This window comes from Quercus suber, unplaced genomic scaffold (genome assembly GCF_002906115.3).
Source record: "Quercus suber isolate HL8 unplaced genomic scaffold, Cork oak 2.0 scaffold_22, whole genome shotgun sequence".
In the NCBI taxonomy this organism is placed as follows: domain Eukaryota; kingdom Viridiplantae; phylum Streptophyta; class Magnoliopsida; order Fagales; family Fagaceae; genus Quercus; species Quercus suber.
Window position 1 is genome coordinate 1,805,047 of NW_027069487.1, and position 72,089 is coordinate 1,877,135.

General features: G+C 34.9%; 3 protein-coding genes across 4 annotated transcripts in view; all 3 read left to right on the forward strand.

The window, feature by feature from the left end:
• The first annotated feature begins 15,636 nt into the window (after positions 1–15,636).
• LOC111985118 (multiple RNA-binding domain-containing protein 1) lies at positions 15,637–38,130 on the forward strand. Of its 2 annotated transcripts, XM_065764757.1 has the most exons (17): positions 15,637–15,659; positions 16,778–16,894; positions 17,773–17,880; positions 18,144–18,258; positions 25,266–25,542; positions 25,696–26,053; positions 26,302–26,433; positions 28,414–28,503; positions 28,613–28,736; positions 29,038–29,361; positions 30,117–30,181; positions 34,403–34,571; positions 36,050–36,154; positions 36,238–36,339; positions 36,423–36,596; positions 37,620–37,751; positions 37,828–38,130. In XM_065764757.1, exons 2-17 carry the CDS (start codon positions 16,851–16,853, stop codon positions 37,999–38,001), a joined length of 2,493 nt encoding a protein of 830 aa, XP_065620829.1. In that variant the 5' UTR covers positions 15,637–15,659; positions 16,778–16,850; the 3' UTR covers positions 38,002–38,130. The 2 variants fall into 2 exon arrangements, with proteins under 2 accessions (XP_065620829.1, XP_065620826.1); XM_065764754.1 differs by having other exon boundaries at positions 25,266–26,053.
• A 7,834-nt stretch (positions 38,131–45,964) lies between these two features.
• Positions 45,965–50,606, forward strand: LOC136063828 (probable CoA ligase CCL7). Its single transcript, XM_065764764.1, has 5 exons — positions 45,965–46,152; positions 47,987–48,132; positions 49,288–49,355; positions 49,465–49,567; positions 50,294–50,606. The coding sequence occupies exons 1-5, from the start codon at positions 45,972–45,974 to the stop codon at positions 50,405–50,407; spliced, it is 612 nt and encodes a 203-aa protein (XP_065620836.1). The 5' UTR covers positions 45,965–45,971; the 3' UTR covers positions 50,408–50,606.
• A 14,499-nt stretch (positions 50,607–65,105) lies between these two features.
• Positions 65,106–72,089, forward strand: part of LOC111985078 (callose synthase 5) — a 19,273-nt gene continuing 12,289 nt past the window's right edge. Inside the window, 16 exon segments of the mRNA XM_065764768.1 lie at positions 65,106–65,233; positions 65,673–65,906; positions 66,065–66,165; positions 66,901–67,022; positions 67,175–67,271; positions 67,422–67,532; positions 67,640–67,768; positions 67,871–67,963; positions 68,335–68,426; positions 68,519–68,645; positions 68,771–68,908; positions 68,993–69,069; positions 69,176–69,254; positions 69,339–69,464; positions 69,571–69,685; positions 71,784–72,089. The exon segment at positions 71,784–72,089 is cut by the window's right edge and continues 29 nt beyond it. Coding sequence (XP_065620840.1) covers positions 65,726–65,906; positions 66,065–66,165; positions 66,901–67,022; positions 67,175–67,271; positions 67,422–67,532; positions 67,640–67,768; positions 67,871–67,963; positions 68,335–68,426; positions 68,519–68,645; positions 68,771–68,908; positions 68,993–69,069; positions 69,176–69,254; positions 69,339–69,464; positions 69,571–69,685; positions 71,784–72,089 — 1,894 coding nt within the window. The 5' untranslated portion in view covers positions 65,106–65,233; positions 65,673–65,725.

Consider the following 72,089-nt stretch of genomic DNA (forward strand, 5'->3'; position numbering starts at 1 on the left):
CATCTCCAATTTCCCTACCCTACCTCGTTTTTTCAGTAATCAAACAAATACAAAATATGAGTTTTAAAACATTAAAAAAAAAAATTGGGAGCTTGTTCGATGAAGTGGTGGACAAGGTTGGAATTGGAGGTGAGATTGAAGTTGTCTTTGCACATGTTACAATACAACCAAAGTAAACTGTAGCCTACTCATCATCTCGTACACGTAAATCCTAATCAACCTGGTAAAAAAAAAGGAAAAAAAAGAAAGAAAGAGGTTTGTACAATCTAAATAAAAAATGACTTCTCATGATCCAACAATTCAATCAAGAAAATTAAATCAATAGATAGTATCTTCCAAGGTTGCTTCTGGGTGAGAGAGAGGACTTTTGATGTACGGGTTGAATATCATTTCCTTGAATTTGTAGGGGCACTGTCACAGTTATGAAGAATAAGAGAAAGGAAGAGTCATTCAATTAGAAGAGAGAGAGAGAGAGAGAGAGAGAGAGAGAGAGAGGTTGAATATCCTTTCCTTGAATTTTTAGGGCACTGACACGGTTATGAAGAATAGGGGAAAGGAAGGGTCATTCTGTTAGAAGAGAGAGAGAGAGAGAGTGTGTGTGTGTGTGTGCGTGCGTGTGTGTGTGTGATCTACAAAAACAATTTTTGATTTGGGGAAGTGAATACAGATCTAGGTGGTCTCTTATCTGATAGAAGTGATTTAATGAGAATGGACACTTAAAGAAAGGATAATTATAATTTGGTCTCCACGTAAATTTAGACACTTAGCATAAAATTGGACTCTAATTACAAATTTTAATTAGAATGAGAATGGACACTTGGAAGGATAATTATGGTGTGATCCCCATATAAATTTAGATACATAGCACAAAATTGGACTCCATTTAGGGATTCTAATTAGATTTTCACTGAGTTTTGGTTTTTAATATAGGGTTGGGTTCAAGTTACACCTAATATAATTCTAAGTAATATTTCATCACTCAATAACTTGTTATAGATTTTATGTTTTGAAAATCCCACTGTTGAATTACATATTCTATATGTTCTTAACATTCATGCCGATTTTTATGTCAATTGGATGTTAGTTACCATTTAATCCATAAACTCATCTTTTATGTATTATTTTAAATTACAAAAATTTGAATTTAAACAATTGATTGATAACATGACTATGAATTTTTGATCACTTTGAAATTTTGCAAGCATAGAGAATATATAAAGATAATGTAATCTAACGGTGAATTTGTCAAAATTAGCATCCAATTAAAAAATATTGAGTGATGTAACAATCCTTAAAGTTACACCAGATGTAACTTGAACTCATCCCATATATATATATATATATATATATATATATATTTGAAATCTAATTGGATTTTCTTTTAGCTTTAAATTTAAATATATACTAGCATGTAACCCACACTATGTGTCCATTTGGCACGATTAATTTTGCCAACTTATTTTATTATTCAGCTTATTTTTGCTACTATTCATAGGTCCTATTGCACTTTTTGGTACTATTCATGGGTCTCATTGTATTATTTCAGCTAACTTTTACTTTTATCTATAGTACTTTCATAAAAAAGTTTTCAATTTCAACAAAATAAGCGGATCCTAAACAGACGCTATGTGTGGCTACAATTCTACATACAATGAAATTTCTAGATCATATGTTTAGCTATAGTATTTTAATACTTTTAGGTTGTATTTTTATTTTTTAAGTCTCTTTTAAAATTTTTTTGAGAAACAAACGTGCGCGCGCGTGCACACACACACAAGAGAGAGGAAGTCTCTTTTAATTGTAGCCTATATTTAACTTAATCCATGATAATTCCAAGTAATTTTTTGTTAGAACTTATTTTAAACATTCTATCATAAAGTTCAAGGAGGAGTTTTGATCTAAGTAATCTAAACAATTTGGTCAATAACAAATATTTATCACTTTTTTGGATACTAAAAGGAAACTTATCAATTGCTCACATAGTGCTTCTAACATGTTACGATGTCCATAAAATGCAACATATTATCATAGGATCAACCTTAAGGTGGTTTTGATCATATTTATACGAAAAAAAGGGATTAGATTAGGTTTATGATTGTTTATATATATATATATATATATATATGGTTCATTTAATATTATACTCTTTTCAATAAATATTTAGGGGAAATTACACTTTTCCAACTTAAACTATACACCAGATTATACTTTGCAACCTAAACTATTCAAATGCACACTTTGCACCATAAACTATCACACTTTGCACCCTAGTATTACTTTTGCTGTTATGTTAGACAGAATTTTACTACACGTGACAAGCACATGTATCTTGCTTAAGTGGAACAAGCTTAAAAGACTAAAATGCCCATCTTTAAAATCAATTAAAACAAAAGCCAATTTTCTCCACATCTCTCTCTGTCTCATGTGCGTTTAATCAAAATACTTACGAATTAAAAGCAATTTAATTAGGTAATTAGGGTTTGTACGATTTAATGAAATTGGGATTTGGATTGTTGCTTTAGGGTTTCGAAGATTGAATGATGGCAGATGTGAAGGAGTATGGGGGCTATGAGGTAGTATTCTTTAGGTTCAAAAAAGAAGAAGAAAAAAAAATCCTAGAGAATTTCAAATACCACCTCCAAAAAATATACTACAAGAACAATAAGGAATCAATTTCTTCTTCCTCCTTTAAAAACCTTTCTAGGGAATGAGAAGAAGAAACATGCCCAAGCGCAAGCGCAAGCCCAAGCGAAAGGGCCAAGATTGATGGCAACAATGAACCACCTTTGGCAACCTCCCATACTTAAAAAACCAAAAGGCTTACCAGTGGGCATATTTTTTTATCATAGACTTGAATTCACCATGTAAGCTGATTTTCTTCCCTTTCTTCCATTGTGGAAGAAAATTGGCATGAACACAAGACAGAGAGAGACAGGTGTGGAAAAAATTGGCTTTTGTTTTTTTAATTTATTTTGAAGAATGGTGTTTCGGTCTTTTAAGTTTGTTTCATCTAAGCAAGATACATGTGCTTGTCACGTGCAGTAAGATTCTGTCTAACATAACAACCAAAGTAACACTAGGGTGTAAAGTGTGATAAGTGTAATAGTTTAGAGTGTAAAGTGTGCATTTGAATAGTTTAGGGAGCAAAGTATATTCTAGTGTATAGTTTAGGGTGGTAAAGTATAATTTCCCTAACTTAGCTTAAAAATAAAAAACCTTATATGGTTCAGTTTTGTGCAAACCTTGATATGGTATCGGAGCTCGACCCTCCTCTTACGGTGTTGAATGCATTAAACACCAAAACAAACGCAGTTTCTTCTAATTCTTCTCCTTTGAAAGACCTTTCTAGTTTTACCCAATGGTGAGAATCCTAGAGCCATTCTTATTTCCCAACTTTTGATGAATAAAACTACCCTACTTGGGCTAGAGCAATGCAAATGTCATTGCTTACCAAAAATAAGCTAGGCTTTGTTGATTGAAACATTACAATTTTAATGGCAAATACACTTATTCTAAAACAAGCATGGTTAAGATGCAACAACATTATTTCCTCTTTGATCTTGAACTCAGGCTGTGTTCGGTTCGATGAAAAATATTTTTGAAAAAAAGAAAATATTTTCAAGTGCTTGGTTGCATTATTGATAATGCTATGGAAGACCAATGATGACAGAGACCAACAGCTACATATAATCATTGGTGTTGGAGGGTTGCAGTTGATGGTGGTAGAGATCAATGGTTGTTGATTGAAGACTGGAAACGTTAGGAGGGGTGGTGGTTGGGTGGCTAATCGTGGGGGATGGAGGTACGTTTGATGGGTTTTGGGTGTGACAAAAAATAGTTTACGAAAAGTGAAAGCATAAACTAGGGTCTGTTTGGTAAGTGATTCCAAACAACAGTTTTCAGTATTTAAACATTTAAAACAGTGGGTTCCAAAAAAGTGTGTTTGATAAGGTTATTTAACTAAGAGTGTTTAAGCCACAATTTTCAATTTAAGGTGTTTAAACATTGTATTTTGAGAACACATTTAGTTTTTAAGTAACATTTCTCAATGACATTGTTGTAGACATTTTGAAACTTATGGGACCCACTGACAAGACAACATACATTATTTTCTTCTCTCCTTCATGGCTTCTTTACTTTTCTTTTACTTTTTTTTTTTTTTTTTCGTTGGGGTAATTACACTTAACCCACCTGTGGTTTGGTCGAAAATCACTTTGCTTACCTGTGGTTTGAAAAGTATCGCTTAACTCACTTGAGATATGTTTCCGTCAATCTCCGTAACCCACGTCAATCCGAGCCATTACAAAAACACCTCTTAACCCCAAAACACAATATAACGTGAATCAAAACACCCAAAACTCAGAAACTTTTCAAGAGAGAGACTAAAACATGAATCAACATGTTCATCATGGTTTGGAGTGTCTGGAGGGGGATCAAACACAAGTTTCACAACATCGAAGCTAGGGGAGGTAGTTTCGGTAAAGAAAATCAAGGTAATTATGTCTGTTCTCGATTTAGGGTTTCAGATTTTGTTCAAGTGTGAACTTAATGTGTGAAACTCTAAATTTGGGCTTCCCAGGAATTGTGTTTTGTTGATATGTCTTCATCAAGTGGTAATTTCTCGGGTTCATGTGGGCATATGTGCAATGAGCAGACTTGTGTTTTGAGAACAAGTTTGAGTTTGTACAATTTCGGGAGGAGGTTCTTGAGTTGTAGCCATTATAAGGTTGGTCATAAGTGTCCTTTCTTTGTTTGGCTTGATAACCCAACCTGTCCTTGTGGGAATGAAACTGCACCTTTGGCTCTAGAGAGGATGTCTAGGCTTTAAAGTGCTCTCCAACTTGCCAATGAGAGGGAAATGATAACTCTGGAAACGGCAGAAGAAGCTAGGCAAATGGTAGAAAAGGCTTTTGAAGAGGAAGCCAAAGCCAAGGAGAGGGAGAGAAAGGGTCGAGCTGTCTGTGCAAAAGCTAAGGAAAATGCCATGTTTGCTGAAGAGAAGCAGAGAATGTGGAAGTTTGTATGCATTTTGTCATGAATCTTTTTTGTTATTGTTATATTGTTGTTGTTGTGTTTTGGCTCAGTTGAGTTCTCTGGAGTGAAAAGACCTAGGTTGTTGCCTTGAAGTAGTTAATTGGTTAATGGAGATAGTTATGGCAATGGTGTTAATGAATTTGCATTGTAATAGCATTAGCCTACTGATGTAATGTTTTGATGTGTTAATGAACAAAGAATTGGTCAATTATTAAGTATTGTTTTGTGCATACCATAACAACCATTCAATGAAAGAAGTATTGGTCATGCCACTAGTCTTTGGGCATATAATGAAAGAAGTATTGGTTAATTAGCAATGATCATACCATAACAACCATTCCACAATAACAACTTCCATACACTTTGTACTGAAAAAATTTACTTGGACAAAATTTATAGTAGCAATAAATAAACTTCCATATAATCCGGTTTGGACATATAATGTTCCATATAGCTACCTGCACATACCATAACAACCATTTCACAATAACAACTTCTATACACTCTGTATTGGAAAAATCTACTTGGACACAATCTTTAGCAGCAATAATAAAACTTTCATATAATTTGGTTTGGACAAATTATGTTCCATGCAAACTGTTTTGGACAAATAATGTTCCATATAAACTGAATTAAATAAATACTACAACTTCCATACCATAATGCCACAACTTTCATCTAATACCACAAAATTTCATACTATAATAACAACTTGGAGTGTATTGTACCTTAACTTAACTTCTAGTAAATTACAAAAAGGCACATTCCAAGGTCAGCTACATACACACACACACACACATATATATATATATATATGATAATTACAAAAAAGTGATTGTTTTTTACACTAATTGATAATTAGAAAAAGCCAATAGAGGTCTTCACAAAAACACTATCTGCAGGCCCACATGTTCCCACTAGCTTTACTCCCAATGCTGGCATGCGTACCCACTAGTTTCATTTCTTACCTTTACTCTTTCCACCCACTGAATTCATTTTTGGTGGCCTTTGTGCAGCAAGCTGTCCTCTAGTCCTCACACCACTGGTGCTCATATTTGTAGGTGAACGCTACAAAATAAAAAATAGATCCACTTGTTAAAAAATATCCCAGTCTACATAACCATCTAGGAAAGAGGTAACTCAACTAAGTTACTTGTAAAGAACTTGGTAGGGTATCCTAAGTCTCCCTAGGTGTGTGAAACTCGAGAGAACCATCCTGCCCTCATGTGAGATGGCCTAGCTTGATTTCCTTACTATGAAGCTTGATTTCCTTGCTGTGAAGATGAAGGCTGAGTGGCAGACCTCATGTTGTAAGTCTGAGTATGTTGGGATGGTGGCTGGGGTGTAAATCCAGATCTGGTACTAAATGCAGGCACCCCTCCCCTTGCCTGTAACAAAACCCAGTTTCAGTGCATTAATATCTGTGTAAGTTTAAAAACAACTTTTTTTGCCATTTAAATCTTAATTACTTACAACTTTTTTCTCTTTTAGCCTCTATCTCCTCTGCCATGGTGTCTCCCTAGTGATGCTAGCCTTGCACCCTTTTGAGTTATGCCATTCCTGTTTGCATTTCCCACACTTTACAGGTCTGTTCAGCTCACTTGCTTTGTAAAGGTTCCTAGGCTCATTAGGAGCCCTCTTTCTTTACTTGGGTGGCCTGCCTAGTGGTTTGTACATGTGAGGTGCTAGGGGGGCAGGCTGTCCAGTCTCAGCCCATTCTAACTAGCCAGACATAGGAGGAAGTATCTCCTTGTATATCTCCAAGTAAGTTTATTTGTGGTAGCATGGGTGGGTGTAGGTTTCTGGTGTCTCAATGTTTGTATAAATGACTGTTATGGTATGTTTGCATGGAATGCCATTTAAATCTCAATACCTACAACTGCATATCTTCCTGACAAGATCAACAACATGCCTCTCATATTGACTAGCTACCTCATATAGGAAACTGCCAGCTGTGATAACACTAAATGGCTTGCTTTCAACCTTCAATTTCTCCAACTTATCTTGTATACCTGGACACAACTTTCCAACATACTTTTGTATCCCTTTCCTTTCTGTGTAAAGCCTAGTCATAAGTTTAACTCTAATCCACTCCAACATTGCCAAGATTGGCTTGTCCCTAGACTTCAATATCATTGAGTTATAAGACTTAGTCAAGTTATTTACCAAACAATCTATTAAGACCCTAGGAGTGAAGTGTGACCTTGTCCACTGTACAGGTGCAATGTTTGCAAGATACTCATATGCCTTTTCATCCAAATTCTTTATGTACTGCATGCATCTCTCAAACTCCCTTATTGTTGTGGCAGCAGCACACCTCTACAATGCATCCTTCAACTCCAATCCCTTGTAATATACTTTGAAATTGTTGTAGATGTGTTTCACACAGTATTTATGCCCCACAATAGTGAATATTGTCTCTATTGCAGGTATAAGCCCCTGCAAATAACCAAACAAAACATGTTAGTTCAGCAAACAAACAAAACATGTTAGTTCAAGTGTAATTGAACAAAACTTGCATACCTTTTGCCTATCAGAAATGAAGACCAACTGAAGCTCCTCTGGCTTCTCTATATCATCAGCAAAAATTTCCAAAAGCCATATCCAAGATTCCTTGTTTTCTTGTTCCACAACAGCCATGGCTATTGGAAAAATGTTGTGATTTGCATCCTTGGTAGTGGCAGATAAAATTTGCACTCCAAATCTATGTTTTATGTGACAACCATCTAAACTTACAAATGGCCTACATCCACCTAAAAATCCTACCTTCTGAGTATTGAACCTAACATACATTCTGTTAAATTTTGGTTGGGAAGTCTCATTAGCCATTTCTGTCTGTAGCATAACCCTACTCTCCCTGTCTACAATGTTTATCATTTGTGCATAGTCTCTAAGGACACCATACTGCAATTGCTCATCTCCATTGATCAAATCCTTTACCTTTCTCTTTGACCTATACACTTGGTTTAAACTTACGTCAACAGATAAATTTTACATCACATGGCTGTGTACACCACTCACTTCCCAATTTGAATTTTTGCTAAAATCCTCAACGAAACTTTTAGCAACATAAACTGATGTTGCTTAGCTATTTTTAAAAGACTTGGGTCAAGTACAGTCATCAGTCAAGGTCTTAATTTGAAATGTTAGCTCTCCACTTATTTGAGATGCATAACATCTCCAGCCACATTCATTCTTACAGTGAACTGATATCTTGGTCCTCTCATTAAGCTTGAATTTGATATCAATAGGTTTTTTTGATTGCATACTCCCTCAAAGCAGTTCTGAATACCTTTGCATTAGGAAACTTCATCTCCTTCTTCAGTACAACATTTCTCATGTCACTCTTAGCATTAAACTCTGGCTGCTCAGTTACCTGCTTATCATCAGACCCATCCATGCTTACTAGGTCATCTTCAAGAGCTGGATCAGCCCACTCAAGGTCTGCATGGGGTGCATTATTTGATTTTGGGGCTACATGGGGTGCATTGCTTGATTCTAGGGTTGTATTGAGAGCATCACTTGATTTTGGAGCAAGACCTTGTGGAGCTGAGTTTGGAGTAACAAATATGTCATCACCAAAGTCATCCCCCTCTAGGCCTTCATATAGCCAATCATCATCATCATCATCTCCTTCAACATTCTGTTCTTCAACATCAGCATCCTGTTTTTCAACTCTATCACCAAACTCAATATCCTCAACATTCTCATCATCATCTTCTTTTTCGTCATAATCACTCTCCACATCTATTTCATCCCTTCCTCTATCACCACCTACACCACCTACATCACCACCTACGCCATCATCTGCTACTCCCCCTCTATCAGGATATTCAACTGCCAGTGACTCCACATTTATGTAAGTATAGATTATGATTTTGTTAGCTAGCCATGCCCTATGAAGGGTGGTGAACACCTATGAAAGGTAGTCATGTTCACCACATCTGCATTTGTTTCTATGTCCCTTATATCATCCTCTACATTACCTTCAGGAAGTAAATACCTATATCTACTATGTTCTTTAGGAGCACCCACTAGATGGCATAAATCTCGAATTTCAAAGAAACTTAACTTATTAGGGTCAATCTCTGTCAATGTATGTACAGATCCACCATGAATTTCAATGTTAAATGTGAAGTCAACCATCTGCAATTAAAATAAGTAGTTTGTTTAAAATAAGTAGTTTGTTTAAATTTAGTAGTTTGTTTAAAATAAGTAGTTTGTTTAAAATAAGTAGTTTGTTTACATACTGACATGTTGAAAATGACAACAAGCCAAAAGAGACAACACACAGCCAAAGGATCACATATGGTACATACAAAACCAGATTCCCAACAAATTCATAAGGACCACACTACCCACAGTTCACAAACAAGTGTAATCATTAACAAATAAACTTTGATTATTTCAGGTATACGTATTATATAAACAACCATAGCAGTACATTAGCTACATCCTAAGTGATTCTACACATAAATAGCAAAACGCACGTTTAACATACACCAATTTTGAGAAAATTTTACAAACCCTAACTACGTGGGTGGGTTGCGGTAAAAAATGTCATCAAGAACCCAAATGCAAATCAACAGCAATCACACATACCTTCCCCTAGCTTTGATGTTGCGAAATTTGTGTTTGATCCCCTTCCAGACACTCCAAACCACGAAGAACATGTTGATTCGCGTTTTGGTCTCTCTCTCGAAAATTTTATGAGTTTTGGGTGTTTTGATTTGCGTTATGTTGTGTTTTGCTATTAAGAGGTGTTTTTGTAACGGTTGGGACTGGGGTGAGTTACAGAGATTGACGGAAAGATACCTCAGGTGGGTTAAGTGATACTTTTCAAACCACGGGTAGGAAAAATGATTTTCGCCCAAACCACAGGTGGGTTAAGTGTAATTACCCATTTTTCTTTTCTCTCTTGCACGAACCCCGTTACTGGCTAGTCATCTTCTTCCTCTCCTTTTTCTTTTATTCTACTATTTTCTGTTTTGGTGTTTGCTATGGTGCTGTCGTGCTGGCGTTCTTCTTCCAAATCAAACACATCTCATTTGAATTTAATCACTACGAATAAAACAAAACTCATAGAAACAAAATGCCAAACCCAAAAAAGAAAAGCCATTTGAGTTTAATCCCCACCCACATAACACAAACCAAATCAAACATTTAGAGCAAACAAGAGAAATAAACAACAAAAGAGAAGCAGAGTTGCTGGGACCTGGGGCTGAGAGGGATGAAGAGCACGAAGAGAAAGAGAATTGGGCTTTTTATAAAAAGAAAAGAAAGAGATAGTGAAACAGTAATAAGGGAAATTTCTCTCTCATCAATTAAAATACTACTAAATGTAGTGTTCATGTCATATAATTACCCACTTTAAAAAAAAAAGTTTGACTTGCCTCCATTACTTTTTTTTAACTGGACATCTCTTATTGTTTTAAATATACATTGGTCAGTGGTTGTCGGTTTTAATCTCCACATTTTATTTAGTTAATAGATGATGTGATAATTTCTCATTAAAATAAAAGGAGATTCCAGTTAAAAAAACATTGGAGGTAAGATAAACCTAAAAAAAAAAAAAACACATTTATGTTTTTTCACATTTTAAAATATGTTGTTTGAGAACCGTTACCAGACACATTTTTTGCATTATAAATATTTTCAACACATGTTTTTACAATACTTTTTAAACTACAGTTTTCACATCATTTTGAACAACAAATTTTTTGCATTATGAATACTTTAAACACATGTTTTTACAATACTTTTTAAATCATAGTTTTCATATCATTTTAAACAACAATACTTGAAACTGCTATCAAACAAGCCCTAGTTAATAAAAAATTAGCTTCTAATTGACAATAAAATAAAAACACCTGTGACAGAAACTTTAGGAATCGATTGCTCAACTTCAAAGCTATGCCAAGTTGTTTAAAAGAAACAACAACAAACAGCTCCATTTCTTATTTGTTTTTTATTTTATATATTGATTTTTTTAGTAATCTATATTACATAAAAAAATCATTTAAAAATGATTACGTTAAGCATTATCTCTTAAAAAAATATGACAAAATTATTTGTATACAATTTGTAAAATATGTTTTTAATTATTATTTTTATGAGATATTATTGTGTTTTTTTAAATAAAAAAAAAAAACCTTTTTAAACTTCTTTATATTACATGGACAAAACAAAAATTGTCCTACATAATCCATTCATAATTCTACTATAATTTTTTTCTTTTTGGGTATAGTTTGAATTGAAATCTTAAGAATTATGTATTATTTAAATTTTATATTTAAGTTTTTTTTTTCTTATTTTGTATTGGAAGGAAGATAAAAAGAATATAATTTAATTTTTTTTTTACTTATAAATATTTTGAATTTAAAAAGTATACCTTAAAAAAACCAATTTTTTTTTTTTTTTAAGAAACAAACACACATACAAGAGAGATGAAAAGATGTTCTAACACAAAAGTACACCATAACTCCATTCAAAAGTTATGGTAATTTTTAAGAGAGGGTGGAGCAAGTTATACTACACACAACACACTCTCTTAAGCAATATCAGACAATTACTCATTCTTTTTTTTTAGAAACAAACACACACACAAGGGAAAGGGAAAATGGTTATAACACAAAGACATACTACAACTTCACTCAAAAGTTATGGTAACTTTTAAGAATGATAGATTCATAGATTATAATTTTACAAGCTGGTTTAATTAATGTGAAAAACCTTTAACCTTAATTTTTTTTTTTGTTAATCCCTTTTAACCTAAACTTGGTGTGCGTTTGTAACAAGCTAAAAATTTCAACTTATTTGTAATTTTAGCCTATTCTTGCTACTATTTATGGGTCTCACTACACTTTTTGGTATTATTTATGAGTCCCACTGCATTATTCAGCTAACTTTTACAAGCCGGTTTAATTAATGTGAAAAACCTTTAATCTAAACTTCTTTTTTTTTTTTTGCTAATCCCCTTTAACCTAAACTTGGTGCGCATTTGTAACAAGCTGAAAATTTCAGCTTATTTGCAATTTTAACTTACTTCTGCTAATATTTATGGGTCCCATTGCACTTTTTGGTACTATTCATGAGTCTCACTGCACTATTCAGCTAACTTTTACCTTTATCTACCGTACTTTCAACAAAAAGTTTTCAATTTCAACTAAATAAGCTGTTTCTAAACGGACACTTGGTTTGACTTGTGGTTTATTTATTTATTTATTTTTCCTCTCTTGAGAAACCAGTTTGATTTGTACTCTTAAGAGGCTAAGAGCACTAGCAATACTAGTGCTAAATAGTTATATAGCTATTTTTAGCGCCACCAATTTTAAAAAGTGAGCTACAATAGTGGAGCTACATCCAAAAGTTTTACCTTCTTCGCTACAGTCCACAGCTAAAAATTGGCTGTGCACCGTAGCTCATAGGAAAAAGAAAAAAAGAAAAAAAGTAGGGTTTGTCTCTCTTCTTTTATTAAATTAATCTTCTTTCTCTCTTTCTTTCTTTTCTCTTTCTTTTCCACATTCATTCTTCACCGAACCCAGCCTAGCACTTCACCCTTTCAAATTTTTTTTTTTTGTTCCTTCCTCCAGCCATTTTTTTCATTCTACTTCACCTTTCTTCTTCACTGAACCCAGCCCTTCTCTTCTCCACCTTCATTCTTTTATTTCTTTCTTCCTCCAACTCCTCACCACTCCTTAGCCCTTGCCCGCCAAGTCGCCAGCGACCTAAGTCCTAAGCTGTTGCTGACACAAGTCCCAAGCCGCCGGCGACCCAAGCTTGGTGGTGTGTGTTTTTTTTTTTTTTAATTTTTAAATCATAATTGTAGGTGGTGGTTGTTGAGGTGGGTGGTGGTGGTGGTGGTGGTTGTTGATTGGGTTGTGTTTGTGGTCTGTGTTCATAGTGGTGGTGGGTTGTCCCAAGCCATTACTGTGGGCGGTTGTTTTTAGCTGTGGCGGTGATGTGGGTTTTTTTTTGACCAAATCACCATTTTGGTCCTCATATTTTGTGGTCACAGTCAATTTGGTCTCTACATTTTAATAGCAGTCAATTTGGTCCAAATTATTTTCAATTTGTAGTCAATTTGGTTCTTACCGTTAACTCACTAACAAAAAATACTTAAATGACAAACAGTTTTCATTGTTGGCGTATCTAATATTAAAATATTAGATAAAATACAGACTTGACTGAATTTTAATGGCCACATCAACGCTTAAAAAAAAAAAAAAAAAGCGCCATATCAACATTCAAAAAATAACTTTCTTTTCTTTTCTATACAAATTATTTTCCTTTATTTGTTTTTCTTTAATTTTCTTAAAATTTCTTTAACCAAACACCTATTCACATTTAAATTTAAGTTATTTAACACCACCAATCCTTTATAAAAAAAGACACACACACCACCAATCTTTGACAACCAAGCCTACCGCAACACCCAAAAATCTCCTCCATTACAGATCTAGGAAACTCATGTGAGAGACAAAGAGCAAAAGCTTTAGGTTTGGAAAAAATCGGATTGAGTGAGAAAAGGTTTAGATTTTAGTTCGATTGTGAGCATTGAGGGTTTATTTGAGGAGAGGGGAAGAGATAGAAGCCACTAGCATAGTGCAGATCCAGCCATGTGGTTGTGAGAGTCAAAGAGGGTTGAGAGAAAGAGAGAGAGAGAGAGAGATGGAAAAGGAGCATCAATGACAGCGGAGATCCATGGAGATTACAGGACAGAGAAAGGTAGATGCTTTTGTTGCTCATGCGGCAATATCGTTGGGAGGCCAATGCTTCTCTCTCTCGTATTCTTTGAGATGCCTTCATCATGTGACTTACAAAATGGGTTTAGATCTGCAAAATGGGTACAGGGATGGTGGATTTGCTTGAAATGGGTTTTAATGTTGTTTATTCCTTTGTAGACGTAGTGATCTGCAAAACGGGTATATGGATGATGGATTCGCTTGTAATGTTCTTTTATAATTCGTTTCTAAAAGAAAAGGATTTTACCAAATGTTTGCTGTTGGACGTGGCTTCTCTTTGTGATCCTTTCTAATCCTAATTTAACTTACCAAGAACAATGATGAATGAATCTTTTTTGAATAGCGAATGATTGAAGAAATGGTAAAGAAAATTAAAAGAAAAAAAAATAGAGAAAGGAAAAAATTCGGTAAATAAAATGAAATTATTTTCTAAAAGTTAATATGGCTTCACCTAAGCACTAATGTGATGTGGCTACTAAAATTAAGCTATGTAAGCATTTTATTTAATATTTTAATATTAGGTAGGTTAACAATATAAACGGTTTGTTGCTTATGTATTTTTTGATAGAGAGTTAATGACAGAATTAAATTAACTGCAAATTGAAAATAAACTAAAATAGTATTTTCCTTTTTTTTTTTTTTTTTTTTTTTTGTTGGTGGATTTATGGGCTTTTCTCAAAAAAAAAAAAAAAAAAAAAATTTGCTTAACCTAAATACCCCGACCCACAGCCACTTGCCAAGCATAAAATAAAAAAAAAACACAGATCGAGGGACGAAGAAAAATAAAAAGAAAATCGAGAGAAAACCTTGAGACGGTGCCGCAAGCTGCTCTGCAAATCGCCAGGACTCCGCTATCCCCACGGTAAAATTTTTTTGCCATATCCCTTGCCACTCTCATTTTTGCTTCACTTTGCAAAACTTGCTTATCATATCATATCATATTTATATATATTTTAGTTAAGTATTGTTAACTCCCTATTTGGCTTTACATATTTAGACTAGTGAATGAGAGAGATAGAAAGTTGTTAATTAACTCTTTGATATATAATAGTCCAGTTCCAATAATTGTGAACTAGGAAGCACGGATATGGATACGGTATGACAAGAGTGAGAGTAATTTCTTAAAAATTATAACCCGACACGACACTGTTAACATCTGCAGGACATGGGTTTGACACCCCAAATGAAGTGTCTATGCTTCCTACGTTGTGATTGAATGGCATTGGCCTGATCACATGTGCATAATGGATACACCCTCGTCAACAAGGCAGGGCTGTTTTGTCTTTTGCTGTTTTCACTTTATAGGATAACTTTGTCAGATGAGATGGGAGATGGATTTTGATGGTAATACCTGGAATTTCAGTGTACAATTACAATAACAACCCCGATTATGAAACTCAGTTGAAGTGGTTGGGGTTTTTTTTTTTTTTTGGGGGGGGGGGGTTTCTTTGTGATTTTTTGGGTTGTCAACGTCTAGTTTTAAGCTTGTGTTCCTGGTCTTGATATAAAATTCATTAGTTTAGTTTGTCCAAGTTGATAATAAAAAGCTACACGTTTGTGTGCTTTCTGTCATGTTGCCTTGGATTTCTGTAATGGTGAAGATAAATTTAATGATATTCTTGTTGCTTGATGGTTAGGTTCAATATTTTTGCTAATTGGGTTGTTGCTGCTGGGTTCAGTTTACTACACATGTTGCTTTCATTTATTTTACTATTGTTTCTGTATTTTACACAATTAATTATGTATTAGTTCATGTAAAGATTATGGTTTTTGTATGCTTTGTGGGGATTAAAGAGGACAGCTTTACAATTGGAACAACTGTCTTGTCCAAGTTATGTTGGCTATGAATGCGTTGATCTGGTGATGAGATTTGGGAGAAAGGTATGACTATATGAGTGACTAATTTGCCTAAAGTGGTGGCGGATGGTTTTCTATGAGAATACATGGGCATTTAGGTTGTTGTGGGGAGAAGGTTGAATGTAACTTGCTAAACATAAACATAATAGTACGACATATAATTTTTGTACCTCAAAAAACTTCCTAATTATAAACAAAAGACGGTTTACAACAAGGTCTTAGGTATGTGGGGATCCTCATTGCTTGAATCAGAATAGTTAGATAGCTCCTAATCAGATGCCAAATTAGAATCTTCAATAATGGCACTTATGGCATTGCATGGGTCCTTTTGTTTCTTCTTAGCTAGTTGGATTGCATGATAGTGGTCCAATTGCAGCTTGTTTTCCCTTTCAAGTTGATTATCTTGTCAATGCTATGCTTAATGTAGACCTCCAGCTCTCATCATTTTCACTGTCAAAATTCCTTAGGCACCCCTGTAGTCATGCTTAATGTAGTATAATGACTAGGTTCACCAAGCATAATTTGCCCAGCACACCCAAGTAGAATATGTGAATTAGTCTATTAGCAAATTCTCGCTTCTTTTCTTGCCAAATCACCCCATAATGGTCTATGTGCGTTTGTAGTTGCGACTTAGTTGGAGTTGCACACGATGCTAGATTTGATGTCATCTTGCACACTTCTCATTGATATTGATCTTGGAACTGATTCCTCATTGATAAAAATCAACAAGAGCAAGAGAAACCTACACAAGAGAGTATATATGTACTTGTGAAGTTTAATTGGTCAGAAATTCATATATAACGTCACCTTATGTTGCTAACTGCTAACCATTTAATAAGACTTTTCATTTTAATTGCAACCTTTCACATGATGCATGCTACATACGAATGTCACACTTATATGACCTGTCATTTCAATTGTAGTTTCTCATATGATGCATGCTGCATTAAATGTCACGTTTGATATGACTTGTCACTTCAAATACAGCTTCTCGCATGATTTACACTTCATATCAATTTTGACATTTACTATGCCTTGTCATTTCATTGTAGCTTGTTCTTTTCATTTTTACTTTGAACTGTCCTTTCTAGCTCACTCGGTGGGTGCATGTGATTAACAAGTCATTACATGTTTCTTTGCAGTGATTGATTTAGTTTGAGTAGAGTGGTGTAAAGAGAGAACAAAAAAGAAGAAGACTAAAGAGGAGGTAGAGGAATGGAGGATCACTTCAAGACCCAGACTGTACCTCACCCACTTGGGTTAGTTTTGCTCTCTATCTCTCTCTCTCTCTCTCTCTCTCAATGGGATGGAAGATCATATGTTTGAAACCATTTAGATGATTTCGTGTGGTTACAGAGAAAATCCTTATTCATCTCCAAGCAAAGAGAGGAAACAACCAGAGATAGATATATGGAGTCACCCTAAGAATCCTATCCATTCATTTTGGAATGAGTGGCTAGGAGGCAACATTTAAACAAATGTTGACTATCATTATTTTGGTATCTATATAAATTATTGATGACATGCAAAAGTCTACTGTTTTTTTATTTTTTATTTTTATAAGTAATGAAGTTTTATTAGCAAAAACAGAATACATCTGGTATACAGGAAGTAGACTTGATGAACATCTCAGCTAAGCTCTAAAATTCCAATGCTCCATAAATTCTAAAAAGTTTGAGAAAAAGAAACTTCATGAAGCAGCCACGCATTCGAACAAAGTTCTTAGGAAGTACAATTTTTGATATAATTGTCCTCTCATTTTAAATGGATGGATTGTATGTTTTTTGATAGGGATGGATTGTATGTTAGGAACCCAATGGTTGAGTTACCCTAAAAACTCTAAAGGAACCTATTTGATTTAAGTTCAGAGTGTTCACCATACCTATCAAAAAAAAGTTTCAGAGTGTTCACCATCGTGAACATGACATCCTTTTTATGAAATAAATCTTGATTACCTATCTCAAAAAAAAAAAAAAAAAAAAAAATTTTTTTTTTTTAATAATTTGATACGGAAGAAAGCAATTTTCTATTTCTTTTCTTCTTAATGCTTTAAAAAAAATCAGTGATGAATTTAAATTGTGTTAAAAAATTAATATTATATTGGCATAATTATTTCTTTTTATATTGTCGTGAGCAGGACTAGGATATGTGTGAAGAATTTACCAAAATATGTGGCAGAGGATCGCCTTCGAGAGTTATTTTCTCAAAAAGGAGAAATAACAGATGCGAAGCTAATGCGAACCAAGTATAACTCCATTTATTTATATATATTTCCTTTTTATTTATTTTTATGTTGGATTCATTGTTTGTCAATTTTTCAAGTTATGGTTTAGTTCTAAAAATTTTGCTTGTTTTTGCTTCATTTGTGGGTTTCTTTAGGAATGGAAAGAGCAGCTCTTTTTTATTTTTTGGTGTTTATGTTCAATTCGTTGTTTGTCATTTTTTTAAGTTATGGTTTAGTCCTTAAAGTTTGTGTGTGTGTTTTTCTTCATTTGTGGGTTTCTTTAGGAATGGTAAGAGCAGGCAGTTTGCTTTTATTGGGTTCCGCACAGAGCCTGAAGCTGGAGAAGCAATCAAATACTTCAACAAATCTTACATTGATACTTTTAGGATTACTTGTGAGGTGCGCATTGCTGTATCTTGTACTGTTTATTATTATTATTGTTATTATTATTATTTTAAAATAAATGTTTGGTAGTTTTTTTTTTTGTAAAACATCAGTTGTATCTTGATTAATTAGGAAGTTCCGTCTGTAGCTGAATTTACACTAATTGCAATTTTCTGCCTAATTTGGACAAGGAAAAAATAATTTTTTGTTCAATAGTCTAATGAATATTTCAAGCAAATTTCTGAATATTACTTTCCATTAGTGAAATTTCTTATTCAATTACTGCATTTAGTTTTCTGCATTTAATTGAGTTGAAATTTAGGATTTCAATCTGAACTTGAATTTTACTGTTTTAGGCCGTTATATGTTCTTGGCTTAAGAGGATTTCTGCTGCATTATTTTTGATAAATCAGTAAAAAATGAGACTAATTAAGTACATCTAATTGTCTGAAAGTGATTCTTTTTTTGATAGGTAATAGAGAATTTATTGATAAAAATAGAACATCGTGTTCACGATGATGATCACATTGAACTTGAAGCAAATACAAAAATCTTAAGGAGTAGAACTAAAAGAAAGCAGAAAAGCATGAATGGAAGTACATTGTGTGTAACCCCAAACTTGGGACCACTAAAATAAAGTACCAAAAATAAGAGATTTTAAAAGATCCAAAGATCTTTCTTTATCCTCGAAAGTACGGGCATTGTGTTCCTGCCAAACTAACCATAACAGACACCTTGGAACCATATTCCAGATCTTTGACTGGTGCCTTCCCAGCCAGACAAAAAAAAAAAAAATTACAAGAATCAAGAAAGGAAAAGAATGATTGGTTTCGCAGAGTAGCCAACTAATCTAATAAAGTTCTAAAGAAAAATAGCTTGAGGTTTGGCATGGAACTCTCATTATCTTCAAACAGTTGAAGGTTCTGGTTTACGTCGTAGTTTTAGGGTTGGTGGTAGATGGGGGGAGGTGAATGTGTCTTGCACCTTTTGTTCGTTGTTCGTGGATGATACGATTTTGTTTTGTGATGCAAATGAGGAGTAGATTCTATATGTTCGGATGCTTCTTCTTTGTTTCCAGGATTAAAAGTTAATGCTTTGAAGAGTGAGATGGTTCCCACTGGGGAGGTTCCTAATGTCCATGTCTTTGTAGATATTTTGGGTTGCCAGATTGGGTCTTTGCCTATGACCTATCTTGGTATGCCACTGGGGGCTTCCCACAAGTCTCCTACTATTTGGAATCCTATCTTGGAGAAAATTGAGTGTAAGTTGGCTGGATGGAAGAAGATGTATTTATCAAAATGTGGAAGATTGACGTTGTTTAAGAGTATATTATCTAGTATTCCTACTTACTTTTTATCTCTTTTTACTATCCTTACGCATGTGGCCAATAAAATTGAGAGGTTGCAAAGGGATTTCTTTTGGGGGGATTCCAAGACACACTTGGTGGGATGGGATAAGGTGTGTGCACCTTTGGAAAATGGTGGGTTAGGATTAAGGAAATTAACTAGTTTTAATAAAGCCTTACTAGGGAAATGGTTATGGCAGTTTGGGGTTGAGGAGACAAGGCTTTGGAGAAGGGTTGTAGCTCTGAAGTTTGGGGAAGAGTGAGGGGGATGGAGCTCCAAGCTAGATAGAGGGGTACATGGGTGTGGTTTGTGGAGAAGTATCCAAATGGGTTGGGAGGTTTTTAGCAAAAATATTCAGTTTGAGGTAGGGGTGGGGGATAGAGTGAAGCTTTGGATATATTGATGATGTGGGGATTCTCCACTCCAATTGACCTTTCCGGTTGTGTATGAGATTGTTTCCAATAAAGAGGCATCAGTGGCCTTTTCTCTTGAACAGTTGTGGATAGAGGAACGGAGAAGTTGGGATGTTCGTTTCATTCGGAGACCAAATGATTGGGAAATGGGTGGTGTGGATGAATTTCTCCATACTTTGGGTTCTAATTTATGAAATTACAAGAATTACAAGGGTGGCACATGGGCTTATTTCAGATTCTCAAAATGCATTTGTGAAAGGTTGACAGATATTGGACTCTTTTTTAATTGCTTCAGAATGTATTGATAGTAGACTGAAGTTAGGTGTTCCAGGAGTGTTGTGTAAGTTAGATGTGGAGAAGGCATATGACCATGTGAGTTGGGGTTTTTTAATGTATATGCTTCAGCGCTGTGGGTTTTCAGAGAAATGGAGAAAGTGGATATTGTGCTGCATTTCTACTGTTAAATTCTCCATTCTGATCAATGGTAGTCCTTCTGATTTTTTTGGTAGTTCTAGGGGGATTCGGCAAGGGGACCCTTTGTCTCCGTTGCTATTTGATATTGTTATGGAGGGTTTGAGTCGTATGTTGGATGTGGCTGCTACTACTAATCAGTTTTCAGGCTTTTCTGTAGGTAATACGGCTGGTAATTCGGTGATGGTGTCTCATCTTTTATTTGCTGACGATACTCTTATCTTTTGTGATGCTATTCCTACGCAAATAGCTCGTTTGAGAGCAAATCTGGCTAGATTTGAGGAGGTCTCAGGCTTAAGGATTAATTTGGAGAAATCTGAGTTGGTTCCTATAGGGAGGGTGCATAATATGGATGTTCTAGTGGGGATGTTGGGTTGTAGGCAAGCCTCTCTTCCATTGAGATATTTGGGGCTACCGTTAGGAGCTAATTTTAAGGAGTTGTCAGTTTGGAATCCTATTTTGGAGAAGATGGAAAGGAGATTAGCAGGATGGAAGAGGTTGTATCTATCTAAGGGGGGTAAGGTAACTCTTATTAAAAGTACCCTTTCCTCTTTACCTACATACTTCCTTTCGCTTCTGCCTTTACCTGGGAATGTGGCAAATCGTATGGAGAAGTTACAACGTGACTTTTTGTGGAGTGGTATTAATGGTGATCCTAAATTACACTTAGTCAATTGGGCTCAGGTTTGTAAGCCGTTGCAGGTTGGAGGGTTGGGTATTAGACGATTGAGGAGTTTTAATTCTGCCTTGTTAGGAAAATGGTTATGGAGGTATGGCATGGAGACCGATGCTCTATGGAGGAGGGTTATTGAGGTAAAATATGGGAATGATTGGGGTGGTTGGTGCACGAAAAAGGTGACCAGTGCTTATGGTGTTAGTTTGTGGAGACATATTAGGAGTGGTTGGGTGAAGTTTTCTAAACTACTTCTATATAATGTGGGGGATGGTAGTAGAGTGAAGTTTTGGAAGCATGTGTGGTGTGGAGATCGTACTTTACAAGAGGCTTTTCCGGAACTTTATTGTATTAGTAGAACAAAAGATTCTTCAGTAGCGGAGGTTTTGTGTTGGTCTGGTGGGAGGATTCATTGGGATGCTAAATTTCGTTGTCCTCCACAAGATTGGGAACAAGAATCCTTTGATCTATTTATGGATATGGTCTACTCTTCGACGGTTCGGGGATTGGGTCCGGATCGGGTGTGTTGGAAGCCAGCAAGAGGTAGAGGTTTTGAGGTTAGAGGATTCTATCTTTCTTTCTACCCTCCTACCATCTTATCCTTCCCTTGGAAGATGATTTGGAAATCGAAGGTTCCTCCAAGGGTAGCTTTCTTTTCATGGTCTGCTTCCTTAGGTAAGATTTTAACAACAGATAACTTCGCAAACGACGTGTGCTAGTTCTTGATTGGTGCTATATGTGTAAGAAGTGTGGGGAGTCAGTGGATCATCTTCTTCTTCATTGCCCCATTGCTTGTGAGTTGTGGTCGTTGGTGTTTTGTTTGTTTGGAATTCATTGGGTTATGCCTCAGAAGGTTATTGAGTTGTTTGAGTCTTGGAAGGGTAAGTTTGGTCGACATAGAAATTTTGAGTTGTGGAGAATTGTGCCCCATTGCTTGTTATGGTGTATTTGGCGCGAAAGGAATGCTAGAAGTTTTGAGGGATGTGAACGCTCTATGTTAGAGATTAAGTCTTTCTTTTTACACACTCTCCTCGATTGGAGTGTGGTCTATTGTCATTTTTCTTGTTCTTCCCTTCCTGTTTTACTTGATCGTTGTAATCTTCGTTTTTGATTTCTGCCCCCATAGTACATTCCCAATGTACTCGGGTTGGCTGTTTTTCATCTTTTAATAAAATTTTCGTTACTTACCAAAAAAAAAAATTTACCTCCAACTGAGAATGGAGATCGCATGAGATGGAAGTTGACGAAGAATGGAGATTTTGATATTTGATCGTTTTATAATAAGTTAAGAGGTCCCTTGCCCATTATCTTTCCTTGGAAAGGTGTTTGGAAGGTTAAGGCTCCTCAGCATGTTTCTTTCTTTATGTGGATTGATGTTTGGGATAAGATCCTTAAAGGTGACAATTCGAGGGGTAGAGGGATGAATTTTGTTGACTGGTGTATTATGTGTCGTTGTAATAGGGAGACGGTGAATCATTTGCTACTTCGTTGCGGTAAGGCTTATTGGTTGTGGAGTTTGGTTTTTAGATCTTTTGGGATTTCATAGGTTTGGCTAAGATCGGTTGCGGATACTCTCTTTGGTTGGTGGAATTGGCCTAGAAAGCATTTGTCTTGTGCTTAATGTGGTGTCTTTGGAGGGAGTGAAATTGGAGGACGTTTGAGGATATGGAAAGCACTGACGACTAGCTATTGGCTTCTTTCAGTGGCTCCTTTTTTGACTGGTGTAGGGCTTGGGGACTCACCTCTAGTAATTCTCTCCTTATGTTCCTTAGTTCTCTCCTTTGTAATTAGTATCTTTTCTTTCCCTTTTTTTATATTCCTTTTTTGTAATTTTTTTTTCTTTGCCTTATGACTTTCTGCATGAGGCAGTGTTTTTGAATATACATCTTTATTACTTATCAAAAAAATTATCTTGAAACACCTACTATTTTTTAACCTCCAAAGACACCACACTAAGCAACACCGCACTAAGCAACGGGGAACAATTAACCATATATGACCATTTTTATGACAACCAAGCTTGCCTTGCTAGCAAGCTAGGAGCCCCACAACAGACTGCAGCATAATGCAGCTTACTCCAAATAAACCCAAAACCATAGATCACAAATCTAAAGCAACCGAACAGTGAAGAAATAGAAGGTCAACTGATTCACCATTACACTTTCACATATAACACCAATTCAATATCCAAATCTTCCTTTTATGTAAATTGTCAATCGTCAAGCATTTCCTTAAAGCAGCAGTCCAAACAAAGAAAGCCACTCAAGAAGGGATTTTCTGCTTCCAAATACATTTTCATGGAAAACAACAATCATTAGAGCCCACTAGAAAACTATAATAATTATTAACCATGAACCTCGTATTTCTATCTGGTTTCCAATACATCTTATCCTCACCAAACCCTCTTACTGTAGCGCCATATATGGTATCCATGAAGCTCAACACAAGCCTCTAATTTCCGAGCATGAACACCCCTTAAGAAACTTACATCCCAGAAAAGAACCCCATTAGTGGATTTCATAAGCTCTGCCACACTTGCCTCCTTATCTCGGCAAAATATAAACAATGCAAGATAGGTGATTGCAAGATATGTCTCCCCACACTAACGACCTTGCCAAAACTTCACCCTGGACCCATCACCAATATTATACAGAATATAATGTGAAAAAGAAGGCCATCCCCTACTAATATTTTTCCACAAACCAAAACAATATGGACCATAGACAGATCTGGTACTCCAGCCACCCCATACACAGTCATATTTCACCTCTATCACTTGCCTCCAAAGGGCATCCCTTTCAATCCCAAATCTCCATAGCCACTTCCCAAGCAAAGCTTCATTAAAAAGTCTTACCTTTCTTATCCCCAAGCCATCCGAAGAAGGAGGAGTACAAACAGTAGCCCATCTAACCATGTGAAATTTGGGCTCATCACCAAGCCCACCCCATAAGAAATTTTGTTGAAGTTTCTCAATACAGTTAGCCACAGCAGCAGGTATAGGAAATAAAGATAGAAAATAAATAGGTAAATTAGATTGAGTACTCTCAAACAGTGATTCTAGTTTCAGCTCTCTGTGTCAGCTGTGTCATGAAGCCTATATTTTCCTTCCAACAGTAGGATATCAATAATCCTCAAGTTTAATTAGACAACATGACCAAGCTGGATATTACAAAAATAAAATTCCATATCACAGACCAGGACTAATAAGCACACAGATGAAGATGCATATAATTTTCATTACAGATCTAACCACAAGAAACCCTTTATCCCTTTCATAGATTATCCCAAACTCATCCTAAACAACTAATTCATGCATATTTTTATGAAACAAAAAATAGATTTTGTTAAACTAGAGTCAATATTTATTGAGAATTCAATTTTAAAGATTTTTGAAGAAGGGAAAATTTGTTGCAAGCTAATAGTAACCTGCTGCAATGCACGTTTTAAATTGTAAAAATGGATTGTGGAGTCAAATGTTGCAATTCCAACCATCATCCGAAAGTGCTTTTTCTCTCTTTTGATTGTTGTGTGGATGGGTTAAAGTGATCTTAGCCTAATTGGTAGGAAAAGCAATCTCCTTTGTTTACTTTTGGATTTCTTGTATTTTGTTTAATGCTCAAAAACATAGAGACATCCATTGACCAACATGAAAGTGATTGAAGTTTGAACTTTGAGGAAATAGCAAGCCCTTTTGCTTACTTCTGAATATCTTGTTATGCACTGAATGCTTAATATATATATATATATATATCTCGATGCATGCAGAATGATAATGCTTTTTTTTTGAAAATGCTTGTGGTATGTCAAGTATCCAAATGCTCATTGAGACACTTGTTCATTCCCCCCACCCTCCCAACCACCAAAGAAAAAAGTTGTGAGTACTGTATATACTATTTTCTTATATATAAAATGGTTTTTATACTTCAGAGCTCAAAAATGCTTAATGAATGGAAAGTGATCTTTCCTTGATAGAGGATTTTTGAGTCCTTTTGTATACTATTTTAATATTGGATGCCCAATGGAAAACAAAATTATTTGTAAACAGGAAGATATGGAGAAAGGTAAATTTAGCTTTACATTTGACCAGAACAGAAATAAGTCCTATATGCTTAATTTCAGATTGCTCATAAAGTTGGGGATCCAAGTCTTCCTCGTCCCTGGAGTCAGTATTCTTTGAAGAAAGAAGAGAAAGCAACTGAAGTGAAGAAACTTGCTGGTGCTAAAAATTCAAGCCTTGTGGGTTCTAAAGAAGAGAGAAAGAATCTTAAAAAGGGTAGTGAGAATTATGACACTAAGCTTCAAGAGTTCCTTGAGGTCATGCAGCCACGTATGAAGTCAAAATTGTGGGCAAATGATACATTGATAACAAATACAGCCGGCCAAAATGTTAATCTTGGTGAGAAGCAAATTCAAAAAAAGGAGGAACACAATGATAAATCATTTCCAGTACATGTTGACTTAGACGAGCATGAAACAGTAGAACGTAGGTTATCAGATAGCCATGAAACTAAGAAACCACATAATCTTGCTCATGATGAATTCATTTCAGATATGGATTACTTCAAGAGTAGAGTAAAACAGAAATGGTCAGATTCAGAAAGTAGTGATGATGATAATAATGACAATGACAGTGATAAAAATGATGATAATGATTACAAAGAAGACACAAGTGGATCTTTAAAGGAAAGCATTGAGAGCCAGGATGCTCGTAAAGTAGATCCAAAGGGATCAAACACTACCCTTAAAGAGGTTGTACCTGAAGAAGAGGTTGAAGAGGAAGAACATTCCCATGACTCGGACAGTGGAATATCTAAACCTGGGCACCTAGCATCAAGTTTGAAAGATGAGAAAGAAGTTGTTCTTGAGACTGGTCGTCTTTTCGTGCGTAATCTGCCATACACAGCAAAGTATTCATCCTTACTTATATCTTTTTATTGATTAATTTGTGTGTGTTTTTGTGTTTCCTGTCCATTATAGTTAATAATTTGTATCTTATACAAAAAGGGAAAAAAAAGGAAAGAAAAGACATGTTTTGTTCAGTATATGAATTCAATTTGTTTATGATGCTAACAACTATTTCTAGTTTTTATGTTCCTGCTTGGCCTTAAATGTTATCGTGTTTTTCATTTTTATTTTGATGGGTTTTTTGTAACAGTGAGGAGGAACTGGAAGAGCATTTTAGTAAATTCGGTGATGTCTCACAGGTCCATATTGTTATTGACAAAGATACGAAACGGTCCAAAGGAATAGCTTATATCCGTTATGCAGTTGCAGAATCTGCAATGAGGTTAGATAGTTTCCCTTCTATTACTAAGAATCTTTTTTTTTTGGATTGCAATGAGTTTGGGTCACCAATGACCAATTTGAAGCTTGAAGCTGGATGATACTTGTAACGGTTCCAATTTTGTGGCTCTTTTGCCTTAAACTGCAAGATTTGCATGAGATGGGCTTTGAGGTCAATCTTTCTAGTTTTGAGGCTTGTCATACTTGAAAAAAAGAAAAAGAAAAAAAAAAAAAGGAACTTTTGCCAAAACATTTTGTTCATTTGATTTTTTTTTCCTTTTTACTCTTTGCTGACCATAAACCACACACATGAGGCATACTACAATTGCATGTTCTTGGTAGTTTCAGACCGTATAGTTCCTTGTCTTGATGTTGTTGCCAGTGTTAGTAAAAGTGCTCCAGTGCTTTTTTCCTTTAAAGCAAGGCGCATTCAAAGAAGCATGCTTTAGGTGTGCTTTTTTGCGCTTTTTTATATTTTAAAAAAAAAACTGAATTGTAGCCATACGATCTTAACACCATTGATCTAAACCATTGATTTATAAAATTCAATTTATGGTGTGCTGCCATGCACTTCTATAGTTCTATTACACCCATTTCGGACCACAATCACTCCACAGTCCACCATTGATTGTATATTGACTAATTCTTATTTTCTTATACTTATTAAGTGATTAAACTATTTCTTCTAAAAAAAATGTGATTAAACTATTAACTAATATTAGCAATTAGCCCTAGCACATTATGGCCTTTGGAGATTCAAGAAAGGATATTGACAGAATTACTCATATCTAGCTAATCCAAAATATAAAAATGACTTGACTTGCAATTTTTTTGGTAAAATTGCAAAAAGAGGTGCTTATATAAATGTTATATGAATTATATAAAATGTCTTGTTTCAATTTGTATGATTTTTTGATTACTTGATTGTTGTATTGCCCGTTAATAATTATTTTTGAATTTATCAAATTATTTTATAAAAATTGTGCGTGCTTCACTTCAATCAAGCATGCTTGCGCTTTGTGTGTAGGATCTAGGAGGCCCTTGTGCTTAAGTGCACCCAGTGCTTTTACCAACACACCTATGACTTTATTAACATACACCTTGTGTACTGGGATCTTTTTCTCTTCATACAATTTTATCATTCATAAGAAAAAAAAAAACAAATTTCAGTTCCACATATCCTTCTGCACTTTGTGATTGTTTTGCATCATAGGGTGTAGAATTATTTTCCTCATTTTTTTTTTTGGGAAAATTATACACAGCCTGTGGATTCCTGCTTCCTAATTGATGATGCAATTCAAACCTTTGCTCAATCTTTCCATTTTGTTGGGTTTATGTACTCATTCCTTTCGTTGGAGAAGTATTTGGGAGCAAAAGGTTCCTTCCAAAGTTGCGTTTTTTGTTTGGATTGCAGCTTTGGGAACTATTTTGACTATTGATAATTTACGTAAGAAGAAGTTGTTGATTCTAGATTGGTTTTGTATGTGCAAAAGTAATGGAGAATCGGTAGATCATCTTTTACTACATTGTCCTATTGTTTTTGAGTTGTGGTCTATGGTGTTCACCTTGTTTGGTATCTACTGGGCAATGCCAAAGACTCTGGTTGAGCTCCTTGCATGTTGGCAAGGAAACTTTGGTCATCATCAAAATGGTGTTATCTGGATGGCTGTCCCTCATTGTTTGATGTGGTGCATTTGGCGAGAGAGAAACAACCGGTGTTTTGAATATTCTGAAAGGAGTATAGCTTATTTAAAACAGTTCTTTTTTAAAACTCTATCAGATTGGATGTCTATCATAGGAAGTCATTCTATTTTTTCAGTCTATGATTTGATGGATGCTTGTAATTTCTTTATTTGATTATTTTGGTTCCTTGCTGTATACTTGGGTGACTCCTTGAGACTATGAATAAAATTTTCTTTACTTATCAAAAAAAAAAAAAAAAAAGTATGTTTCACTGCTTAAACTATTTTTTTTTTGTAAACAGGGCATTAGAAGAATTAGACAATTCAGATTTCCAAGGCAGATTATTGCATGTTTTGCCGGCTAAAGAAAAAATTTCTTCTGACCAGCAAGGGTAAAAGGCATTACTATATATTGGCCTCTTTGTACTTTTCTATTCATATCACATCATTCTTTGCTTTCTGGTTTCACTGAAACTAGGAGTTTGACATCTATTTCTTTAGGACTGATGTTTCTGTTGCCCAAACTCCAAAAAATTTTAAGCAAAAGAGGGAGGAAGAGAGGAAGGCATCTGAAGCCAGTGGGGATACAAGAGCATGGAATAGCTTTTTCATGCACTCTGATACAGTATGTTTTAAACTGAAACACAGTATACAATGCATGCTCAATTGTGAAGCTAAGTTTCAGTGATTTTGCAGTTTGCATTTCCATCAGTAAACTGAAGGAGGTTGCTGGTTTTAATTTTTTATCTCAAAAAAAAAAAAAATACTGAAGTTTAGTAGTTTACTTTATCCCATAACTGCCTAATACTCATAGCAATAGCATTCCTAAGGAATTTACTGTGTTTTGCTGAAGTATTTCCGTGTGCATTCTATGCTTTCTGTCAAGGAATTGGGCCTCATGCTATCTGTTCTCCTGCACATAATAGGTTGTTGAAAACATCGCTAGGAAATACGGTGTGAGTAAGAGTGAATTACTTGATCGGGAAGCTGATGATCTTGCTGTACGCATAGCTTTGGCAGAAACGCAAGTGATTGCAGAGACTAAAAAAGCTCTTACAAATGCTGGAGTAAATGTATCATCTTTAGAGGAATATGCTGCTGGGAAAGTTGATGGGGTAAAAAGAAGCAACCATGTTCTGTTAGTGAAGAACTTGCCGTATGGTTCTTCCGAAAATGAATTGGCCAAGATGTTTAGCAAATTTGGGAGTTTGGACAAAATTATTCTCCCTCCAACAAAAACATTGGCCTTGGTATGCATTCATGTTTTTTTTCATAGTTATTTCATTCTAGGTTTTGTTATTGAATGTGCCTCTGCAATTGAGAATTCGTACTCATTATGTCATCTTCTAGTTAGAGAGAGAGAGAGAGAGAGAGGTCAGTGTATATGATTGAGATAAAATAAACGAGCATTAAAGTGGTCCTAAATTGAAAATATTTTCATCACAGTAAAAGTGGATAAAGAGGAGTTTAAGACTGTTCTCCTATAATAGTGGAGGGGTTGTAGTTATTAATCATAAAAAAGAAAAAAAAAGTAGAGAGATCGTAGTTAATATTGTTGTCTGACGGTCTGAGAGATAAGATGTAGCTTAGATGTTTGCGTTTAGGCTCAATAGACTGCTGGTGGTGGAAGAGGATCTAACTTGGGCCTGAGATGTTGAGGTATTGGCCTGCAGTTGGCATTTGACTATCATGCATGGAATATAGGTGGAGCAGTATTGTTATGGTTTAATGAGTATTTGGAAATGCTCTCTTACCAGAGTTCCTTGTCAGTTCTCGTATTTAGTCTAACTAGGTAAAGTTTTCTTCTCTGTTAGAAAACTCTGTTAAGTTTGAAGATTCAATTATCCTTTTTACTTGCAAAGTGAGTGAACATTGTGTTAATTGGGAGAAGTATAAAATTATATCTCATTTTTTGGGTGGTATATTACTAATTCTCCTTACCTATCAAATATATATATATATTACTAATTCTCCTTTGTTTATTTTTTTGGGGGTAATATTTCAGGTTGTTTTCCTTGAACCTGCTGAAGCTCGTGCAGCTTTTAAAGGTTTATTATATAAGCGTTACAAGTAAGTTTTTTTAATTATTTCTTTTTGGACATTAATTGATGATATTCATGAATAGATATTCTTTTGCAAATAGCTGATGAAGTTCTGATTGTCCAACACATCTACTTAATAATGGCAATTTATTTATAAAAGAAACATTTTAGCAGTGGATTTGGTTTGTGTTTGGATTCTGCTCAGATCAGAAATGTCTTTCCTAGACATAAACTGGCCCATTTGTGTATGAGATGATGATGATGATGATGAATTTCTTAAAAAACCCTGGGTTTATTATTGTTGAGAATATAAACGGAAAAAATGCCATTTCTTTTATAAGAAAGAAGTAAAAGAGAAGCTTGTCTTTAACTTAAATTACACTTCCTCTCAACATTAGAATAAGGTGAATGGTCAACTTTTGGGGTACATGCGTAACTTAACTTATCAATTAAAAAAATGTCTAGACTCATCGAGGTATATGTGTAACTTATCAATTAAAAAAAAGAAATAAAAGTTTAGAGAAAATTTCAAATGATTTAAAATGATGCTTCTCCATCTCATTTTGTTTTGTCCTACTTTGTACTTCCAACTATTTAGGTGAATATCATTTATTGTTTTTACATTCAAATAAAAGGCAATTGCATTCCAAAACTATCCCTTTTTGTTCTGTTCAATTTCAAAAGAGCACTTACAAAATTTTGTGTTTATTCTAATCACTTTCAAAAAAGCCAGATTTGTTTCGAAAAGTAATACTACAAATTTGGTGCTTTATTCTATTGAATTTAAAATAAAATAAAAAGCTAGGTTACTTTAGAAAAAAAATTCAACTGTACATTGATTTTAGAGAGTTGACATCTATATTAGGAAGAAAGATTTTTTTTTGGATAATTTCAATAGTTGTTGGTGGAGGGATTTGAATCCTAAATGTCTCTATTTGAAACACTAGGAGGTATCAACTAGTTGAACTACGAGGCTCTTGGCAATATTAGGAAAAAAGATCCGTGTTTAAAGTAAATTTCAAGTTTGGCAATTTGAAGCGTTTGATGTGTGGGATTCATGTAATGTTGGGTTAAAATGTTTTTCATATGGTTTTAAGGGTCTCCACTTATCAGGTGTCATAGGGAAGATTTTCACCTCAAATCTTATGTCTTGTGATGGCAGTAAGTAAGTCCTATTTAGTCTCAGCCAAACACCCGAAACTCACACAAAGGACGCTCAAACAGCTTGTGTGAATCAAATATGCACAGCACAATTTAAGCATGCACAGGCAACGGAAAGCTTACGAAAAATACTCCCAACATTAATGAGATTCTTAAATCTTAGGATCTTCACTCATGCCACCATCCATACAAAGAAAATAGACCATCGATGGGGCCTTCATACACCAAATACTCTTTCATGGGAAGACTTGGCACATAGGCCCCTTAAGACATTGCAAAAAGAGCGACATTAATGTCCCAACTCCTATTCAACCTCCAACTCATTCTATCACAACCCTCTCTGTGAGAGATATTAGAATAAAGAAGATTGAGAAAGGAGGCTACCAACTTGAAGCCTTTGATCAGTTTATGGGAACAAGAAGCCTTTGATCGGTTTATGGGGTTGGTCTATTCTTCGACAGTGCGGGGGTTTGGCCCAGATAAGGTTTGCAAGGAGCAGAGGTTTTGAGGTTAGAGGATATCATAGCTCCTTCTACCCTCCTACTCTTGTATCCTTCCCTTGGAGAATGATATGGCAATTGAAGGTCCCTCCTAGGGTAGCTTTCTTCGCTTGGTCGGCTTCCTTAGGTAAGATCTTAACAACAGGCAACCTTCATAAAAGCCGTGTGCTAGTGCTTGATTGGTGCTTTATGTGTAAGAGATATGGGGGAGTTTGTGGATCATCTTTTGCTTCATTGTCCCATAGCTTGGGAGTTGTGGTCTTTGGTTTTCTGCTTGTTTGGTATTCACTGGGTTATGCCTCATACTGTGCTTGAGTTGTTTGAGGCTTGGCAATGAAAGTTTGTGCGACATTGTATAATAGATGTTTGGAGATTAGTGCCTCATTGCTTGATCTGGTGCATTTGTTGTGAAAAGAATGTTAGAAGCTTTGAGGGTTGTGAATGTTCTTTGCTAGAGATTAAGTCTTTTTTCTTGCACACTCTCTTTGAATGGAGTGTGGTCTTTTCTCATTTTTCTTGTTCTTTTTTTCCTACTTTTCTTGATCGTTGTACTTTTGGTTCCTGATTTGTGCCCCCATAGTACATCCCCAATGTACTCAGCTTGGCGCTTTTTCTATTATTAATAATATTTTTACGTTACTTATCAAAAAAAAAAAAAACTTGAACTCCCAATCGTTAGTCTCAAAGAAAGGTTACATCCTGGCTCCTCATTTTCTCATCAGTCTGTCTAACTAGCATGAATAAACTGAAGCTTCTCTAGCTATTGAGCATTCATACAAGATAGGAAATACCACCTTCAACGGATGTTTCCCACACCATCTGTGATGCCAGAACCAAATATGGCAACCATCTCCTACATCCAATATGGAGATAATGTAATAAGCCACTACCTTGAGTCCCACGAACAGATTTCAAACTCTATCCATCCCATTCCTCTCTGTACTTTGCAGCTACTACACTCCTCCATAAAAGTGTTTCTTCTGTCCTAAAGTGCCATAATCATATTCCCAATAGAGCTTGGTTAAAGGTTCCTATTTTCGCAACACCCAAGCCATCCTTAGCAATAGCAGTGTAAACCATACCCCACCCCACCAAATGGTATATGAGCTCATCACCCATTTCAGAAAATTATTTTGAATTTTGTCCACTCTATTCCTTAGACCAACCAGCAATGGAAACAAGGAAATGTAATACATTTGGGAGACTAGACAACTGACAACATACTTTTAATAAGAGAGTCTTCCTCCCTTAGCCAGATTCATTTTCTTGAATCCTTTCCTAGAGGTAAACCCTGATATTTTTATGGAAGGAAAGAAAGCTTAAAGCCAAGAATTTCCCCTGTTCTTCCCATTCCCTCTCCTTGCCAACTGGTACTATTTCAGATTTACTTAAATTAATCTTCAGCCCCAATATAGCTCAAAAGAACACACCTCAAAAAGAGAAAGCTGGCCACTGCACTGCAGAAAATGAGTGTTTTGTCTGCAAAGAGAAAGTGAGAAAATCTCCAGTGGTTCACCATCCACATTGCTGATGGAAAACCCAGTGAACTAGTCTCTTCGTCCCCTTCCTCATGAACTTCTGAAAATTCACTTGGTTTGCCATTGACCAAAATCAAAACACATATTTGTGGAAATGCAAAATCATATTCACTAATGCCATTTCCCCCAAACCATGCCTCTTCAGCATATAGGGAATGAACTCCCCAGTTTTGGCATCCTGTAGTTTTCAGAAGCTTATTTACTAAAGGTTAGGCAAAAAGATAAAATCTGGCTTATTTTTGAAAAAAAAAAAAAAAAAAAAAAACCAGTTTTGCTACTTATTTGCTATAAGGTGAGACAAAAAGCAAAAAAGTAAACTTTGGGGTGCCAAATGACATGATCATATCCCATACTTTTTATGCATGTCATATTGTCTTGACACATGTATGATGACATGGCCAGGTGACGGGTTTGAGTAACACGGTTGCATTGTCCACCCATAGATTTAACTTCAATTGTCAATAGTGGCTCAGAAACAACCTTTATTTGCTTTCTTGATTTGAAATTCAACCTGGATATTACCAGTTTGAAACTGGTTTCGGGACTTCACCATTTTAAACATTCAAAAAACTTTAAATTGCACTGAAATCCCCCTTATTTCCAGTGTGGGCTGCTGGCTTGGGCTGGGGCATTCACCTTTCTCATTTTTATTCTCACGCCCTTGGGCTTTGGAATTTATGTGCAAGTAGATGTATTCTAAACTTCCAAACTTGGGTTGGCTGATCAGGTTGAAAGCCAAACTTTTACTTTGAACAAGCTGCAGTCAAACCCAAGCCTACAAAATCTCCAGTATGAGCTGCCTGAAGGCCCTGAACTAGTGTCAGGATGGTTCTGTTGCTTCTCTTATCCAAGAGGCTTTTTGGGCTATAAGTCTTAAATAACCGTAAATTAACATCATCACATAGGCATTACAACATAAGTTTCAGTATTTGTTTGATTTCTTGTTGTCAATGTGAAGGCATTTAATTCTTATTTATTTTTTTAAATTTTGATTGATGCATCTAGTTTTTTGGAAGTCAGACTTTCTAACCTTTCAGATTATCAACATAGGGATGCACCACTATATTTGGAATGGGCTCCTAGCAATATTCTTACTCAATGTTCTACATCCAAGATTGATGAAAAGAATAATGCCATTGGTGAACATGATGCCAAGAGCTTCATACTTGAGCAACAAGAGGGATTAATGGACATGGATATTGATCCTGATAGAGTTGAGGTTTGATACTCATTTCTTACTTTCCCTTTTAATTTATTTCATCAGTGTAGGATTTTACCAGTATTACAATCTTTGAATGTGCTGCAACTTTTTAATTTTTTTGCTAAGCTAACCTCAAAGAGTATGCTGTACCTTCTCTTTCCTTCATCAATACCATCAAATAGAAGCAATAACTATCTTTTAATAATGCAGTAGTGAACATAAACTGTTGAAGGTTTTTAGGCCAATGATCTTTTGTTCTTTCCTCTTAGGATAGTACACACTGTGTTATTGCGTTTTGGTACATGGACCTCACTTTTATTTATTCACCCTAAGTATTATTGTTGTTGTGTTATTGTTTTCTACTTGCCCAACAAGGTTGTTTTAACTCCTGGTTTATATTGTAAATAGAGTTGGCTTGTAAACATCAGACAAGTTAGAACTCTTTAACATTTGTATTGTTCATAACTGGTGTACAAATATGATTCAATTAAATTATAATTGTACTTGGTACCAAATTCCTGAGCTGGGACTTTTTTCTTTTCCTCTTTTGTAAAATAAAATAAAAAATCCATAAGCAATCTGGTGTGGGTGCATTAGTTGTCTATCACTCTATCTTCCTGTCAAATGTATGTGTGTGTGCATGTGTCTTTTTTCTCTATGCGTAAGTATATATATAAATTACTCAGGAAAAAAAAAAATGTAAACAAACTGTAGAAGCAATCTGGTGTAGTTAATTGTCTATCTTTGCCAAGAGCTTGGTAACTCAACTGACTCTTAATAGTGTTTCTAACAAACGTCCAGGGATCAAATCCCCCTTCCCCCAATGATTGAATTATTAATTGACCTATGAAAATCTGTGTTTCAGTTCACTCTTTTTGATTGATAAAGGTGTTGGGGCTCATCTGATTGTTCATCCATTCTAGAGTTCCTAGCTTCTCTTAGACCTGCTGTGTGAAATTTTTTTTTTTGTCCTTGTGTGTTCGTCATTGTGAACTCAAAGTTTTTATTTTTCTCTGATTAATAAAATTGCACTATTTAACTATTAAAAAAAAGACTCTCTCTCTCTCTTTAGGGAAAAGAAAGGTGCAGCATTTTTCATGTTCTGCGATCATTTTCCATGGTCTTGGTCCAATTATCATTATATGCTATTATTAGAAAAAGTAATATATTTTGTGGATCATAAATAAAGGGCGTTTGCTGTTGTGCTGGTCTGCTTGCACTTTTTAGCTGTTTCCTCACATCTAGTGAAGTGCAACTTGTATATTCTTTAGGCAATAAAATAATTAGATATAATCCATGAGAGCATGAAGCTAAAAGAAATCACATTGACAGCTGGTTTAAGAAATTATGGCTATGTATTTGTTGGAACACTGGTTGGTTCTTCTGTTATTTTCCCAAGATGGTAATATATGTTGTAATATCATACAGCTTTTAGTTTTATGTGCTTGCACAATATTAATACTTTGCTTTTGGCTTTTTTGTCTATTTTGCTTCAGTCACGAACTCTATTTGTCAAGAACCTGAATTTTAAGACAACTGATGAGAGTTTGAAAAAGCATTTCATTGACAACATAAAGGAGGGAAGAATTTTAAGTGTCAAGGTAATTATCTTGGTCCATAGAACTTTTAATGATCTGTATATCATAATTTTCTTATATTTCGTATCACGTCTGGTCACATGCAGGTGAAGAAGCATGAAAAGAATGGGAAGAATGTTTCAATGGGCTTTGGTTTCATCCAGTTTGATTCTGTTGAGACAGCCACCAATATTTGTAGAGATTTGCAGGTATTAACTGAATTTCGTCACAATTAATTGCACGTTACATGCAGTTTTGGAAGCTTATCGCAACTCTTACATTTTCTCTTCAGGGAACTGTTTTGGATGGCCATGCTCTTATCTTGCAGTTTTGTCATGCTAAGAAGGATGAACAAATGCTGAAAAAAGTTGACAAGGATAAGAGTTCAAGTAAATTACTTGTCAGAAATGTAGCATTTGAGGCAACAGAGAAAGATCTGAGACAGCTATTTAGTCCATTTGGCCAGGTAATTACTTGCATAAATCTAATCATAGTGCATTTATTTAGGCATATATAATTTGGGGCAATGTTCCTGCAAAGTTAAAAGGTTAGGAAGCTTTATTGCTATAACAGATTTTTCAGTCTACAGTCTACACTTTGAAATTGACCTAAGAAATCAAGATGCAAGAACTAGAGAATGTTGTAAAAAGGAACAATGGAAGCAGTGTATTATTAAAACCTCTATAAGCTATTTGTTTATGAGCTATATCTCAACTAGCACTTCCTTCTCCCATAATTAGTGGTTGGAGGGTGAGGTTTAGGTGTGTGTGTAGTTTATCAATTAAATTTTTTTTATTTTTTTTTTAGTGTGTTTCAACTAATAGTGTCCGTTTTTGATAACAGCTCTTTATTATCAGACTAAGACAATGATTGGTTTTTGGTGTAGACAGGGATTAAACCCCAGATCTCTTATTCAACTATTAGAGACTTTACCAGTTTAGCTAATTGAAATGCCAAAAAAAAGAAAAAAAGAAAAACCTCTATGAAGCTTTTTAGGTTATTTATTATTTGTAATAATTATAACTTTGTGAATCATAGAATAAGAGGATGGTGGATAAAGTGGAGAAGTTCATCAGGATTCAAGAGTATTGTGTCATCAAAGAACCTATCAAGCTAAAAGGAATATTTTATAAGACTATCATGCTATGTGGTATTGAATGTTGAGCTATTAAGAAGCAACGTGTTCATAAAATAAGCATAGCTGAAATGAGACCAGTAAAATGGATAATGGAAAATACAATGAAATATAGGATTCCCAAATGGGGAAAATTCACTTAAAGATAGCGGTGGCCCATTTAAGTATGAAGTTGCTTCCAAATGGTAACACCTACATTCCAAACAAGTCAACTCAGTAGTAACTCATTCCCCCCCTTCCTCTCCCACTGATTATTCTAGGTTACCATTCATGAGCAAATTTTTTGTGAATGATGCATTGTTAAAGTATAACAAATTAGTGTTCTTGTGTATTGACTTTCTTGTTGTTGTACAGATTAAGAGCCTAAGGCTGCCAAAGAAGTTTGGAAATCATAGAGGGTTTGCTTTTGTGGAGTATGTTACAAAGCAAGAGGCACAGAATGCACTTCAGGCACTTTCAAGCACACATTTATATGGTCGACATTTGGTAAGTTTTCTAGATGTGTAACTTTTTGCTCCTTCACACAATAGAGAAATCGCCATAACTGCCTGTCCCCATTCAGGTTCTTGAGAGAGCGAAGGAAGGTGAGAGCTTGGAAGAGTTGCGAGCTAGAACAGCTGCTCAGTTTACTGAAGATCAAAATGGGCTTCAAAATCCGACTAAATTGTCCAAAAAGAGGAAGAACATGGCTATCTTGGATGAAGGAACAATGAAGTTCAAAAGGATTGCCAATTAGCGTTTCTTCACTATTGTCCGTGTATTATAATTGGGAAATGAGTTATGTAGTCGTATTCATTGTAGGTTATGCATTATTTTATATGTTATGCTGGCCCCATTTTTGCTTTGCTGGGAGCTGGTTTTGTTAGTTACACGAGCAGGAATTAAAAAAAAAAAAAAAAATATATATATATATATATTCCAGTTTCAAGGTTCATTTGTTTTGTCTTAAAGTTGAGCTGCCTTTAGGTAGGTCATTAGATTCAAGCTTGGTTAGACCTAGATAATAGAGTATTTGCATAACACTAGGTGTGAGTTAAGTCAAAATCTTTTTTTTTTTAAGAGAATTTCGACTTATGACATCTGCTTTTGAAGATAGCTATTTATTATCTGACCAAGACAAGTCCAATTGGTCCACTTTCATGTCATCAACCTTAAATGTCCTTCAACACAAACTACCCAATAAAGCTTTCACAAAAAAAAGCAACAAATCAACAAACAAATTGATATTATGAGATAATAATTTCCCCATAATCTAGATTCAGTGTGTACCTAATAATTTTCTATCAATCAAAGGAGTTGTGGATTACAAAAATTAATAACCTCATTAAAAAAAAAAAAAAAAGATTCCCAAATTCTGGCATATAATATTCATTGAGTTCTATACCAGTTTCAACAAAACAATGAATAAACTCAAATCAACAAATATAAATAACCAAGAATACTGAAATCCACACCTTAAATTCCTAACAAATTAACAAACAAGCATAGCAAAAATTATACAATAGAGCCAAGAATACCGAAAAAAAAAAAAAAAAACAAAATTGAAAACAGTGCCTCCATGAAACTTCTCATAAGCTCAATTCTTTATTGTGTGTATGTGAGATAGAGAGAGTTAAGAGAAAGGGAACTCACAGTGATCGGGACTAAGCTGGACTGAGCTGAAATGAGGCGTGACTGAGCTGAGGGACGGACTGAGCTGGAGCTGCTGGACTGAGCTGAAATGAGCGTGACTGAGCTGAGGGAGGCGAGGGGCGGACTGAGCTGAGGGAGGCGAGGGACTGAGCTGAGGCGAGGGAGGCTGAAGAAAAGAAATGAGGGAGAGGGATAACCTGATTAGGGATTAGGGTTAGAATAGGTTTATATATATACAAGGGTATTTTCGTAATTTAATGTTCCGGGTTTTTAACGGGTCGGGTTTCGGGCCGGGTCTCGGGTCGGGTCTCGGGTTTTATTTATAAAACCCGGACCCGACCCGGACCCGGTTCGGGTTTTTTTTTTTAAACCCATANTAGTTGGCTGCCTCGTATTGTGTAAAATCATTGTGAGCGGCCTAAATATTAGTTTGTACTCCAAACACCCTTTGCTGGGGTGACGAGCCTGATCAACCCCATCATCAGTAACTGAAGAGCAGTACTAGTAGCAAACCTTTTTGATGCAGAATTAACCAAGGCAATCAACAAGATCATGATACCTATCATTCCTAAACTAAATAATTTGATCTACGAATCACAAATACAATGTCACTTGATTACAATTGAACACAAGAACTAAGCAACAAATTGAAATTGACAAAGTTAAATAGTTAGATTAGAAGAAGCCTACAAATTACTTGTCTACTCCTGCTCCTAATAGTCACGTTAGGGGCAAAGACATCCCTACAAACATGTCACTACACGAGATGAACCTTGGTTTAGTGAATTGAAGTTGGCCTTGGGTGTAATAGGACTCCCAATTACTGCGCATGATCGTATACTTAGGAGCTCCCCGTCGGTTGTTGGAACGACGCGAGCAGCTGGGCCTCAATTCAGAAAGATGAAGAGCACAAAAGTACAAGTAGGGGGTTGCCATGTGAGGGGGATCTCCATTCCTATGGACATGGATTGGTTACTCTTGATAGAGGATTGGATTGTTGGATGAAGTGTTGGAGATATTGGAGCCGGTTTTCTTGTAGACTTCAATCTTTCATTTGTAGGCAATAGGTGGTAGTTATTTATAGCCAATAACTACCCCACAAATCAAGGAGGGGGTAGTATATGTGCAGGAAATAACTACCAGTTACAAGTGTCATCTTTTTGCCAATTTATCTCCTAAATGGCATAAGTAACTACTATTTTATTTTTATATAAACATGGTCCCTTGGGTTTTGATGGATCCTCAGGTTTTGTCTTATAGCCATCATTCCAAGGCACCCAAGGATCCAACCAAACATCTATAGATGATCCATCTCCTACTAAGTAGTAAGTACCCTTCTCAATCAATTGCTAAAATTTTTCTATGGCTTTCCAAATTGGTGAATCAGCCTTGACAGGTTCTCTTTAGGCCAATATTTTCTGAATTTATTTTTTCTTTCAAGCATATTTATGCATAAACCATCCATTCCATAAATGACCATCCAACCAAGTTTGGCTATTAAAGAAGTATTAAAGTCTTTGAATCTCCTAAAGGCTAAAGCTCCAGCCTTCTTTAGGGAGGAAGAGATGATCCCAAAATTTTCAAACTATGTATCTACCACTTAATTGCTTTCAAAACCTTCCTGTTAATGCATCAAGTTTTTCACAAGTTTTATAGGGGTTTCGGGGTAAGATTGTTAAGTGGGAATTACTTGAACTCTAAAATTTATCATTGTGCTCCTCCCAGCATAAGATAATAATTTACTCCTCCATCGAAGCAATCTTGCCTCAAATTTTTCTTGGAGGTATTAAAAGTTCTTGGACCTATTTCGGGTTATCATAGGGGTTTCCAAAGAAATTAGTTCTTTTGGCAAACCTTCATATTCATATTTTGCTTCAATTCCCTGCTAGATGCTTGTACTTTTTTACATTGAAAAGACTAGCCCAAATTTCTGCATGTTGATCATTTGCTTAGAGCCCTAGACTAGTTGTAGTAGGTTTCCTGGCACATATTCAAGTCATTGGCTTCATGCTAAATGCTTTAGAGATTAAAATAATATCATTTGCATACATCACGAGTTATTGTTGGGTTTGTAATGCTTTCTATCAAGTGGGTGTTTTTGTTTGAAATGATTCTTATCATTTGATGATCGCTTGAGTTGTGCCTAAAGTCGTCATGAAATTACAATGAAAATTTTCCCCATGTTAAGGGAAATAATTCACTAAATAAAGCAGATTCCATATGCTGAGTATTAGGATTATTCTAGTGATTTCAAGCAATTACAGTCATATGAAGTTATACACATTAAATTCAACAAAATAAAAAAGAAAAGAAAAAGAATTACAATTGTTACAAAACTTGGAGGTGAGATATTCCATCAGGGCCTCCTATATTCTTAGCGATGTTGTCGTTGTAAGCCAACATCTTTATTGCATATGAAAGTGACAAATATTGTGTTGATTGAATGACAATAATCCCTCCCCCAATAAACTTTCTCACATTCGATATTTGATCACATAATATAAATTCAATTTTGAGAAGTTCTACAAGGCTTTCTAAACAAAATATTCATATAGTCCTTATGAGTTACTCATGTTCAACACAAGCATATAGAACCATGAGCCAATGAAAAGAACAAGTTCACATAGGTTTAGGAGTGGAGACATACTCTAATTAAGAAATGTTTCTCATACATTATCAAATTGGAAATGTGACTTTATAACTAATAATATAATTTAGAAACTTATCCAATTTAAATGTACAACAATCAAGCAATTGGGTTTATATTTGAGTAATATATGTCAACTACAAGAGAAAGAGCTACATGCATGACTTGAGATCAAAGTTAAGATACAAGCTTAGAAAGGTGTTAGGCACCCAAGCTCGCTTTATCCAAGGATTAGCCACCACTTATATGATGAAGGCCATAATCAACTAAGGATCTAACGAATAGTTGGTTCCCTTGTTACAAGGAACAATTATATATTTTTTAATCATGCACATGAACTACCCAAATCACGTAGTAGGGGATGGATTGAACTAATTCTAGGATTTGTAGTATTTATTCTTAGGAAAGTAGTGTGAAACTGAAAGTAAAAGAGAACATACATGGATGGTTCTGTTGCACCACAATTAGACTTGGAATAGATAGAAAACTAGGTTCTTTTATTCAAAAAGAAAAGTGTCTACGGATGCACCCTCTTACGACAACAACCCTAATCTACATATTTAAACTAAAACAAATGAAAAAAAGAAAAAAGAAAAAAAGAAAAAAAGAAAAAAAACTCAAAGAAATGTTGAAATTAAATTTAGAAAATAAAGAAATATTGAATCTAGATGTAATTTTTTTTAAGGAATTGACCTAGGCCTGAAGACCAATTTACTTATTTGGCCAATCCTAGAATCCTTGTCAAGTACGACAACAAAAACATTATCTTAATGGTTTTTGTTTTTCCTACACTAAAAAAAAAAAAAAAAAATTTTATTATATATATACACACACATACTATTTTGGAAAATGTTCTCCAAATTTGGAGAAAAACCTTTTAAACTCCTCATTTATCTTTTTATTGGATGTGAATTTTGAAAATCTAATAGTTTAATTGAATGTTCTTATTATATCCTTCATACTTGCAAAATTTCAAAATGATCAACGATCAATAGCTATGTCTTTAATCAAAATTTTAAACTTCAAGTTTTTGTGATTTAAAATAATGCATATAAAATAAGTTTATTAATTGAATAGTAAATAACATCTAATTTAAACAAAATTTTATATGAATGTTACGAACATTGAGCACATACAATCTAAGAATTAGATTTTCAAATAATATAGGAGAAGTTTGAAGAATTTATTTGGAGAAAAACCCTATCCTACCTTTTTTTAAGATTAATTATTTGAAAACAATTTTTATAAACACAAACTTAGATTTCTAATCAAGAGTGTCAGATCTTTTTATCTTCTTCATTTAAAATTTTTTCTTTCACCTTTCTAGCTAGTTTGTATGGCTACAAATGAAGCTACATATGAAACTTCTAAATGTCCCTAGTCGAATTTTAAATCATTTTATTTCTCATTCATATATAGTATTGAAATAATTTCTATTTTGAAAGTTATTTAATAAATGGAGTGTGTAATATTATAAATGAGTTTGATCTAAACCAACTAGTTTTGTATATGAGTCAACATACTAATAATTAAAACAACTTATTAGAAAGACTAAACAACCAATTAGAAATGTCACAAAATGCCCGCTATTGGGAGAAGTATCTTACACTCTCTCAATTTCAAGTAAAGTAGAGAGGACAATTTCTCTCTCTCTCTCTCTCTCTCTCTCACACACACACACACACACACATATATATGTATACTTTGCTCAGTATATACAGTGCTTTAAATAATCGCGATCCTGGCATCTTGAAATCTCTAGATATATACCTGGACTGAATTGATTTTGATATCCATATAAAATATGCATACTATTAGATTCATGTGACGTGTGGCTCAATCAGCTAAACTCATTGTAAAATTTCTCTCTCCTATAATGTGAAGATACGAGGTTAACATTTTTATTTAAAAATTCTAGTTGGTCAGTTAGAATATACTATTTTCGAGTTTAATACCATATTTTACCCCCCTTCCCAAAAAAAAAAAAAATTGGACACATTCCTCCTCTATCTTGAATGTGATAAGAGGAGGAATGTGTCCAAGGTGTGGCTCAATCACCTTGAGTTATCTGTAAATTTCCACATAAAGTAAATTGTTTACTTTTTCACTGATGGACTTTTGGCTAGTAGTTTTGAGGTAAAATAAACTTTGTTTGTGTGTGTGGATAAAAGTAGCATATTGGCTTATATATCGCTAAAAATTCATAATTGTGGGAAGAAATATGAATCTCTTTAATAATGGTTCGAAAATGCTGCTTAGAAATTTCGAACTCAGTACTTTATAGATTTCATGGAGCCTAGCTGCCTAAAGGCCAACCAATTAGAGTTTATTGATATAAAGTAACATTTATTTAGTGTATAAGTTATTAGGGGTTATTGTTATATTTTTTATATAAAAATAATTGGGGGGGGGGGGGTTTAAATTGAATGTTTACAGTAAAAATACTAGAAGCTGTCAATCAATCAATTGAGTTACAAAGTTTTTGACTACGAGGGTTATTATCAAAGTGAATGAACTATGAAGAATTTATAATTTTATATTATTCTATGTTTTTAAAAAATGTAATTCTCTTCTTTAAATTCATATTTAAAGGCTCATTTTTCCCTTACCAATTTTAAATTATATTGAAGGCACATATATGATATATGTAGGGGGGGAGAAGGGCCCAATCCAACATAGTGGGCCGAGAGCCCATATAAGAACTACTGTGCGACTGAGAAAAAGGAGATGGTAAGGGCAAGGCCCATCTGGAAGAGGGACCCACAGAGGGAAAAGTGATTACAATCCGAAGAGGTTGCCTTTTTTCCGAGGAGGTTACACTCCTCTGACGCGAATAGTAGGGATCAATTGAACGTATGAAAGGTTAAGATGATCTTCCGAGGACTCCTCTTGATCAAGATAAGTTTTAAGTACACTGGGAGACGATAAGGATGAAGAAATATCTAAAGGGAAAGCTACTACCACCGTATTTAATGCTCTGAAGCAACTTTTCTGGCCGCATTTATGTGGAGAAGACCCCTGAACAGTGTATCTTTACCTACCGCCACTCACACAGAGCTAAAGGAAATGCTTGATATGACATATACTCAAGTAGACTCACGGATGAGGTACAAGTAGACGATGGAGATAAAAAGAAGGGAGGTTATATAAAGGAAAGAAGCTCCTAATAGAAGGAGGGGAAAAAAAAAGAGAGGGAAGAAGAACTTGACTGTAACCCTAAGATCTGTGTTCATCAGATAATCAATAATATAACTCTTCGGATATCCATTCTTTACGTGTAAATTCATGTTGGTTTGTGCTTGAAGGTTGTGATTCGTTGTTGTTGATCCCATACTTAACCTAACTCTTTCACCCATACTCTACAAATTCATTGTTTTGGGCTTGGGCCACAAATCCTAACCCTACAATTGGCGCCGTCTGTGGGAAGAGCTTGAGTGTAGGGGGAAGCAGCAGCAGTTGATCATGGCTGAACCAGGGAAACAACCGGCAGAATCTGGGGCATCCCAACATATAGACCCTTTTCTCAATTTGGAGCTGAGACAAGACCGTGAAGGCAGTGTGCATACTACACACACTGAACGAACTCAACCTCGTGGCGGAAGTCATGTTTCTCATGCAGAGAAAAACAGCATGCAAATAGAGATTGAAAGGTTAGGAAGGGAGCTGCACTATGCGAAAAGAAAACGTGCTGCCTCGCACTCTGATGACAACTCAGGTGACGAACAAGACATCACTTATGAACAAAGGTCTCGAACTCCAATCAGTGAATCTTTTTCATATGAGGATGAACATCCTCGCAAGAAGCAACCTCAAAAGCCATCACATGGAGGGGTGGGAAATGATGCCATGAGCAAGGCTTTGAATCAAATCTCCAGGTCACCTTTCACGCGTAGGATTGAAGGAGCGAAGTTTCCTCAGCGTTTTAACCAGCCAACATTTACTATTTACAATGGTAAAACTGACCCTGTGGAACATGTGAGCCATTTTAACCAAAGGATGACTGTCTACTCCAGAGATGAAGCTCTGATGTGCAAGGTATTCCCTTCTAGTCTTGGACCCGTGGCCATGAGGTGGTTTGACAACCTAAAAGCAGACTTCATCAATTCCTACCAAGAGCTCACTCAAGCTTTTGGTTCACGTTTCGTCACATGCCGAAGGGTGGCCAGGCCCTTGTCTTCCCTGCTATCCTTGAACATGCGTGAAGGTGAGTCCCTTAAGGCGTATTCGGATAGATATTGGGAGATGTTTAACGATATGGAGGGCAACTTTGATGCAATGGCCCTAGACACGTTTAAGCTGGGTCTCCCCACTGATCATGGTTTAAGGACATCATTGTCCGGCAAGCCTGTTACTAACATGCGTCAATTTATGGACCGTATTGAAAAATATAAAAGGGTTATTGCATTATATTATGGCAGGGATATGGTATGACAGAAACTTGTGGAATCATCTCATTGGAAAATCCAAAGGAAGAATCTCCCCTGTCTGGCTCAACTGGAACACTTGTTTCAGGAGTTGAATCCCAAATAGTTAGTATAGATACATCAAAGCCTCTTCCACCTAAACAATCAGGAGAAATATGGCTTCGAGGACCTAATATGATGCAAGGTGGATTTTTTTTATGCAATGTTTCTACTTAGATTCCTACTTCTGACAGGGCATATGTTGATTTCTCAATTCAAAATTTCTTACCAATACTTTTCTTTTTCTTTTTCTTAAGGATCCATCCAGTAGTCAAGATGCTTTATGTCACTAATTTTTTATATTGCTAAATGCTAATTGTGTGTACCCAAAATATATGGCTATTGGGCTTAACCTCTACTTGGGCTCACAATCTATTTGTTTCGTGGGCTTTCGTGTTTTCTACTGGGGTGGCCCTATGCTCGGCAGACCCAAATACACTTCTATTTCCCCAAGCCTTTCTCCCTCCCTCTCAGGATCACTCATTTGCCCTCTCTGAGTGTTTGCTCTCTTTTCTTAGTATTCTTCCCAGAATTGCCAACCCCCCTTCTCTCATTCTCATCTCTTATTTATAGCTTAAGATTAGCGGAAGGGTTATGATTACTCTGGGTTATTAGTGGGTTTGGAAGTCCAATTCCATTGCTTTTAAGTGGGTGTTTAGTTGGGAGTATGAGTAGTGGCTTTGGAACTGGTTCCCACCCCAAGAGAGACGTATGGTAGCGATATTCCCCAAGGCAATGCCGAGCAGCTAAGACAAAGTATTCCCCAGTAATCACGTTTCCGGTCAAAATGTGTTGGCCAGGTAGGTCTTTGGCTATGAACCATGAGGTGCACGATTCAAGATTGCATGCTCAATGGGCCTTAGGTCAAGCATAGTGGTATGGATCCTGGGCCCATGGCCTCAACAGGCCTAGGGCCCAGCTTCAGTCAAAAGGGTTAGAACTACGAGCCACAATGTAGGGTTGAAGTTTGTGGCCCAAGTATGCCTCGGGACCCCTGTGCTGTACACTAATGTTTACATAACAAAGTATGTTAAATAATGTAGCCTTGAATTGTCATTATGGATCAGACAGCAATAAACACATTAATTAGATGGTTCACTGTGGGATTTGCTAAACTAGTCTTCCATCTTACAACTTTGTATTTGCCACATTAGACTGCATATGAATGTTATCATTTAGACTCATATGCTCAAGTCTATCCATACTCGTTTATGAAACATATGAAGATGGTTTAGCACCCAGCCCAAAAATGAGAACACTATCATTATGTTTTGTGAAGAAATATGTGAAATAGGAATGAGACATTCGAAGTAAATGTATTGGGAAAATATTAGAATCATTTGTTGGATGCAGTTGTTTTAAAGTTCTGATGGATGTTAACTTCATTTAGTAGAAGTGACATTGCAGGTTTTAAACTTTTAGTGGTAAGGTAATCTGGAGACTGGACCACAGACCCTCCTTGAAGTCTTCCCCTAGCCCTTGAAGTCAAAACTCTAGTAAAAACTCAAATGTCCCAGCCCAAGATAAAGAACGAAATATATAAAGAAAGAGGATGGAGAAGGAGAAGAGAAGATAACATCAGTCGTGTTGATTACAAAGTTATATTATTAGGTTTATTACTTTTTTCTCTTATGATTATATATTGCTAGTATGATTCATGCAGCATCTTAAAATCCTTTCAGGTTATTTCAAAAATCCAGAAAGGTTTTAAACTTTTAGTGGTAAGGTAATCTGGAGACTGGACCACAGACCCTCCTTGAAGTCTTCCCCTAGCCCTTGAAGTCAAAACTCTAGTAAAAACTCAAATGTCCCAGCCCAAGATAAAGAACGAAATATATAAAGAAAGAGGATGGAGAAGGAGAAGAGAAGATAACATCAGTCGTGTTGATTACAAAGTTATATTATTAGGTTTATTACTTTTTTCTCTTATGATTATATATTGCTAGTATGATTCATGCAGCATCTTAAAATCCTTTCAGGTTATTTCAAAAATCCAGAAGCCACAAAGCTAACAATAGATGGACAAGGATGGGTGCACACAGGAGATATTGGATATTTCAATGAAGAGGGACAATTATTTGTTGTGGACCGAATTAAGGAGCTCATTAAGTGTTACGGCTTTCAGGTGACTTATCCTTAGTTGATTGTTAAATGTTCAGGTGTATGTAATCTAACTAAACCATTTCTTGTGAGAGGATAAAAGCTATCTGTTTCTTTTAGAATTTCTGTTGACAATGAAGACCTAACAGTGCCGGCATCTGACTTTTGGAAAGCTTTCATTTGCTCATATAGCATTTCTGGGGAGAATACATATGTTCTTCCCTGGTGAGTGAATGATCCATGAGCCTCCTGATCATGTTATATATTTTAAGGAGTAATGAAAATTAGCTGACCTGCAACATTAGCACTAATGTTCTCTGCTTCATTTGATATTGTTTTCAATAGCTTTTCTTTTTTCTAAGCAAAGAATCTCCCAAAGTGCTATATAACTCGCTCTACTGATGATTTGACACCATGTCAGCAGTCATCTGATTTGTTTGGAAATCAGAAAAGCACTTTCTCCTATGAATCAGTATCAAGAATTTTGTTTCTGCACATCTATTATCATGAGGGTTGCAGTAGGTTGATTGCCAACCTAAAATTTAGTCACTTATTTATCTTATATAAATTATTATTTTGAATAGTAGGTTGGTATATTTTCTTTTCAAGTGTTAAGATTTTGGGTCCAAATACCATTCTAAATGTTGGCCTTGCTCGTTATTCTACAGAATTTCTGGATCCTGGAGATAGCTATTTCTTCATTAAACTACTGTATTTAATAATTTGAAAGTTAATAGGTCCATCTTCATAATCCAAGGTACTTGAAGGATTTTAGGTAATGTAAGTGTGCTTAAATATTTGGTACTGCTGAGTTTAATGTATAGTTGAATTCTTATGACAAAGGATGCAACTTTGGATTGGTTCTCAGGTTGATATATTGTGCCTTGGTTCAATTTCCCCTCGATGTCAAACCAACCTAACCTAATTTTTAGAGTTACTTTGTTATTTCTGTATTAGCTTGTTATTATTTTATATAAGGGTATTAATGTTGTCTTGCCATATCACTCTAATATAAACATGCGCTATGGTGAGGAATTGGTTGATTAAGCCCTAAAACCTTTTCTCAAATCTTTCTCCCTCCACTATTCTTTCCTCTCTTTTACTTCTAATATCTCCATATTTTACAACTTAACTCTAATTTTGTATTTAAGTTCTATATTTGCACTTGACTGTTTGTTAGGTGGCACCGGCTGAGCTTGAAGGGCTGCTGATTTCTCACACTGAAATATTAGATGCTGTTGTGTTCCCGTAAGTGTCATACTTTTCCCCATGCTTTATAAGCAGTTATGCATGTCCATCCGTTGCCTTATCTTTGAATCACTGCATTACAGTTTAGTTTCAAATTATGACTTTGTAGATTTCCTGATGCCAAAGCTGGTGAGGTCCCAGTTGCAAATGTTGTGCGCTCACCAAACAGCTTGCTAACAGAAGAAGACGTTCAGAAATTTATTGCAAAGCAGGTAAAGGGTCTGCAAAGCTTCATTCAGTATAAAGGAATTAGAACCCTTTTCAATGATTGATTTGATCCTGAATAACTCAAGCATGCAGTAATTCTTTGGATGATATCAATTGCAGCGATGGCAGTATATCTTTTTAAAGAAATACAGTCATTTAATTCAGGAACTATCCATTCAGAAATCACTTGTCTATTTAATGTTTACCAATCGAAAAATCCCTTTTCATGAGATCCTCAGTAGTTATTACAATTGCAATAGTCTTAACGAAAAATTGTTCTGTTGATAGTGGGATATGCCTCATGCTTCTATGACTATGAGGCCCTTAGTGCAACATCTTGGATTTATGGAACCATAACCATGCAGTCTCTCTTTAATTAGTGTCATTTGGTGTAAAGTCCTGGCCAGCAAAATTCTTAATTCAAAAGTCAATGTCCCCATACCTAATGTATGATATTTCATATTTGCTAGTTAATAATGTGTACTCTACACGGGTGTGTTGGCCGTGAGATAAAGCATTGCCACCAAATAGTAGATGCTCTGGTCAAATTATATGACTCCTATCATCTGTTCAAGAAAAAGCCAATTTGTGATATCTTCTGCTGCTCATGGTGCTTGCATAAATTAAGTTTGTCACCATGTTTCATGAATGAGCGCATACTGTTAACAACTGATGAAGGGGCTCAAACATTCCTTTGCTTGAAATTTAATCAGTCTTTTTGCCCTGTACAGGTGGCGCCATTCAAAAGGTTACGGGCAGTAAGTTTTGTTAACAGTGTCCCAAGGTCAGCTGCAGGAAAGATTTTGAGAAGAGAACTCATAGAGAAAGTCCGATCCAAGATATAAGGTACATAAGGTAAATGGATTCTAATAGGGAAAAAAAATTATTAAAGCTACTATTTGTTTGGTGTCACATGTACAATATAAGATTTATGTAGCAAAATTTTTAATTCGTGACACGTCAATTTGTAAGATTTATGTATTATATTCTTAACATTACTCTTCTAATAGAGGCCCATGAGTACATGATGAAATTGCCCACAAACCTAGAAATTAAGATAGAATAATTCTTACGATTCAATAGCCATTTTATACCAAACTTCATTTTAAAAATATCTTATTCTAGCTAAGAACCTTATAGCTTAACTAAAACTTTTTGTTATTTGTAACAAAGATATTCATGGTTTAAATACCCTATCATTCATGGGAGGGGGATCAAGAGTCCAAATCCCACACCTATGAATGATAGGTGGAAGCCTAAATGACTCTGTAAGAGTAAGGTTGTAAACGAACCTAGTCAAGCCAAGTATTAAAAGTTTAGGCTTGTTTATTTAATTTTATTTCAAACACGAGCCGAGTTCATGCTCATCACCAAATAAGATTATATGTTCAAGCTTAGTTCATTTACTTGTTAAGTAAGTTTGAGTTTGCTTACAAGCTACTTTTTTAACTTATTCTTTTCCTATTTATTGTAAAACCATAACTAAAATATTTTACTCCCTTACAAATCTATAAAGTTTTACTGCAAATGGATTGTTTATGTTATGAATAAACTTCAAATAATAATTTTATATTATATAAACTAATTTACAAACTTATCTAATCCAATTTCAAGTCTATATTAATATATTTTTAAACATGTATACACATAAATATATAGTTAATTCAAGCCCTCATGTTCAAGAGTTTGTTCACAAACGTATTATTATATTGGAGCTTTAGCTCATGTAATAATCGAGCTTAAAATTAGACTTGTGCTTGGTATGTCTACCAATCAAGAGATCATAGCCTAATGATCTGTTTAGATTGAGGGGGAGGAGAGAAAGTAGAGTAAAGTAGAGTAAATTTAGCCTAAAATTAACCTATTTTTTAACTAACTCTACTCTACTTCCCTCTACTCCCTCTCTTTCTTTCCTCAATCCAAACGGGCCCTAAGTTTTACCTAGAGCCGGTTGATTTACAACCAAACAAACGTAAGAGAGAGACCTAGAGCCACAAACGACCACGGCCTGAAAATACAGGTTTTTAGATAGTTGTCTCTGTACCTAGCAGACTTGTGCACACTTACAGAGAGTGGTTTATAGAAGGGCAAGAGAATAATTCTCGACAAAAGAATTAAATCAAAAGACGGTGAATGTCGGCGAACAAAAACTGAAGCGAGTGAATAAAGCAGAGTGTGCGCTTAAAGGCCTGACTTGTTGGTGCTCCTGATTTAGCCAGCAGAACATCCATTATACTCTGTCTCTGACCTTTTCACAACCTCGGCCTCTCTCGTCACTGTCAACATTCGGCACTTTCAGCTGTGGCAGACGAAGAAGAAGAAGATTCCTAGACATAGTTCCGGGTCCCATGGGATAATCATGCCCTTCGTCTTGTCCATCCTAATTAACTTTACTTACATTTTCAAGCTGTGCAGTTTTTACAACTCATGATTTACTTTTATACTTTCTCTGACTGCTTTTGGCCCGTTCTTTTTCTCTTTCTTCTTTATTATGAACAAGAGGTGTATTGGAAAAAAAAAATTCCTTATTCGGATTTTTATAAATTCTATTAAGATAAATTGTGCAATAGGTGTATGTATGAAAGTGTCTAGCCTCTCACGAGCTCACATGCTGTGAGAGGCTAGATGTATACACCTGCAGCATAATAAACTTTTTTTTGTTCTACTATACACACCAAATAAAAATTTACATATTCTTTCACAGACTTGCCTCATTGATATCCACCATAACCCAAAATATGCACCATTACACTTTACAGTGAGTTTCTTTGACAAAATTGAAACAAAGGAAAAATAAATAATGGGCCTCTAAAAAAAGAAAAGACTAATGGGCCTTTTCTTGATCTTTTAATGTTAATAAAAAAGTTGGTTTGGACTTTGGATTCTAATTTAAGAGCTCTGAGAGGATCAAGAAAAGCTTTATCCTATAAGTTCTTAAGCGAATGCTTTGAATATAAAGAAGATTACAAATTGTACAGAACCGAGACACCCAGGCCCACTTGGGCTTTGACTCTACAATGTGGCCCAATGACATCAAACCTTTTCTACATAAGGCTGAGGCCCGAGCCCAAAATAGCTACACGCTCAAGTCTCATGCTGTCTCAAAGCTCAATGAGCAAATAATCTTAGTTGGCACACACCTAGCTTCGCCACCTGGGCCTTACTTGGTAAACCATTTCCCCGATCAAGAAGACAATTGCTCGGGGTGTTGATTTTCGGGTGCCCGGTAATACCTTGGGAAATATCGTTGCCGAGCATCTATACAGAAGTGGGAACCAGTTCCAATGCCACTCCTACCCCACCCCACTCCCAACTAAACTCCCACTTAAGGTTAACGACATTGGATCCCCTCTCCCACTAACAATGAAAGTAATCATAACCCCCCGCCAACTTTTGGGCTATAAATATAAGAAACAAAGGAAGGGAAAAGGTTGTTAAAAGGTTCTGAAGGAAGCTTAAGAGTTGAGAGTAGCAGAGTCATTAAAGGGAGAGGGAAGAAACGCCAAGGTTGGCGAGATACGGTTTAGTCTCTAAGCTAGAATCACCCAATATAGGAAACCTAAAACCCACATCACAAATAGATTATGAGCCTAAGAGCGAGTCAGCCTGTCAATCTCGTTTTGGGCACGCACACAAATAAATCATCAATTATATACAAAATCTTCTAACAACCCTTCATAATTTTGGACCGTCAATTCCTATGTTGATTAGTTTCTTGTGAGTTGCAATTATTTTTGTTTTGAAATAGCTTACAGATTCTGATTTCGTTATCATTCTTTGTCGTCTAAGAGCTCAGGCCTATATAATAGTAGTGAGCTCATTGGTGACAGCCCAATGGCCGACACAATGTACAGCAATAATGTAAGAACCAAACCCAAAATATGTCGAGGCCAAAATGATAATAATATAAACAAACAAAAATGTAAAGGAAGCAATAATGTAGCCATTTAGGCATAGACTGTCACTGCTGCCTCTATAATATATGACAGTCTATTTTCTACTTCATTCACTGCATTTGCGAATCCATGAAATCTTTGCTTTCAAAGAAAGAAAAATTGGTCAAAAATCGTAAATTCATTGCAAAATTGTTAGGTACAAAGTTGAATCTTAAGGCCAGGAAATGGGGTCCAAGTGCTTTTAAATTTTCTTGGACACTTCCCTTTCTCCTACAAGATTTTGACATGAGAATTGCGAATTGAGAATTGAGATTGCTACATGCCATGCTAACACAATAATTTATTTTAGCACATGCACCACACATTTCCTCTTCTTCTTTTTTTTCTTTGTTTTTTTGGTGAGCAGTTTGAAAAACTTAGGCCACTCCATGGCCCAATCTTGTCAGCCTTTTGAATCCTTGGTCCCACAGTTGCTAATCAGACTTAAGCTTTTTTAACGAACTTGTCTCTATGGGTCCATTTTACTCTCTATTGGCCCTTGCTTTGACTTGGTTGCCACTTGCTCTGTACCTTGGTTCAAATGAAAATAATAACTCAACCAAATTTCACATATTTCTTTCGTAATTGTTGCGGTGACAGCCCACAAGCAAATAGCCTGTGACCTCTTTTGATAACTATGAAAGTGATGTAAGGGGTGATTTTATATGAAAGCGATGTTAATTATAATCTACTATCATTGATTTTTGACAAAGCAAAATCATATCATAGTCGGTTTGAATATTACGTTTTTTATTTTTTATTTTTGGATTTTAATTCACCACCCTTGGAGGAAAAAAAAATATCGTTGTCTACTAAACACTCTAACTTAGATTCATTTTCAATTTGATCTCTAAATTTTATTTTATTTTTTGGTAATTTGCATGTCTCCAAATTTTCAGATAGTATTCAATGTAGATTTTACATTTTCTCAAATTTTAATGCAGAAAAAAAGTTTATAACAATTCTTATAAACAAGAGTTCAACTGTTCAAATATACTCACATCAATCACAAAATCCCCAAAAGAAATAATAAATAATAAACCAAAACTATTTTCTTATATTTTAGAAATTGCTTAAAATAATTTTTTATTTGGGTATTGGAAAACATCACAACAACGTTTTAAGTATAAGGACAAAACTTAAGTATAATTTCTTAGGGCTATACTTTAAGTTTCTTAATTAAATTCAATCATGTAACTGCATTGGCTAAATGCTGATGCAACACAAAAGATATTATACTCCTAAAAAATAATTAAATTTAATTAAGAAATCTAAATACGAACAGTTAAGGAATTATAACTAAATTTTGTCCTAATAATAATCTAGTTGATAAATATGTATGGAGTTATGGTATTGAATATGGTCTAGAAGTTTAAGAACCAAATTAAAAGAAAAAAAAAAAAAAAACTTTAAGAGCCAATTTGAAAATGGATCATAGTTAAAAGATGTACTATATAATTATGCCCCTCAATAAAGAATATTTTTTTTATTTTTTCCAAAGAAACTTTTAACTTTGCATTTCCTAATAGTTAATTAGATGTAGAGCCAGCAGCCGTCAATTGACTTAATTCTTTTCTAGAAGATCTATGCAAGAAGAATTACTGACTCAAAATACTGGTTTTCAAAGAAGATTGGTGTAAAAAAAAATTAAAATATATATAAAAAAAATAAAAAATAAAAAAGAAGAAAAAGATATATGAAGTGGGAAAATTTTGTTTCTTCATAGTATGACACGAAAAGCATCATTACTTGTATGCTAATTCTTTTCACTCAAACTCAAAACACACTCAGAAAGAACAAAAAAAAAAAAAAAAAAAAGTTTTTCATAAATCACAATAATGACAAATGAAGGAGATTGTAGACATTTGAGTCAAGGTCCATCAAACTCAAATTTCCTTCAAGCAATACCTCCTTATCTTTTCCTACAAAACTAGCAATCTATAAAACAAACAACTCAATACGAATTTCAAATCACTGCTTCCATTGTTGAATATTGTTTGTTGGGTTAATCACTTCCATGGCCATTAGAAAATGACTTCTAACTCCCCATAAAAAGAGACACCACCCTATTAACTATCATATTTCTAAGATACATTTTCCGTAAGATTTATGATCCTTCTCATTTTGGACTTATCAAACATCGTTTTCCTATGAAGTCTCTTTTTCCACACTTTCACATCTTAGTCTTTTCTGGTACATGATCTATGACTTGCACCATATTATGGTTAGGTAGTCGCACTTATCTACATATAACAAGGGCCAGGTCTTGCTTTTTAGATGACTTGATGTAGTACTGTGGCTTTTTGTAGCTGAAAATGTTTACGAGTACTATTTCCATGTCAAAAAAGTGTCAAATACAGCGAATCAAAGTCTCAAAAATTAGGATTTGAGAATTTAAAATCAATGAATTTGAAAAACACTTGTTGGTATAAATTACTTGATAAAAATTTTAATCACATGATATGATATGATTTGAGGTTTGAGATTTAGAAATTTTGCTCAAACAAAAATATTTGTGATATTATGGATTTGACACTTGGTTACTTTAAGTCCACATATTCAAAAAAAGTTCAAAGTCATTCATAAAACCAACAGGGAAAATGTATCATCTCATATTCTATTCAAATAATTTAAAGTAGAAATTGACATCCAAATGGATATTTTTAAACACCACTATCCAAACAAATCATAAATGATTTCAGTTTTAGTGATAGTGGGGTGCAATTGTTTTCTTTTTTGAATAGTAATACTCTTTTAGAAATCTTATGGATCCATAAATTAGTGGATTTATTGTAACTTTTTATACCATAAATTATAGGAATATTAAAAATGTGTACTCTAAACTATAATTTCTCAATCAAATACATTAATCTCTGATTAATTTTTCATCCACTATCTAGCTTAACACCATATCAATTGACTAGTTGACAGTTTAATCTCAAAATAGAACGTTGATTATGAATTTTTTTTTTTTTTTTTGTAGTTTATCTCTCATATTTTAGGACAAACTGTTGTCCGTTGAATAACTTAAATATTGGTTTGAATAATGAGATGGATATTGTTAATTAATTTATAATTTAACATACATGTTATAAACATCTCATAATGTAAGACAAATAAATATTTCAACCTAGTCTCCAATAGTAAGTTCTGCAAATTCATGTTGGCTCCCCCCGCTAATAATAAGGTATATGCTTCCTTCCTCTCACAAGTTGGTGGGACCCATAGCTAATGGGTCCCATTAGCTGTGAGAGGAGAGAAACATACACTCGTAACAATGTGTATTTTCTCTTACAAATGTCTAAGTGAAAATTAATTTTGATGTTGCCATTAGTGATTAGACTAAATTCTTCAATTATTGCAACAGTGGCTCGAAATGAATTTTGGTGATATTGTGTTTGCTATAAAACTTAATGTATTCCACAAGCTTCAGTTTGTTATTTTTTAAGGAGATTCCAAAGTGTAATTGAAGCTTTGAAGAACCCACGTTCCACTTCCTCTTAGTTTTTCTTGCCCTGTTTTCTTCTGAATTGAATAAAGCCTTCGATTCCCTCTTTGGCTGGGATTTTATATTTGTCTTTACGAATGTTAATTTTTTGCCTCACAATTTGGCCCGTTGGACAGCATCTTGTAATTGGAATAAGTCTATCTCCATCTTCTCTCTTTCTTTTTGGGTCATTGTTCTAAAAGTTAGAGGGGGTTTCTCTATTTTTATTTCTTAATATATTCTTATTTATAATAAAAATAATTAATTAATTATAATTAACCTTTTTTGGTAATTTTTTTTTTTTTTAAAAGGGACTAAAAGTTAGAGGGGGTTTCTCTATTTTTATTTCTTAATATATTCTTATTTATAATAAAAATAATTAATTAATTATAATTAACCTTTTTTGGTAAATTTTTTTTTTTTTTTAAAAGGGACTAAAACAAATAAAAGCAGTAGGCTATAAAGCATTCATTCATGCATAGTAGAGCACGGAATGTGTCGCTTGTGAGTTGTATCACACATTAGAGCAACCTGGCCCGCGCTAAACAAAAAGCAAAGGGGCCATCTCATACCGTACAATCAAAATTGGGTTGCGTGTGGTGCTTTGACAAAAAGATAAAGTGCTCAAAAGTTAGAAAATAATAAAAGTATTACATTTTAAAAAATAAGAAGGAAAACAAAAATTGTGTAGGGAAAAAAAAAAAAAAAAGGAAAGGAAATAGCGAAAGGGACAAAAGGGGCATGGGGCCAAAGCCCGAAACCAAAACGCATGGAAGATGCAAAGTGATCACACAAATGCCTACATATGCATATGATCACTAACATGCAGAGATGGAAACCAAAGTTTAGCTATCCCCCACTATGGAAAATGGAACAAAACCAATTTTCCATCATTATTATTATCACAAAACCCACCCTTTTTGTCATTTGCCCACTAAAGGTCAACTTTCATCCAACCCCATTATACGGTCTATTCATACCACAACATGGGATTACCCTACTTGGTCATTTTCAAATTATTTTGTCCCTCAACCTCACCTAAGTATGGTTTAGTAGTGTGGTAAAACTAGAGGTAATGGGAAAGGGAGCAATCATGGAAAAAGTTTACCTCTAACTTGGTTTGGATAACTTCCTCTAACTTATTAGGCGACGGTTAAAAAATCCATCCACATATACTTTTAGTTACACAATTTTTTTAATGAGCCATGACTTATTTAAAAAGTACTCTTGAATAGTTTTATAAATCTTCATGTAATGAGTTGTAAGAGATTCCTCTAAACTAATTTGGAGGAAAACATTGTCTTATAGTCATGAGCTTGGCTCCGATACAAAAATTTTTGAAAATTTTTATTTTTATTTATAAATTTTCTTTTAATAATTAATTCGCTTCCCTCCCCTTTTTTGTCTAAATTGAAGAATAATGCAATATTAAGCAGAGAATGGCAGCTTTAATAAGGGGAAAAAAAAGGAAAAAAAAATGTAGAGATGGTTTTATTTTCCTCTCTTTTGTTTTTTATTTTATTTTATTTTTGTTTTGTTAAAGGGCTCTTTTTCTCATTGGAGAAGGACTATTGGTACATTCGGCATGTATACTCTCTCTCTCTCTCTCGTGAGTTGTAATATGCAGGCTAAACATAATTGTGAGATTCACATGCTGTGAGATAGATGATACATGTGATAGATGCATGAGATAATTGTTGTTTTCTTGGGGACTTGAGGTTGGGATTAAGTCTCTTATTTCTCAAATTTTCATATCTTGTAATTTAAATTGCAAAAAAATAAGCCTAGAGATACAAATTTTTTAATAATATTTAATTTTCACAATTACTAAGATGACAAGTTGTAATTAGTGTTAATAAAAATGGAGTCACTGGCAATCCATGTGAAAGCAATGTTATTTTAATTGCAACCTTCTAGTTAGTAGTTGTGAAAAAATATTATGAAAATTTTTGTGTATCTATCATCACTTGTTACAGAAAGATAGTTTTAATTCCCACTTTTTATAGTACATACACCTCAATTATCCTTTAAATTTTAAAATTCGCTTTGCTACCATAATGATGCAAAATTGTATCACATCAAAAAAAAAAAATATATATATATATATATATAGTAATGCAAAGTTTTAAACTATTTTTTTTTTTTCCATTTTCATATAAATTGACTCCCAGTAAATGTATCACATCAAAAAAAAAAAATATATATATATATATATATAGTAATGCAAAGTTTTAAACTATTTTTTTTTTTTCCATTTTCATATAAATTGACTCCCAGTAATCCAAAAAGATTATTTGTAGTTACCAAAAGTTTGTGGCTTAGTAATATTGCGTGATATTTCTATGGAAGAGAACTTGGATTCAAATCTTTCTCTTGAACTTCTTATAAATTTAGTTATATTGATAAGGTATTCTTCTCTTTAAAATTAATTAGGTTTTCATTTATGTCTACCAATAATAAATTAAGACATCCTTGTTTGGGAAGGAAGTGATAATAAATTGAGACAGTCCTTCATGGCCATATCTCCAGCTTCCTTGTGTAGACCTACAAATTATTCTATAAAAGGAAAAAACATTATTATCTAAAACGATCTCATCCAGTGAGTTCTAGTTAACTCAACTAATAAAACCTCTTATTATTAAACCTTATCAACATCAAAAACTAATAAATACAAAAAACAATAATCATAAAGTATACATTATAAGTTAAATTTTATGGTGTTTATATAAATTAAATGAACTCATCCTAAAATTTCATCATTGTTTTTATTTATGACAGTTTACTTTTGTCAAGGTTTGAGGCTTCAAAAGTTTCATTTTTTTTACCACAAAAGAAAGTTTAAGTTGTGTATATTTTTCAAATTTTATGTCTATGATTTGACTAATTTTGTCTTTTCACCATGATAAAATGTTTGGGATACTTGGTATAAAATTATTGCAAAAGTATTCTTCACATCATCTTTCACCATTATGAGATACTCTCAACTGTTACCTTGATATGACAATATTTGAAATATTTCATTTTCTGCTATTCCTTTTACAAAATTTGTTGTCGCAAAAAGGGCAAAAGTAAAAAAGTAACATAAGAGCATCCGTAGCAGATGTTCTAAAAATTATGTCATTTTACCACACCAAAGGCTTACTTTATTATTTTACCACATCATTTTACAATATCCCATTTATCAGATGTTTTATAATTCAATTCTATACATTAAAATAATATTTACTACACATTAAAATAATATTTATTACAACTCATCAACACAATCTACACATTAAAAGAAAAAAAAATTTGCCACATGCATTCCGTACCGTGGCAAATTTGCCACGGTACTGTTCAATGTTGCAAAAAAAATAATATATGCCACATCTACTAAATAGGCTAATATTGGGTTTGGTGTGGGATATGTGCCAAATATTTAACATTTGGCACATATCCCACATCTAGTGTGGATGCTCTACGTTGATAAGGCTAAGCCGAGGAGCAGTATGTGCCTTATCTGTAAACAAACAAACAAACAGATCTGGTTAGTAGATTGAAATATGATGGCATAAAAAAACAGGTTATGGAGAATGAAGATCCTAAGACTATTGTTAGAAATCCTAAAGTCTAGGAAGTCACACCTGGCTCGGTCGGACAGTGTAGACCGTCATGCCATGCGCCCGAAACGATTAAATAGTCGTCTTTCATCCCTTTATTTGATTTGGGAAGGCAGGAGAACAATCTGACGATATCAGATCGGGATTTAAGGTAGTATCCCCCCCTTTTTTGGCTATGACATTCATACATATATGCCAAGTCATACCAGGTCAGCCCTAATCCTAACTGTTGGTTCAAGGCATCGATAGCTCTTAGTATCTTAAAAGTGTTGGGCGCGTACTGCTCAGGAGAGAGCCTGTGGTTGCGAAGGTAGTTCAAGGTAATGGAACCCATTGGGAGGGTCATTCCCCCTTCAATGAAGGCTATCATTGGGATTACGACCTCTCTCTCTCTTCGAGCCGTTAGTATTCGCTCCGGAGGGCAATATCTCAGATTTACCCCTCGCGGTGTACCATAATTTTGCTTAAATTCCTCTATCAACATCGGACTATCGACGAGATGTTGGAATTTGCCCATTCTTAGAGAACGACTGAAGCAGTGGACAGGAAATGGGTTTTGAGGGTAGAAAATATTAGCCGAGAAGAAAATAAGGGATCAAGAGGTGCCGAAACTTACACAAACAAGGCTAGAGTATAATCCCTGGACTCGAAATGGACTCTTGGTGGATCCTGGAAGCAAAGAACACAGAAATCCGAAGAAGCTTGAAAGGTTTTGAATGAAAAAGCTCTCTGGGTATTCTGAGGATGCGTAAAGTAAAGAAAAATAACCTCCTCTAGGGGTTTATATACGAGGACAGGTGAAAGGGTGTAATTCATCCCGCCCAAATCCCGAAGAAGAACCCTGTCTGTTGGATCAACAACCCACCGTTGGATGCAAAGGACAAAACGCCGTCTAGAGTAATTAATACAACGCTTTGGGAATACGGAACTAACAGCGGCAATAATGAAGCGCTTGTCTCTATGCTCGCGCGTGTGTAAACGGGGGTATTTATGACTTCCCTCTTTTAAATTTCTTTATTTTTATTTCTTTTTCCTTATGTGGCAGATTAAAATCTTATTCTTTCTCCTCGGATGCGAGGAAAAAATTAAAATTTTGAGGGGTTATTGTGGGGGGAGAAGGGCCTAATCCAACATAGTAGGCCGATATCCCATATGAGAATTACTGTGCGATCGAGAAGAAGGAGATGGTAAGGGCAAGGCCCATCTAGAAGAGGGACCCACAGAGGGAAAAGTGATTACAATCCGAAGAGGTTGCCTTTTGTCCGAAGAGGTTACACTCCTCTGACGCGAATAATAGGGATCAATTGAACATATGAAAGGTTAAGATGATCTTCCGAGGACTCCTCCTGATCAAGATAAGCTCTGAGTACACTGAGAGACGATAAGAATGAAGAAATATCTAAAGGGAAAGCTGCTACCACCGTATTTAATACTCTGAAGCAACTTTTCTGACCGCATTTATGTGGAGAAGACCCCTGAGCAGTGTATCCTTACCTACCGCCACTCATACAGAGTTAAAGGAAATACTTGACATGACATATACTCAAGTAGACTCAAGGATGAGGTACAAGTGGACGATGGAGATGAAGAGAAGGGAGGTTATATAAATGAAAGAAGCTCCTAATAGAAGGAGGGGAAAAAAAAGAGAGGGAGGAAGAACTTGACTGTAACCCTAAGATTTGTGTTCATCAGATAATCAATAATATAGCTCTTTGGATACCCATTCTTTACGTGTAAATTCATGTTGGTTTGTGCTTGGAGGTTGTGATTCGTTGTTGTTGATCCCATACTTAACCTAGCTCTTTCACCCATACTCTACAAATTCATTGTTTTGGGCTTGGGCCACAAATCCTAACCCTACAATATACATATAGTTGGATATCATATTTCCCATTAATTTGTCCTGATTGGTTAAGTGTTCCTTAATTCCAATCATCTTCTTGTTTAGAAAAGATTTTTAGAAACATTTTATGAAAAAGAAAAAAAATTGTTTTTTGGACAGTTTTTATATTTTTCATAAAACTAGTGGTATTAAAACTTTTCTAAAATGATTTATTAACAAATGGCTTAAAAGCACCCATTAACCAAACCCTATATTCAATGGTGATACTTTTCTTTTTCTTAATTAGTTCTTAGCAATACAAAGAAAGAAAGAAACAATAATGTATCAGTCTTCACTTCGTTTCATTGGAAATGGAGAAAAATTCATTTCCCTTTTAATATTTTAATTTTTAGAATCTAATAATGTCCAAATTGTCATATTGTTTTAAATTTTAAACTAAGTGACACCGAATAATACAAAATTAAATATCACTACTTAATCCGAACCATGAAATTGATCAATTTCAAATAGAGAAGATCCTAAATTCCTAGTAGGTCATGGTTGGTTTAAACTCTAGTTTTATTGAAAAAAAATATCAAAGGTATGTATGGGATAATTAATTCCATCTTAATTACCGTGCTACCATTTTGTATTTCTTTGCTATAAAGTAGGAAATATGTCTGCATCATCTAATAATTTTCTCTAGTTGATTATTGTTAGAGTAGTATTACAGGTACTACAAGTTTTATTACATTGGCCAATTAGAAAGAGACGTGTCATCAATTAGAAAGAGACAGTTCAAAATTTAGTTATGAGATTGTTGAAATCTCCAATCACATTTATTGTCACATTAGTTTGTAAGGCTCATGTAGTAAAACTTGTAATACTTTTAGCATTTTCCTTATAATTATAGGGGCCAAAATGAACAAATGCCCTTTTCGTGCAAACATAGTGGCATTTTGCCCCATTTTCCAAACTAATTAGGAAAATGCCTAAATCGAGTTTAAAAAAAAAAAAAAAATTTCTGGAGCTCTATAGTGGGGTTTTAAGGAGCCTATAGTAACGTTTTAAGGACCTATAGTAGCGTTTTGTAACTCGAGTTCCATGAACTCGAGTTATAGGCAATTTTTTTTAAATTTTTTTTACCTATAACTCGAGTTCATGGAGCTCGAGTTACAAAACGCCACTATAAGTCATTAAAATGTCACTATAGGCTCCTTAAAAATGCCACTATAGGATTTAACACGATTTTGAGAAAATCGATTTTCAAAAGAAGGGTATTTTCTTAATTAGTTTGGAAAATGGGGCAAAATGCTGCTTTGTTTGCGCAAAAAGGGCATTTGCCCATTTTCTCCTAATTATAGGATATTAAGTGACATCTTCCTCTCTTTAATCTAATCTTTATTTTAAAGCTATTTTGGGTTAAAGATCAATGTATTTCATACTCACATTTTGACTAGTTCTTGCCTCATTATCATGTATCTTTCATCTATAGATTCCCCCCCTCCCAAATTGAGTATCTTCTAGTTTTCATGAAAGACAACGCTCCACCCAAAAAAGGTTTACATTCAAGTAATAATGCTTTTCATTTTTTGTACATTGACTTTATGTTAAATTTATATGGATTTTACATGACATTTACATCTCATATATAAGAGATTTTTTTTTTTAAACTAAAAAAAAAACTTGATAATTACAATGCAAGTGGGAGAATTTAACCACACGATCGAAAAGATCAGGAAGTATTAGAATTTGAATCTACAATTGAAAAAGATCAAAAAGTGCCAATTGAACTACAACCTTCTTGACTTATATTACTTTTATTGCTTTTATTTTTATGTTTTTTCAATTAATGAGATATTTATACACACATATGAAATATATATAAAGACTTGAATCACTAGTGTTTGAGCCAACACAAATTTTCTTTTATACATGAATAATAGTTAGGTGTGAAGTGAATTTGAACCCGAAATATGTCTAGTGGTGAATTACAAAGCTCTTGACACATGCCAACATAATTTATAACCTGGTTGGTAAGTTTTAATAATTACCTCGTAACTAAAGTTTGAATTTAATTTTTTTATTTTCAAAAAATTTTAATTTAATTAGTGGCAGATTAGTTGTAAAATTAATGCAGTAAAAGTTGCGGTGGAACTTTGGAATTTAGTGTGGAACATAGCCACGTGAGATGATGGTGTGGGTCCACAAGGAGAGAGGCCGCCACAATACGGTTAGCCGAGTGGTCTTCCAAAAGAACGAAATTGACCTTTACACGCACACACAGAAAGGCGCGCTATAGAAATGAGGACAGACTGTTTTATTACAACAAGAACAAGAAGGAGGAAGAGAGAGAAACAGAAACAGAAATGAAAGAAAGAGAAAAACGGAGGAGCTCCATCATCCACCACTAATGTTTAATCATCTAAATATCAATCGATATCAGACACAGAGAAGCATTCAAAATATTACCAATCAATTTCTTCGCCTCCGATTACGGTGTCCCTCCCGTCCACACACACACTCTCTCTCTTCACACTTTCTTACACACACATATATATCGTCTCCCTCCGCCACGTGTCCTCTCACACCCAAACAAACAAACGGAATTCTCTCTCTCTCTCCATTTATTTCTAACTATTTCGGCGCTTCCTTTTTATAACAAACTTTCCCCGCCCCTCTCTTACTCTCTCTCTCTTTTTTTTTTTTTTTTTTTTTTCCTGGTCCAACCAAAATATTGGCGACTTTCTGTGTTTTTGGTTTTGGTTTTGGTTTTGGTTTTCATTTTCCTTTTGCTTTGCTTGTTAACGAAGGCGAAGGCAAAGAAGGCAAGCTATACCAACTTCTATCTAGCTTTACATTTTGTTCAACCTAGCTAGCTAAAATCAATCAAACGTGATCGAGCTTATTCATTCTTTACTCTCACAAAATATATATATATATATATATATATATTCGGTCACATTCAATGTCGTTTTCTTGAGCTTTCCGTGAACTTTCCCGCTAAATTTTCACCATCTATCTAGATCGATCGCACTTCTCTTCAAGCAATTCGATCAATGTTTTCTTGTCTCGATCGCTAGTAGTCATTTTCTGTACGCTCATGGATTCTGTTTTTATATATGATCGTTTTGCCAAACGGAAGCCTTTAATTATTGAGTTTGTTTATATTATTATGTACAAACACAGATTACATTATATATGTACGTATACGTATACGTATAGGTGTTGGTTTCTGATCTTTGTGAATTCAATTAATATTGGCAGGGCGAGATAGTTTGCGTGAATTTCCTTCGCCGAAATCAGGCAGAATTTAAGCAATGTCGGAGTTGGGGCAACAACAGGCTCTGGCGAGGAGGCCATCTCGCAGCGCTGCCATGACCACGTTTTCGACGGAGGTGTTCGACAACGAGGTCGTTCCTTCTTCTCTGGCCTCCATCGCTCCCATCCTCCGTGTCGCCACTGAAATCGAAACTGAGCGCCCTCGCGTTGCCTATCTCTGTAATCTACTCCTCCTCCATCTCTATCCCTATATATACATGCATGCACATATTATTCTCTAATATAGTATCTTAGCTTAGAGATAGGGTTATAATTAGGAATGAATTTTTGGTTGTGTGAGTTTGTTTTTAGCTGAAAGTGTTTGGTGAATTTGGAAGGTCGATTCTATGCGTTTGAAAAGGCGCACAGGTTGGATCCAAGCTCGAGCGGACGTGGTGTGAGACAATTCAAGACAGGGCTTCTTCAACGATTAGAAAGGGTAACACTAACACGCACACATACGCACACCTTCCTTTTATTTATTTATTTATTTATTTTTTTATATTATATTATATATATATATATATATAATTTTTGATTTATCCGAAAAGCTAAGCTGTTCCTTTAATAAAAAATAAAAAAAATCTGTAGAGTATTTATTAGGTAATAATTAATTGATTAATTAATTATGGATTAGTTTTAGTTTTACCTGGAGTGATATTAATATTATTAATATATATGTGTAATATAAGCGGCGAGACGTGTTGAAGGTGATGAGCAATTGTGATGATCAGACGTGCTCAATCGCATTATAGCTTGGGTAAAATCGGGATATGATAGGATGGTCTTTTTTATTCATAAAATTCCAAAGAAAAAACTTTTTAAATTACATTTTTGCCAATGATTACCAGTAAAATTACTAACGTGACACTGCATTTGGATCCATTCGTTGAAGCTTGGGATTTGGTCATATTCGGGTATACAATAATTATTATAATTACCAATTTACTATGTCGTTGTTGAAGAAGATTTTATGCATTTGTTGCTGATAAATGGCTGAATTCAATCAAATGGGGTTATTTATTATTTTATTTATTTATTTTTCTAAGATAACTGCTTTCAAAGTGGTGAAAAGCTTAACACCTTTCTCTCAGAAGAAGAAAATATTATCCATAAATCCATTTCAAGCGTGAGGTGAGAGAATTGATTGGACTGTTTTTGACTGACTGATCAGGACAACGCTTCTAGTCTTGCCTCTCGGGTGAAGAAGACAGATGCAAGGGAAATTGAAAGCTTTTACCAGCAATACTATGAACACTATGTTAGAGCTCTTGACCAGGGGGAACAGGCTGACAGGTATGTGTGTGTGTACATATATATATTCAAATGATTGTTTTTTATTTAGTAATTTTTTTGGGGGGGGGGGGGTGTGTAAGGTGTTTGTTTTCTCTTGTATATTTTCCGTGATCAGATATCGGTTATAATTTGCATTTCGAAATTCTTGACAGAGCCCAACTGGGAAAAGCTTACCAGACTGCTGGAGTGCTTTTTGAAGTGCTTTGTGCAGTTAATAAGACTGAGAAAGTTGAAGAAGTTGCTCCTGAGGTTTGTCCAATTAATAGTCATTGCTACTTTAATAATTAATTTATCCTGGAAAATTATAAGTGGGTGTTTTGCTGCATTTATCATTCTTTGCTGTTGCAATTAATGTCCACAATTTAATTTGATGCCATGGCATGCACCATGCATGAGCAGATTATTGCGGCTGCCAGAGATGTACAAGAAAAGACGGAAATTTATGCACCATATAACATCCTTCCTTTGGACTCAGCCGGTGCTTCACAGTCTATCATGCAGCTTGAAGAGGTTTTTATTCTTCTCTTCTGCTGTGGTTGACTGACTGACTCCAGCATCTTGTTTTTAAATGCCTAGTTGGCATGGCATTCAAGTTTGTTGCATTCTGTTTATACCAGGTTAAGGCTGCTGTGGCTGCACTGTGGAACACTCGTGGCTTGAGCTGGCCCAGTGCTTTCGAGCAACATAGGCAGAAAGCAGGAGATTTGGACCTTCTTGATTGGCTAAGGGCCATGTTCGGTTTCCAGGCATGTTAAGGAATTAATTATTATTAAGGATTCTGAGAGCTAGAGTCACTATGTGACCTTCAAGACGTGTCTAATGCACTTGGTTTATTTTTGTGTCAACAGAGAGACAACGTCAGGAACCAGAGGGAGAATTTGATTTTGCTACTTGCAAATGCTCATATAAGGCTTCATCCCAAGCCTGAACCCCTTAACAAGGCATGCAACAATTTCTCAGTTTAGAATTTTACATTTTCAACATTCTAGCAATTTAGAGTCATCAATACGTATCTACAAATATCAAATTTAGACATTTGTACCCTGTCAAAGTGCAATTTTCAATGTTTGTTGTGCAAAGTTGAAATTTTGAACTGAAATGGGATGTTAATGTGTGCGTGTGTGTGTTTTCAGTAATTAAATTTCTGACAATTTGAACAGTGTCTCAAGAAATTATCTGTTCATTCTTGGGTCACAATTATAAATTCATATTTGTTCTGGGCATCGTCTTTGTGAGTAGCTGCCATCTGTATGACTTTTAAATCTTGGACTGTGGTTAAACTGTTCTTGTGTTTCTTTTAATTTTTATGCAGCTTGATGAACGCGCTGTTGATGCAGTTATGACCAAGCTCTTCAAGAATTATAAAACATGGTGCAAATTTTTGGGACGAAAACACAGTTTAAGGTGAGAGAAAACAGTCTACAGTTTCAAATTGAGCTTTTTATGCATGATCTGGAACTTATGATGCTAAAATTGACAAATCTCATTCCGTATAGGCTCCCTCAAGGACAGCTAGAGATACAGCAGAGGAAGCTACTATACATGGGTTTGTATCTTCTCATTTGGGGTGAAGCAGCAAACGTTCGGTTCATGCCAGAATGTCTATGCTATATTTTTCATAATGTGAGTACTGTCCTAATGTGTGTATATTTCCTTCTTGGTGTTTCTCTCATATGAATACAAAATCTATTTGTAGTATCTTCTGTGAATTATTATGTCTTTGATAACGATGTTAATTTTACTTTCAGATGGCATACGAACTCCATGGCCTATTGGCTGGAAATGTCAGCATTGTTACTGGTGAAAACATTAAGCCTTCTTATGGTGGGGACGATGAGGCTTTCCTGCGGAAGGTTATAACACCCCTGTACCGTGTAATTGAGAAGGTATGTTATTGCAATGTCCTGGCTACTCTGTTCAAACTTAATATCTGTCTTTCTGATACAAGAGTGCTTCTAACGACATTCCAGGAAGCTGAGAAAAGCAAAAATGGAAAAGCTTCTCACTCTGCTTGGTGCAATTATGATGATCTGAATGAGTATTTCTGGTCCGTATGGGCTTGATATCAATTTTCGGATTGAATTTTGAGATTATAATGCTTGTTTGGGTCTCTTCATTAGATTTAGCATTTTTGTTTTTTACGTTTTTTCCAGGTCATCTGATTGCTTCTCTCTCGGTTGGCCTATGCGTGATGATGGTGAATTTTTTAAATCAACACGTGACATTGTGCAGGTTCTCTTTATACTTTTGAGCTTTTCCTACCAAATATCTTAATTTAGAGCATGGGCTCATTTCTTAATGTAACTTCTATGCCAGGGAAGAAAGGCTTCTAGAAAAAAATCGGGAAGCACAGGAAAGTCATACTTTGTTGAGACCAGAACATTTTGGCACATTTTTAGAAGTTTTGATAGACTGTGGACCTTTTATATACTGGCTCTACAGGTATTTAAGTTCAACAGTGGAAATACTAACCTGGTGTTCCTTTTGTCGGTTCCTGGTTCAGTTTGCTTGTGTCAATACTGAAATATCTTGATCTGTTTTATTACAGGCAATGATCATTATTGCCTGGAAAAAGATTAAAGTGGAAGATATATTACAATCGGAAGTCCTACTTGATCTATCCACTATATTCATCACGGCAGCCATTCTTCGCCTCCTTCAAAGTATGACCTGTTCACTATAAGCTGACAGCTCATTTCTTTTCAATTTTATTTACTGTATTTATTTTCTACAAATAGCCTTTTTGAATGTTATGGAGGTTGCATCTCTAGAATCCAAGCATCTTACATTATGAAGAAACTACTTTGTACTAAGAGATATAAAATTTTGGAGAGAAATCTATAATTTATCTTAATACTTCAAAGAATTATAACTTCTTATTAAATTTAGGTGAGCCTCTAATAGTAGGTAATATAAGAAGTAGGCAAAAAGAGGAGGGAGGGAGAGAGAGATTGAATACTGAATTTACTTAAATATTATTTTAAATTGTGAGAAGGACCAACTGATGCAATATTGCACAGTTGTCTTGCTACTATGATGCATGAAATTTTGTCCTTAAAAAAATATCTGTGTAAATGTTGTTATACCTTTCTGTTTCTTTGGAATTCATTCTACTTGAAGCTTAGTTTCCTGAAGAAATAAATTATGCTGGAAGCTTTACAAATCTAGAACAAGTTGATTCTTAGATCAGATTTGTTCAATATCTATGAGTTATATGCTGATTTTCACGTAAGAAATATTTTCTATGTAATATTCCGTATCCTGCACTGGGAATGACCTTTTAATATCCAGTATCCAAATGTATTTAAACCTTTGAAAGTGGTTTAGACGTTATTTATGGAAAAACTATTACGAGGACTGGAAACGAACACGATTTATCTGTCATTTCTGCATTTCTTGGTTATTGCGTTGTTGTGGAGCCTCCTTTCAAGTGGGTCCACTATACATCACTTGGTAAAAGAACAAACTTTCTTAGATGAGGCAGAAATGTGCACTCAAGGAAGAACATTCCAACCTCTTTCAGTGCTTTCTTTATTACATTATTTCACAAAATTTCTGAATTAATATTGACCTTTTCAAGAAACAGGCAGTACCACATTTCTCTAATAAATCATTATACCTTATTAATTATGAAATTTGGTGACCATTTATAGTAGTCAAGAATGTTTGCAACTTGTTTCTCCCCAAAAAAAAAAAAAAAAAAAGAATGTTTGCAACTTGACCTGAGATTTTATATAAAATTAAATAAGAGTTGCAAATAAGATCTGAGATTTTCCTTAATCTAAGTTGAAACATTTTGGATGCAGTTCGAAAGTAATTAATTTCCATATCACCATGAGTAAATCCTGGGATTGACATCAGTATTTTATGGTATTAATGAATAGTACTTATTATAAAATTGATCCTTTTTTTTAGTAGAAAGTAAACATATTATCAATGTATAAATTTCATATTTGTAATTATCTATTATCATATTTTGTAAATTTCATTGTTAATCAGTTCCAAAGTAACATGTTGATCATCCACATCAATGAGAAAAATGTAGTTATTTGGGCTTTGTTTTGTCAGCAAGAGCCATTTTAACCAATTCACATTAATCCCTTTTTGTCTTCCTTGCTCTCATCTTATGTTCATTTTCCATACTAGTGTGAATGTCATCACTCCATGTGTTAAGTTGGACCCATCTGTATCTGTTTCTGTTTCTGTTTCTGGTGGGCCTGAGTCCCAAATTATTTAGGCGTGGATTTAAATATGAATTTATGTATAGTTGGGAATCTCCACCTCAAAGATTAAGGTGTGAGCCAACAATGTATTTCAAGCTCACATACCAGCATTCCCATGCGGGAATACAAAATGCATTTTTATCAATTTTAGATGTTACTGTAGCATCAAATTCACAAAAAGAGTCCCACATCTGGGGATGCAAAATGCAATTTTTTTTTGCATTTTGCTACTATCAGATTCACAAAAAGAGTCCCACACTACTATTTTATTCTACCCCCAATTATTTTAATCTCACAAAAGGAATAGAGTATGGGATGTAGGGTGTATTGGTCATTACACTTCTATGCATGCTCTTGCTTTCAGCTGCCATGGTAGTTATATTTGAATCAGATATAACATTATGATTCATCTAGCCGTATGATGTCTTTTATCTTGTATACTATAAGTGTGGTGCCATCATCAGTTTGTCAAATAGAGGTAAGCATTTGAACAAGGTTTTGTTTTTTTAATTTAAATTTAATTCTTTTTTTTTTATAGGTATTTTGGACCTCATTTTGAACTTCCCAGGATATCATAGGTGGAAGTTCTCTGCTGTACTAAGAAATATTCTCAAGATAATTGTTAGTCTTGCATGGGCCATTATTCTTCCAGTTTTTTATGTCCACTCCTCTAAATTTGCCCCTCAACAAATTAAAGATCTTTTGTCATTTCTCGGTGAAGTGAAAGGCATTTCTCCTTTATACATCATGGCTGTTGCCATCTATTTGCTCCCGAATTTACTGACAGCTGCTTTATTCATCTTCCCAATGCTCCGACGTTGGATTGAGAACTCAGATTGGCATA

Bases quoted from the DNA above. Each gene is read 5' to 3' on its own strand.
- LOC111985118 (XM_065764754.1), top strand. From the start codon at position 16,851: ATGGAGGATCACTTCAAGACCCAGACTGTACCTCACCCACTTGG. The intron at 18,259-25,265 runs GTGCGCATTGCT...GCTTAATTTCAG, and splicing joins CTTTTAGGATTACTTGTGAG to ATTGCTCATAAAGTTGGGGA. The intron at 36,155-36,237 runs GTAATTATCTTG...GGTCACATGCAG, and splicing joins GAAGAATTTTAAGTGTCAAG to GTGAAGAAGCATGAAAAGAA.
- LOC136063828 (XM_065764764.1), top strand. From the start codon at position 45,972: ATGACAGAAACTTGTGGAATCATCTCATTGGAAAATCCAAAGGAAGAA. The intron at 48,133-49,287 runs GTGACTTATCCT...ACTGTTTGTTAG, and splicing joins TTAAGTGTTACGGCTTTCAG to GTGGCACCGGCTGAGCTTGA. The intron at 49,356-49,464 runs GTAAGTGTCATA...ATGACTTTGTAG, and splicing joins TTAGATGCTGTTGTGTTCCC to ATTTCCTGATGCCAAAGCTG.